This window comes from Polypterus senegalus, chromosome 7, assembly GCF_016835505.1.
Source record: "Polypterus senegalus isolate Bchr_013 chromosome 7, ASM1683550v1, whole genome shotgun sequence".
NCBI classification, from domain to species: domain Eukaryota; kingdom Metazoa; phylum Chordata; class Cladistia; order Polypteriformes; family Polypteridae; genus Polypterus; species Polypterus senegalus.
The window spans coordinates 53571498-53643586 of NC_053160.1; positions in this window are offsets into that span (position 1 = coordinate 53571498).

Consider the following 72089-nt stretch of genomic DNA (forward strand, 5'->3'; position numbering starts at 1 on the left):
TTCTATGGGGTTAAGGTCAGGCGAGTTTGCTGGCCAATCAAGAACAGGGATGCCATGGTCCTTAAACCAGGTACTGATAGTTTTGGCACTGTGTGCAGGTGCCAGGTCCTGTTGGAAAATGAAATCTGCATCTTCATAAAGTTCTTCAGCAGCAGGAAGCATGAAATGTTCTAGAACTTCCTGGTAGACGGCTGCGTTGACCTTGGACCTCAGAAAACACAATGGACCAACACCAGCAGATGACATGGCACCCCAAACCATCACTGACTGTGGAAACTTTACACTGGACCTCAAGCAACGTGGATTCTGTGCCTCTCCTCTCTTCCTCCAGACTCTGGGACCTCGATTTCCAAAGGAAATGCAAAATTTACTTTCATCAGAGAATATAACTTTGGACCACTCAGCAGCAGTCCAGTCCTTTTTGTCTTTAGCACAGGCGAGACGCTTCTGACGCTGTCTCTTGTTCAAGAGTGGCTTGACACAAGGAATGCGACAGCTGAAACACATGTCTTGCATACGTCTATGCGTGGTGGTTCTTGAAGCACTGACTCCAGCTGCAGTCCACTCTTTGTGAATCTCCCCCACAGTTTAGAATGGGTTTTGTTTCACAATCCTCTCCAGGGTGCGGTTATCCCTATTGCTTGTACACTTTTTTCTACCACATCTTGTCCTTCCCTTCGCCTCTCTTTTAATGTGCTTGGACACAGAGCTCTGTGAACAGCCAGCCTCTTTAGCAATGACCTTTTGCCTCTTGCCCTCCTTGTGCAAGGTGTCAATGGTCGTCTTTTGGACAACTGTCAAGTCAGTAGTCTTCCCCCTGATTGTGTAGCCTACAGAACTAGACTGAGAGACCATTTAAAGGCTTTTCCAGGTGTTTTGAGTTAATTAGCTGATTAAAGTGTGGCACCAGGTGTCCTCAATATTGAACCTTTTCACAATATTCTAATTTTCCGTGATACTGAATTTGGGTCTTTCATTAGTTGTCAGTTATAATCATCAAAATTAAAAGAAATAAACATTTGAAATACATCAGTCTGTGTGTAATGAATGAATTTAATATACAAGTTTCACTTTTTGAATGGAATTACTGAAATAAATCAAGTTTGTCATGATATTCTAATTTTATGACCAGCACCTGTACAGTATCAGGTGTCATAAAAATAAACTCATTTGAATCCTGAGGAACAATGGGCTCCTCAGCAGTGTCTTATGTTCTGACATCCTGAGCCTGTGCATCTAGCAGCTGGTCGGTATGTCTGCGCCAGACTGTATCGCACCCATACTGTACTGTGTATGTCAGTGGACCAGTCCGTGACACAATCTTACAGCTGCCATTTCTGATTTGAGTGTCGGTAGACTTGGTAGTAGGCAAGTACTTTTTGTCCATCTTCAGATATTCTAAGCCTGCCTTGTTTTTGGTTTTGGAAGCACTGCTTCTATTGCACATGCCTACACAAATCAGGCTTCATCCGATCCAAGCACAATCTCAAACATCTTCCCAAGAAAAGCATTGCTGGAGTCTGCCCTGTGGTTGAATGAGCTGTGAAGTCTGCAATTTTCTGACCAAAGACCTTTTTTTTCTTTTTCCATGGCTTTCACAAATAGTTTGAAAAATTGAATAAAACGTTTAGGTAGACCAGGGGTGTCCAACTTCGGTCCTGGTGGGCCGCAGTTGCTGTGGGTTTTTATTCTAACCCTTTTCCTAATCAGCAAGCAGTTTTCACTGCTAATTAACTTCCTCTTTTTAAGGATTCAGTCTTCTGAATTGATTTGTTTCTTCATTAAATGGCTGCCAAATAAAAGTGAGATGTGAAAACAGCCAACGAACGACCAGCTAAATTGGAATGTCAAACTCCAGCCAGTTTCACGCCAACCAGTTTCTTAATGAGAAGCCAATTCTTGCTGTTAATTAAAGCTGTTATTAAATATCAGGACTTGTTGCTGCTCTCATTCTGCCACAGCAGACTGTTGATTTTCTGTTTTTCTAAGACCACCGTCAAGATGTTTTGGTAACCTGAGCAGACCTTCACCTTTCTTTATTTTCAGGTTAGCTGGTGCTGCGGCTGCTTGTTTTGTGTCTCATTATTGTTTTATTGCTCATTAAAGAAAAAGAAACAACTAAAGGGTCTGAGTCACATCAATTAAAACTAAGGCAAAGCAGGTTAATCAGCAGCAAAACGGCTCAATAATTAAGAAGATTGTTTGCATGAAAACCTGCAGCCACTGTGGTCCACCACAACCAGAGATGGACACTCCTGAGTTAAACCATTTGTTTCAGGATAGTAAGGAACAGAGGTGATGTGCTTGATACCATTCTTTTGGACAACTGCCTGAAACTCAGTAAACTGAGCTCCATTGTCGTTGACTTGTAGTTCTGGAAGACCTGTACGTGCAAAGAAGGTGTGGTGTATATCTATTGTTTTAGATGATATTGCCTTTTTCACTGCAAAAATTTAAGGCTATTTTGAATGTGCTTCAACTACAACAAGAAGCATTTGATCATGAAAAGGTCCTGTATGGTCAATGTGATGTCATTGCCAGACAGAGCTAGGCCATTGCTAAGTATGAAGGGGGACATTGTGAAGCTGTCACTGAGTCTGTTGGCATCTTGTGCATGACTTGGCTAGATTCTCTATTTGAAGGTCAATTCCAAGCCACCATATATAGCTTTGAGCTAAGCTTCTCACCTTTACAACACCTAAATGACCTTCATGTAGTGCCTCAAGTATTTTCGGAAAAAGTTTTGGTGGTGAAATCACTCCCGCTCCCTACATAATACATCCTTTGAAAAAGTGATATCTGTTCACGTCAATTCGAATACTCCAGGAAATCAGAATCAATTCTAGAAAGCCTATCTTTTATTATCAAGTCAAATAATTTGGCCATAGTGGGATCTCAATTTGTCTCTTTCTGAATTTGAGCACTTGTAATGGATAAGAGCTCCAGGTGTGTTAGGTGGAAAATTGGAAAGGTTTTTAATTCCATTAAACTCACATGATAGCTGTGAGAGTCCATCTACATTTCCATGTTGTATTGTGCCTCTGAATTCAATTTGGTAGTGGCCACTAAAAAAACAATGTCCATCGTTGTAATCGTGTTGCAGCCATTGTTGGAACAGACTTATAAGGGAAAGAAAATAGCAACTAAGGGTTGATGATCAGTGAATAATGTGATATGTTTACCATATAAATATTGATTCAATTTCTTCACTGCCCACACTAGGCTTAGACCTTCCCTGTCTATTTGTGCATAATTCTTTTCAGCAGGACTCAGGAACCTTGATGCAAAAGCAATTGGTCGTTCTGTGCCATCAGGTGTCTTGTGAGAGAGAACGGCATCAATGCCAACTTTGGATTAAAATGTGTCAGCACTTTATCAGATGTAATCAGTTGCTTGTCAGTTTTAAATGCTTGTGCATGATGTTGTGACCATTCCCATTTACTTCCCTGGTGCAGCAAACAGTTTAATGGATGTAACACTGTTGAAAGATTTGGCAAAAATCCGTGGTAGTAATTTACAAGGCTCAGGAAAGAGCATAACTGCGTCACATTTTCAGGTTGAGGTGCCTTCAGGACAGTATCAGTCTTGTCCAGGAATTTATGGAGGCCATTCTTATCAATAATATATCCATGTTACTCTAAGGAGTCTTTAAAGAATTGGCATTTACTTTTATTGGCTCTCAGTCCATATTCTGCCAGTCTATGAAGGACTGCTTCAAGGTTTGCCAGATGTGCACTATTATTACTAGCAGTTACATTTATTTCACCTAAGTAACACTGAGTACCAAGAATGTCCTGCAGCACCTGATCCATTGCTCTCTGTCTCATGGGAGGAGCAGGTCGAAACTCCAAATAAGGGAAGAGACCCTTGTGAGTATTAATTGTGAGGTACTTTTTAGATGACTCCTCTGATTCCATCTGTAAATATGCTTGGGCCAAAGCTATCTTTGAAAAATACTCACCAACAGCAAGTGAGGCAAAGATATCCTCTATGCATGGTAAAGGATATTGGTCGACACACAGTACACAGTTTATTGTGACTTTCATGACACCACAGATGCATACAGCATCATTTCTGTTTATCACTGGCCCGATGGGAGTTGCCCACTCAGACCAATGGGCTTTGGAGAAGACACACTGCCCTTCTAAATGCTGAAGTTCTGCCTCAACCTTAGGGTGAATAGCATATGGTATAGGGAGAGCCTTATGGAACTTTGGCTGTGCATCTTCTTCCACTGCAGTGCATGCTTTGATATGTTTAAGAGTCACAGTTCCTTCTTGGAACACATGTGCACAGTGAGCCAAAAGGGAATTCAGCTCTCTTCTGTAGGACATGTGCTCTGTCTTGAGGTGAACAGCTGCACATGGACTGCCAGATAAGCTGGATATTTTTTAGCCATTCACATCCAAATAATGGAACACCCCCTCTTGGTAGGACATATAAATCCAACAGATATCTCTGGCTTTCATACACAACTGTCACCTTAAGTTTGCCAATAGGAACAATATTCTCCCCTGTGTATGTTTTTAGTATGACTGACTGAAGTGCTTTCAAATTTCACATTTGAGAATTTTTCTTTATAGTCTTTTCCTGAAATAATTGACAGGGCTGATCCAGTGTTTAACTCCATTTTTAATGTCACTTCTTCAATTTTGGGTTTCATCCATATTATTTTGCAGTCACTGTGTTTAATAGAATGGCGCTCCAGACAAGACACATGTTTAGATTCTGAGTCATCAATATCATACACCTTTTTGCCTCCATTACCCATTTTATGTGACTTTTCTTTATTTTCTTTAATTCTGCACATTTTCTCGATATGCCCTTTTTATTACACTGCCTGCACTCTTTATCATTAAACCTACATTCACTTAGAGTGTGAAATTTTTTTCCACATTTAAAACAAGACTGCATTTTCTTGATGTGCTTAGCTACAATCTTATTGATGCTGCACTGTGGAATCACTTTTCTCTAAAGTTCCACGGCATCTTTTGGTGCCGTTTCCATAGAAATCACTATTTCCAGTGAGTGATGTAATGTTAATTCTCTTTCTGTGAGAAGCCCTTTCTGTATACTCTTGTTGTGCAGCCCGCACACAAGTCGATCTCTAAGTGCGTAGGACACGCCCTCACCAAACTGACAGTGCTCTGCAAGCCTCCTTAGCTCAGCAATATAGTCAGCAATTGACTAATTTTTCTGTTGATCCCGTTTATGAAAACTAAACTGCTCAGCAATAACCATCAGCTTCGGGTTCAAATGTGCTTGCTATACATCCACAATGTCTTTAAATAATTTTTCTGCTGGTTTCACTGGTGGCACTAGACTGCGCAACAAATTGTAAGTTTTTGGACCCATTACACTTAAAAGCATGGACACCTTTCTCTCATTCCCACTACTGTTTGCAAGGCAGTACTGCTCAAGTCTCTCAATATAAGTAGCCGATTCCTCCTCTGTGCTGTCAAAAGCAGCTTTTTGTCCTACACATCTGTACTTTTTGTTTCAAATTCTTAAACTTTCTCTAATCACTTCTCTGTTTTATCCGAATCTCCTCTCGCAAGCCCGGGGTACTCTCTTCAAGACACCATGTGGAGCATTGTAGACACTGGTAATTCACTCAATTCAAAGCTGAGAAGTTCAGGTTGTTTTAAATGTTTGGCATGCAACAGTTTTTTTTCTTTCCCTCGTCACCAGTTCTGTTATGTTTTTACATGTTGTGGTGGATGGCCGGAGTCCTTGCCTGGCTTGGAAGCTCTGACCATGGAAGGACAGGGGAAGGGAGAGAGTATTTCCAGAACAGTTTTTCCCCCAGCCTGACAGAGGGCAACCCTCTTGGTTTCCAGCGGGGCCACAGGTCATGAGCATAGGAGCTCAACCCTGTTGGGGCCTGTGGCCACCGCCAGGGGGCACATTGACATTTCCAGGGCCTTATTTGGCCACACTTCCACCACACTCAGAAGTGTGGTCAGAAGAAGTTTGTTGGGCAGCTGGAGTCCCAATAAAGGAAGCCAGTCATCACCACTCAACCACCAGAGTCAGGAAGAAGAGGACAAAGCCTGAACAGGAGTGGAGGTAGATGGAGTGGCGGCAAGGAAGAGATTGTATATTGCCCTATTGGTGATTTGTGCACTGTCTGTAGGACTGTGGGGAAACTGTAAATAAGACGGGTGTAGTGTGGCAAAACACGTCTCTGTCTCTGTCTGTGTCAGAGTTAAGGCAGCTGTACGAGCCACGGGCTTCACAACGTACACAAACAGCAAAACCAAAGCATTAATAAAGGTGCAGCAATTATCAAACTTCTGTTATTTTACTTAATGAAGATACATATAACAAGTTCCAGCAAAAACATGCGCATTAATGCTCAGGTGCAGGCACATCACGTATTTTATGCAATTGTTTGGTAACATAAAATAGTCCTTATATTTAGTATTCAATTCTCACTTATACATAACAACCGGGAAACACGGAAGAATGAATGAGGCTTTTAAGAACAGTGTTCATTGTTTTCCACCCAATTGTGAAATCTCAACTGAAACAGCTTTTAATATCAATTTCACGAACTGCATGCGCATCGACACTAGCCTGTTTCATTTATCACTGTTTGTAAATGATAATGTTTGATGCTGCGTTGAACTATCGATGCTCCTCGCCCCACCTTTTGATTCTGATTGCCCATTTATTTTTGGCATCTTTTAAAGTGTGATGTTGAATTGAAATTAAATGCAAACAGAGCAGCCTCTAAGTAAAATGCAATATATCTGCTTTGCTTTTAGTTATGACATGCGATGTATGGATGAATTAAAAGGCAATGTGCCTTTGTATTGCATTTTAAACTGACATGAAAATTGTGTGCCGTAATAAAAAGCAATCGATCGTTTGTTTGACATGTTTTTAATTATGACATGATAAAAATATGCCAAAATTAAATGCCACACTTGCATATATATTGCATTTCAACACAAGTTATTGCAAGTTAACATGTTGGATTCCATTTCATTTTAACATAAATATTATTCCATAGCATTGGTTGGACACTAAAAAATTGAATGCAAATACAAAGATGTGTTTACCTCATGGATCTCTGGGCAGCATTTTTTTTTTCTTATTAGAAACGTATACCAGTTACAGCATATTTTTGCACAGGAAACTCCAGAATAACATCTGCAGGGAGGAAGGCAATTTCAAAAAAAGTACAGATTTAAAAATGATATGTCTAGTAATTTCTTAATTAAAAAAAAAAATCTATATATACTTTATAGATATATTTTTTTCAATTGCACATAAATTCAATTTGTAAAATGAACCAAATATAAGAACCCTTTATACTTTTCACCATTCTACAATGGATAATACTATTTATATATGCATATACCAATGAAAAATTAATAAGTTATGTCCAAAAGATTAAATTAAAGAAATTAAAATGGTTTTATGGCTCATCACTTCACAAGTACCATATTAATAACACAAGTAAGAGAATATAATATTTAGGAACCATTTCAAATATAGCAATTGAGGGACTTTATAAAATAATTAATAATCTGTGCAAACTAAGGACAATTATAGGTCATGCGGAAAATAATGAAGTACATGTTTTACATTTGTCTAAAATTGTGTTATTCAAGCATTGCTTTTTTTCGAAATGTCAAAAAATTCACCATGTATTAAAGTCTGGAATTAAAAATGGTTGCATAACTATTATTATGATTACTAGCATACTGATAATGAAGTCATTAAATACAGGTACAAAGGTGTATTTGAAGTTTATATAATAATTATTGATGTATGTTACAATTATTATTTTAATGTGCATCAGTTATTCTGACATAAGAATTATTCTCTTAATGTTTTAAGTTCTGCAGAACCTTTTAAAGAATCTCAATGAAACTTGGAGGCAGAGTGTTCGTGTAGTTATATCATGAATCAGTCATCTTGAGTTCAAATCCCATTTCTGGTTGTTGCCTGCTGGAGTTTTCTTTTTCTTGGTTATCTGTTAGGTTAGCTAAAAGTCTGTTGTTCTTTTGTGGATGCATGCATGAGTAGGTGCTGCTATGGACTGGCACCTTATGAGAGTTTAGTTCTTAAAATGGCCCTGACTTTTTTGCCATAAGCTTCAGGACCCCTGTTTTAGGGAAAGTAAACAGCTGACAAATGACATGTCTGGCATTAGTATGGCAAATGGTAATAATGTTTATATTAATGTGTTTGGTTAACTTTTGAACTCAACCCTGTATCCAGTAGAGAGCGTGTTGTAATTGCGGCATGCTACATAACCTAAATCTATATAGATTACAATATAAAAATTTATCCATCCATCCGTCCATTATCCAACCCGCTATATCCTAACTACAGGGTCACGGGGGTCTGCTGGAGCCAATCCCAGCCAACACAGGTCGCAAGGCAGGAAACAAACCCCGGGCAGGGCGACAGCCCACCGCAGAATATAAAAATCACATAGGAGAAATAACGTAGCTTTGTTTAATGACAGCTTACGCTGCATAATAGACAAAGAAGCCAATGGCAAGAACCCAGTTCGGAAGTGGGGGCCCGCTAGAGTATAGAGTCTGCCATTTTCATCACTGCAGTGGAAGAATTTTCAGGATCAGATGACATTATTTCCTATCTGTCCCTCGGCTTCAAAGGTGTGCCGGGCAGTGTTCCAAGGTTTTATACTCTTTCTTTATGTGCCGGCCCCCACTTAGGTGAAACATGCCATTCCAAAGAAGGCAAAAGAGGATACAGTTTCATGCTGACTTTGACACACAAAAATAGTATATAATGGTCATCAGTCTGACAGCCCGTTTCCAGTGACATATTAAACTTATACACATATTACACATCTTTACCACATTAATGAAAGTCACAAAAGCCTCATACAATACATGCGTTCTTCCAAATGATCATAGACACATTGCCAATATTTATGCCTGATTTATAATGTTTCTTTCATTCTAACCTGTTTTCATTAAAATAGATTTTGGAAAATACTCCTGCAATATACAACATGGTCAGTAGGCTGCATCAGTTTTACTGCATGTCTTCCTTTAATGGTTATGTGTCTCTTTTGTTTCAAGCTTATAACACACACACTTCATGAAAGTGTTTTTTGAATCAGTAAATCAAGATGACTATACAGCCCCTTCAATGAAAAAAAAGCATACACATGTTTCAAACTAATTACACAAAATAAACCTGTTCCTTTCACTTTCACTAGATAAAGTCATTATTTACTCTGAACTTTGCTGGGTTTCACAGTATAACTGCTTGGTGTTATTTTAATGGCATGTAAAATTTTCCCTAGTTCATATAATTAAGCATCGTCTAACTTTAGGGTCATACATCGCTAATCCAGGTGTTGAAAAACTTTTTGAAATAATGTCAGTAAGATTTTTTTCTGCTGTTTTGTTTTTAAGAATTGAGATTGTTCTGGCTTTTTATAGTTAGCATAGATTTCTGTTAAAACAACAACTTTCCTCAATGTATTTCTTTCATCTGTTAAGAGTAATGTCTGTGAACAATGTGAATCGAGAGCAGTCGTGATGTGATCGGCATGAATGTACAATGTAAGTAATCTCCCTGAAAAGAAATGATGAAAGGTGCATATGGAAAAAGGAGCGATTGTCTAAAGCTGAGTACATGTAATTTGTTCCCTTCTGCTTTGATGTAGTGGGCATTGTCTCTCAGGTTTTCATACAAAAAGAAAGTGTATTTGGACAGCATTACTTTGACGTGTTAGTGATATATTTTACTAAAGATGTGAGAAAGAGTCTGGTACTAGGGTTGACCTGCTGTCCCCAATCCTATCTATTTTATACAACTTGAATATCTCTAGCACATCTTGTCATTTTTTCTCTTACGTTTATTGAAACCTCAACACATTCAAAAGATCTGTCATTGAATAAACCATTGAGTATCCTGACGTAATAATTTTCGATAAGCACATTGCTGGGACTGGACTTTGACTTTGAACTGGAATAAGAACATCTGAAAATAGATGTGTATAAACATATAAGGTATTGCTAAGAGCCCAGAGACAAACATATTTAACAAAAATATTCATAAACCTTTGCTCAGGTTAGAGGAATACTCCACCCAACATGATATAATTCATATGCTACTTTCCTCATGTAGTTTGTACTAATGGCTGAGAAAAAAAAAATTAATGTCATGTTTTCATGGCACATGGTGATAACAGCATTTCTCAACCTATGGTGACCAGCTCAAAAGCAAAAATATCAAGACGTTCGTGTGTCACATAATCCACATATCAAGTATTTCAGTTGTATGGTTACAACTTGCAAAACTTACAGTATATATTTTTTCTAAAATGCTGGTTAAGAAATATCTCCATAAAATGAAAGTAGTCTACAAACAGGAAGCCCCTTCACACGGGGTTGCACTTTTGAACTGAAGGCCCGACTCTTGACCAATGAATTAGGGGGCGATGGATGCTTGATTCAAAAATGTTCAATTTGTGCAATTTAAGTTTGTCAAATGATCAAACATTTTCTTTATTATATTGCTTTGCTCGCCAACCCCCAGGGGCGGGTGCTGGGCACCCACTATTTCGCAGCTGAGTGACTCTAAAGGCGTCGGGCTACCCCTCCATTAGAGAAAGCGATTGTGTTTAAAGAGCTGGTACATAGGAGAGTATGCTGGGTGCAGGAGGAAAATGGTTTGGCCCTTAGTTATTATAGATAGAAAATCAGTTACTTAAATATTTCACTATAAATGTCTATTTTAAATACCAATGAATAATAAAACATTGCAAAAAGTAAAAGTAGAAAAGTAAAACGTAATAAAATGTAATAAAAAGTAAATAAAAAATTAAATTACATTAACACCTCTTCAAAAACAATATTCTGAATTACTTTATTCTCTAACTGACGTTCTATAAACGTTGCTTTAGTTACATACTGTTCAGGATGTTTTTCTCTTTTTCGTTTACTGGATGATTCTCTTTGTTGTTACTTTTTATTATATGCAGCTCTGTTTTGTTCATTTTCTTTTTTTCGACGTTCATTATCAGCTCTTGCCGCACTTTTTCTATCGTGTTGTAAAATTCAACGTTCTTGAATAGATAATTTGCTTTTCTGCCTTGTCATTATAACCGACTGCGTTGAAGGGTGAGTTACCACTGAGAGTGTAATGTGGTTGTATGGAGAGAGGATGTGTGCACTAGAAATAATGACTTGGCGAGCTTTGTGGAGGGGAGTGATCAAGGCTGAATAACGCAGACACGACAGAAAACGTCTTTAATATAATAGAGAGACTGAATGATTCTGTTCTTTTTTTCTCACCACCTACCTTTCAGTTAGAAAACTCAGGTGGTACTGTAGCCATCTCCACTTTAAGATTACACCTAATCATATGTTTCCAGTAGACAGCAGCTTATTGTTTGTTTGTGATAAAGCAGTTGTTTCTTGATTAATATTTTAAGAAAGAAAAAGTAACCAAGTTCATTAAATATAATGTTGATTTTCCAAAAAAATATTGGTGCTCAAAATTGTAGGAAATTGTGAAGTGCCAAAATAATTCAATGAAGTGTTCTTTAGCAGCAAGGACAAATTTCTGATTAAGAAAACATTTTGGACAAGATCTTCCAGCCATCCAGGAACTGAATATGTTGCAGCTGTTCTAGTTTCTACAACAGGGGTGTTCAGTCAGGGTCCTTGAGGGCCAAAGTGGCCAGTGTTTTTAACCTCCTTAATGTTACATCTTTTCTCAAGAAAAACATGTAAAAAGCATTGCATTTTTTGGCTTGAAAAATTACATTTTTATTAAATCTTATCTTTCTACTGTAAAACATAAAAAACAATAAAAGTGCAAAATCAGAAGTGTAGAAATTATAATAATAATAATAATACCATGAACAGCACACTGCACATGTGCGAGTGACACGAGTGACACTTTCAGATTTCCAGAATCACTTTCGCTTTCACAGTCCGTTTCAATTTCACTGCCTGAAGACAGATTCACTTCACCATTACTGCTGATGCGAGGAGTTTCTTATGAGACGCCATTATGAGGCTTGGAGAAGACACGCCTACATCGTTACCTGGATAACGCTTGAGGCGAATGATTATGCAAGATATGCCTTTACTGTTGCCAGAGTAATGCTTAGTACTAATGCTGTTGGGCAGCACGGTGGTGGAGTGGGTAGCGGTGCTGCCTCGCAGTTAATCGACCTGGGTTCGCTTCCCGGGTCCTCCCTGCATGGAGTTTGCATGTTCTCCCCGTGTCTGCGTGGGTTTCCTCTGGGTACTCCGGTTTCCTCCCACAGTCCAAAGACATGCAGGTTAGGTAGACTGGCGATTCTAAATTGTGCTTGGTGTGTGGGTGTGTGTGTCCTGTGGTAGGTTGGCGCCCTGCCTGGGATTGGTTCCTGCCTTGCGCCCTGTGTTGGTTGGGATCGGCTCCAGCAGACCCCCGTGACCCTGTGTTCGGATTCAATGGGTTGGAATATGGATGGATGGAGTAATGCTGTCGCCACTTTATAGCCTGAGTAAACCTCGAGTCTTATGCAAGACACGTCAATACCATTGCCCAAGTGAAACTCACTTTTACTGTTTTTACAGCCCAAGTGACGCTCGCATTTTAATGCTAACGAGGTTAATTGTCAATTTGTGGGAAAAAAAACAAGCTTTCATGGTTTGCATTTTTGGGCTACTTTTTTAAAAACAACATGAAATTTTTGGGTATTTTTCAAACCACCTCCGCTGCATTTTTACCATGTTTTTCATTCATCTGCCAGTCTTTCACCTGCTATTCACACCTGTATATGTTCTTTACTTTTCTCTGAAATATCTCTGAGGGACCCTCTTTCCACAGGTTTTCATGGCATGTACCTACCCCTCTCACTCTGACACAGCTCCCCTGCTTTCCAGTGTGTCATTTTGGCCACTGGACTATTTGTTTGGGCAAATTCGCTATTTTTAAGTTGCCCTTGGGCTATAGATTTTTTAGGGATTTGGAAACCCTGATAGTGGCTGAGCGTTTACCACAATGAATCAATTATTTGATTTGACAATTATTGATTTATGGCTTAATACCAAGGGATGGATTCCCTTTTTAGAAACACCTCAGCTTCTGGAAAGTCAGTAAATGTGACAAAATAATGTATTATGAATGCAATATCATGAATATGGCTCTTTTCCTTTATGTTCCTTTTTTTTAAAGTAGACACTCCTGGGATCATTTCATTTCTTCTTACCAGGGTAAAAAAAGAGCATAATAAGAATATGCAGACATTGAAAGACTTCCAGAGCTGGACATGGATAAATTGGACACCACAGGGCTGCAGTCCATCTGCTAGAACAGCCGCATGTCCAGTCCATGGTGATAATTTTTTAACATCTTTGCAAAACCATTTTGTATCACTTCACTTATCATCTGTCAACAGTCAATGAAAACTGACTGGCCCGATATCAGTTTAGATTTATGATAGTTTTGATTAGAAGGCAGATTTTAGTCTGTGCTGAGATTCATTAATTTTTTACCCTGTCATTTCTCGTGCTTGGCAGCATGCTCCAGTATAGCCTAAGGCACAGTACAACTTTTCAGTACTTTTTGTCAGGATTGCAGGGCGCATATTGAACAATTTTTACACTTCATGCATTGAAGACTTCTCTAATTTAGAGCTCTAGTATCTGAAAAACACGGATGTCATTTTGACACCTCTGCTAATTTTTCTCTGAATGCTTTACTTCATGTATATCTGCTGAGCTAAGCAAAAGAAACTGTAAGCTGTTTTGTGTGTAACTTAACCATCACTTCACTTCCTAGGAAATACTATCTTTTAAAACCCTGTAATGTGCACTAGATAGGGTGAATTTCAAACTCTTTTGCCAAACGTGGTCATAGGAACTAATCTTTAAGAAGATGCCAGACCATTTTAAGGCATGCTAATTTAATAGTTTTAGATAGCCACATGGTGTTTTTTTTTTATGGGGGGTGGGGGTTTGGCTGAGGGCAACCAGCATTTAGAAGTCATATTGCAAGGTATGGTACTGTGGCGAAGTTCTGCAAAAAAGCAAAACTCTTCTCAACATAAGACGTTGAAGTGTTAAAAATAACTGAACTGCAAAGAAGGTTATTTGATTTACACAAACTGAGGTTTCCTGTTTCTCACAGTGGTTGGTGCTGCTGCCTCCTGGCTCTGCAGTATCAGGTCGACAAGGATCCACCTTGTATCCAGTGCTGTTTAGATACACTTTAGACATTTCAGTTGCAATAAATAGGTGTGGTGCCCAGTGCAATGCCATTGTTGCACAGTTTCAGTCTCCGGGCACCAAGAGCTGTAACCGAACAACCAGGGGAATTTTACAACACAGTGGAAGGAACACACGTTGGTTTCTTTAGTGGCTTTTCAGATTTAGTGCTTTCTTCTTCAACAGAGAGTGCAAATCATTGTTTATTGCAATGTCTTGTGAAGGATTTAGTCCTGGTTTTGATTTTGGTTCAGCTTTCTTTTTTTCAGGTTGCTGTGGCTACCTTTAAGGGGGCAAATGCTACTGGACTTTTTGTGCTTCTTCACTTGAATGTACTGCTTGGGCAAGACTGGGAAAAGCTTGCACCAGAAGTAAAAATGTGTAATTAATAAATTAATACATAAATGGGAGGTGGCCCCGTGTTTAATACAGTTGATGACCTTCAAGCTCTATCAGTAAACTGGAGAGTTCAGTCTGCACATGCATGCACATAAAACCAAGGGTATGGTATATAAAACACTGCAGGGAAAATTGGTTTAGCCCCTCAGCCATAAACAGGCCTGCACCACCCAGCACAAGGACACTTTCATATATTACAAGAAGTTATGCTTTTCTAGATAAGTACAAATATTTTACTAATAAGCTCAATTACTGAGGGAAGCTTATTAGTTATGTTGCACATCATTTGGTAGAACTGTACCCTACACTAGAAATTTAAAAGCTGTAAGTGACAGAATGCAAATATAACCATCTTTTGAAATACTATATAATTCACTGTGTCAAATATATGAGTACGAAGAATAATTATTAATACATTTCAAAAGAATATTCAATAAAAAGCTCCACTTTCACAATGTGAAAGCTTGTAAGCCATTTTCTAATATAACTATGTAATGATGTAATTCCACACAATCCCTTGCCAAGAAGATTTAAGGCTTTTTTCATTTTTTTCTTCTGTAATGCACTCATTGAATGAGTTAGTAGGGACTGTTTTAAATATGAGATTATATTAATTTGTAGTTTCTTTATGCTTGTTTCATCACACTGATTCACTGAGGGAAAGTTTAAGTCAGATTATCAGACAAATGTTCAATGCAAAAATAAAAACGCATGAATTTGCCCTCCATTCCAGCAGCCTAATCCACCCCAGTTTACATTTTATGGCAAAGGGAAATACCTGAGATCTGATTATGAATTAAAAAAAAGCATCTTAGGTTGATGTCGTAGTGCTGTGTCATAAACGTGTGTAGAAATGTTTGCAAATATAGGTCTAATATATTGACTATGCCTAGAATTAAATGTTTGTGGTGGTATTTAATAATATCCTATTTTGGGGTAGGGTGCAATAGGTTGAAAGTGAGGTGTTTTTTAATGCCACTGGGGAGAGAGGGGAGAAATCTAAATACCTCATGATCTGCTTCTGTCTCTCGTCATGAAGGAATCAGAATCTGTAAGTATGGGACTCATTCCACAGAAACTGCTAGAAATAAAGAGAATTTGTACACCTAGGAATGACCAGACTCTCCTCCTCTAGTGTCACCCCATCTGGATCAATAAAAGAGGATACGAAAGAAGAATTGGTAAAGTCACAGAAGGCACAGTAAGTCTACTTGAGTGGTTTCTCTGGGCCCTACTGCATGTGTGGAGAATTGTGACTATAGCCATGTTTGTGGATTGTGTATCAAAAAATATAAACATACACAAAACTCAGATATTCACTAAAAATACAGGCAGTATGACTTGTATTACCCATGTTGTCTGGTATATTGGCCAACGCCAATCTTATTTTTGCTACCTTTTCTGGTGAGCCTTGATAGGCAATTAAATCTGGAATATGAACTAGCTTGTTACAGTAATCCCTCGCTATAGCGCGCTTCGACTTTCGCGGCTTCACTCTATCGCGGATTTTATATGTAAGCATATTTAAATATATAACGCGAATTTTTCGCTGCTTTGCGGGTTCTGCAAACAATGGGTCTTTTTACTTCCTGTACATGCTTCCTCTGTTGGTTTGCCCAGTTGATTTCATACAAGGGACGCTATTGGCGGATGGCTGAGAAGCTAACCAATCAGAGCATGCAGTTAAGTTCCTGTGTGCTGACTGGCTCAGCGATGGAGCACCGAATTCGATTCCGCGGCCTCGGAAGTCTCGTCTCGCTCATTCAGCATTAACGTGTTTTGCTGTGTAAAGAGTTAACTTTTGTGCTCTTTTATGTTTATCTTTGTGCGTAGTCAAGCCCTTCGTTATGGCTCAAAAATGATCTGCTCCTGCTACTGCTTCAGAGGCCGTGCCCAAGCGCCAACAGAAGATGCTAACGATTGCCGAAAAGGTAAAAGTTTTGGATATGTTGAAGGAAGGGAAAAGCTACACCACTGTAGGACGCCATTACAGCATCAATGAGTCTACGATTCTTTTTATTTAAAAAGTAGGAAAAGAATATAAGATCTATGGCCGCAGTGTCCTTTTAACCAGGGTGCAAAACGAGTTGTAAATGGACGTAATAAGGCAGTAGTCTGGATGGAATCTGCTTTAGGGATTTGGATTGAAGACTGCTGGAACAAGAACAACGGCGGTGCTACACAGTCACCTGAAGAGGCTCCTTTAGAAGGGCTGTAACACTCTCCTTTGTTGTGCAGTAAAATTAAACTCATCGTTATCGGACAAGTCGTCGTGTCATTGTTGGTGAGTAACCAGAATTAATTTTCTATTTACAGTACTTAGTACATGTACATACGTTTAGTGTCACTGTACACACACTTACTGTATACAATTTTTCTTGCATTGTACGTATTTATTGCTTGTGGTCTATCGTAATGTCTGTAACATGTGATATCGGAGACGCTCGATATCTTTAAAATAATATTTAGGTTTTACTGTATATAAACAGTGTGTTTACATACATAATTTCAATGAATCTTACCTAATATCTAAGAGAATACAAAGGGTTTATGCTGTATAACTGTGCAGGGAATATTTATAAACAGGAGAGTTTATAAGGGCTTAAATTATATAAAAATAACCATACAAACATATGGTTTCTACTTCGTGGATTTTCACCTATCGTGGGGGGTTCTGGAATGCAACCCCCATGATCAAGGAGGGATTACTGTATATTTTTTAAAATTTGTGCTGGTAAGAATACATAATACAGGGTAACCCTTCATCTTAAAAAATGCTGTGATGATTGTCTTCAAACCGTAATCACTGTGTTAAGAATTCTGACAAGTTGCAAATCCCACTAAGCCAATTATTTTCAGATAGATAGATAGATAGATAGATAGATAGATAGATAGATAGATAGATAGATACTTTATTAATCCCAAGGGGAAATTCACATAATCAAGCAGCAGTATACTGATACAAAGAAACAATATTAAATTAAATAGTAATAAAAATGAAAAAATGAAAAAAATTAAAATAAAATTAATGTTAGCAATTACTCCCCTGGGTGGAATTGAAGAGTCGCATATCGTTGGGGAGGAACGATCTCCTCAGTCTGTCAGTGGAGCAGGACAGTGACAAAAATCTGTCACTAAAGCTACTCCTCTGTCTGGAGATGACACTGTTAAGTGGATGCAGTGGATTATTCATGATTGACAGGAGTTTGCTTTGTGCCCGTCGCTCTGCCACAGATGTTAAACTGTCCAACTTTAATCCTACAATAGAGCCTCCCTTCTTAACAAGTTTGTCCAGGCGTGAGGCGTCTTTCATCTTTATGCTGCCACCCCAGCACACCATCGCGTAGAAGAGGGCCCTCGCCACAACCGTCTGGTAGAACATCTGCAGCATCTTACTGCAGATGTTGAAGGATGCCAACCTTCTCAGAAAGTATAGTCTGCTCTGACCTTTCTTACATAGAGCATCAGTATTGGCAGTCCAGTCCAATTTGTCATCCAGCTGCACTCCCAGATATTTAAAGGTCTGCACCCTCTGCACACAGTCACCTCTGATGATCACAGGGTCCATGAGGGGCCTAGGCCTCCTAAAATCCACCACCAGCTCCTTGGTCTTGTTGGTGTTAAGGTGTAAGTGGTTTGAGTCGCGCCATTTAACAAAGTCTTTGATTAACTTTCTGTACTCCTCCTCCTGCCCACACCTGATGCAGCCCACAACAGCAGTGTCATCAGTGAACTTTTGCACGTGGCAGGACTCCGAATCATATTGGAAGTCTGATGTATATAGATTGAACAGGACCGGAGAAAGTACAGTCCCTGCGGCGCCCCTGTATTGCTGAACACAATGTCAGACCTGCAGTTCCCAAGACGCACATATTGAGGTCTGTCTGTAAGATAGTCCACGATCCATGCCACCAGGTGTGAGTCTACTCCCATCTCAGTCAGCTTGTCTCTAAGGAGCAGAGGTTGGATGGTGTTGAAGGTGCTAGAGAAGTCCAAAAACATAATTCTTACAGCACCACTGCCTCTGTCCAGGTGGGAGAGGGATTGGTTTAGCATATAGATGATGGCATCCTCCGCTCCCACCTTCTCCTGGTATGCGAACTGCAGAGGGTCGAGGGCGTGACGGACCTGTGGCCTCAGGTGGTGAAGCAGCAGCCGCTCCATGGTCTTCATCAGATGTGACGTCAGAGCAACAGGCCGGAAGTCATTCAGCTCACTAGGACGTGATACCTTTGGGACAGGGGTGATACAAGATGTTTTCCAAAGCCTTGGGACTCTCCCCTGTTCCAGGCTCAGGTTGAAGATGCACTGTAGAGGACTCCCCAGTTCCAACGCACATGCCTTCAGCAGTCGTGGCGATACACCTTCTGGACCCGCTGCTTTGCTGGCATGAAGTCTTTTCAGCTCTCTGCTCACATGGGCTGCTGTAATTGTGGGTGGGGATGTCTCACCTATGCTGGTATCAGCAGAAGGATGGTTGGAGGATGCAGTACTCGAGGTGAGAGTGGGTTACTGTGATCAAACCTATTAAAGAAGTTGTTCATTTGGTTTGCTCTCTCCACGTCTGTCTCGATGGCGGCACCCGCTTGAGCTGCAGCCAGTGATAATCTTCATCCCATCCCACACTTCCTTCATGCTGTTGTTCTGCAACTTCTGCTCCAGCTTTCTCCTGTACTGCTCTTTCGCCCTGAGCTGGACTCGGAGTTCCTTCTGCACGCACTTGAGCTCATGCTGATCACCACCTTTAAAAGCCCTTTTCTTCTGGTTCAAAAGGCCCTTGATGTCACTTGTAACCCATGGCTTGTTGTTAGCATAGCAGCATACTGTTCTTACTGGAACTACAATGTCCATACAGAAGTTGATGTAATCAGTTGTGCAGTCAACAGCCTCTTCAATGTTCTCACTATGTGACCCAAGCAATATATCCCAGTCTGTAGTTCCAAATCAGTCTCTCAGAGCCTGCTCTGCCTCAAGGGACCACTTCCTGAATGAGCGTGTAGTTGTAGGTAGCGCCCTCACTCTTGGTTTGTATTGAGGCTGAAGCAGAACCAGGTTATGACCTGCTTTCCCAAGGGCAGGCAGCGGGGTGGCGCTGTATGCGTCTTTAACGTTTGCATACAGTAGGTCGATAGTCCTGTTTCCCCGAGTGTTACAATCCACATACTGGGAGAAGGCAGGTAATGTTTTGTCCAGCATTACATGGTTAAAGTCTCCAGCGATTAGCACAAGTGCCTCAGGGTGCTGCGTTTGTAACTTAGCAACTGCGGAATGGATGATGTCACTCGCCATCTCCGTGTTCGCTTGAGGGGGGATGTAAACAATAACAGCAATCACCTGTCCAAACTCTCTGGGCAAGTAATAGGGGCGCAGACTTACGGCCAACAGTTCGATGTCCGTGCAGCAAGTGGAGATTTTAACGTTTACATGTCCTGAGTTGCACCACTTTGTATTGACATAGAGAGCGAGTCCTCTTCCTTTCTTCTTTCCGCAGGTACTTGTGTCTCTGTCCGCTCTAACTGTGCTAAACCCGGGTAGCTCCATGTTAGCATCTGGGATGGTAAACGTTAGCCACTATTCACTAAAACACAGCAAGCTGCATTCTCTGTAGGTTCTGACATTTTTCACCAGCACAGCCTGTTCGTTGATCTTATTTGGTAGTGAGTTTACATTTCCGAGGATCACAGAAGGCACCAACGGTTTATAACGCCATTTTCTCTCAAGTTGTCTCGATTTAATCTTATCTTTTATCTTTGCACCGGCTCGGCTGCCCTGATATTGTCTTCTTACCTCGTCAGGTAAATAAGGAACCACACCGGCATAAGCATTTCTTCTCAGTGCTTTAAGCTGACTACTTGAATAGGCGATTCTCGGAGTGTAAAAATCCATGTCAAATAGTAAAATAGTAAAAAGTGTCCAGGGAGCAATTCCACACAAAAGAAAGTGGTAGAAGTGATCAGTGAAATAGAGAAATAGAGAAAAATAGAGATAAAAAGGTAAAAAGATAAAGTCATATATGGAGCTGCTGGAAAGGCTGCCACTCGGATGCGGCGCTGGAAGTTAAAGTTTCACACACTATTCTTAATAAGAAATCTATAAAATTGTACTTTTAATAAATAAAAATGTTTAAGTTGATAGACTTTAAATTTTCTTTATTGGGTTTTACACTGTTAAAGGAAGATCAAATACAGTATGCATTGGGTAAAACATTATTTATAGTATTTAATCACATGAAGTACTACATATGAGCTGTAAGAGTTTTCTGGCTACTCTTTTAACAGGTTTTTTCCAGAATACCTGTTTAGGCAGCTTATGCCATGTAAACTTGCTAGACATTCCTGTTTTTATTTTCCCAAACCTTCCTTCACAACTCTCAGCAGACTCTCTGGTGCACTCTTTCTAGGCTTCATCTGTACATATGTTAAGTCCAGACTGACAGTTCTGTTTGGTTGTTCTTTCACTTATGAGGTTCAACTTTGGTTGCTTGATTTTAAAAGCACAACCCTGAATCTATCCAGATATCTTGTACCCTTTCATCTCTACCATCACTACTGCAATACTCTCTTTTTCTGTGTAGTTTTATACCCCATGCCATTTACTGTATCAACATGCAGAGTAATACCAAGGAATACCAGTTCTCATGTAAATGATGTGTTTGTTAAATAAAGCACAAAAGGATGAAATAATTACAAGGCGAGCACAAGGTAATAAAGATCAATCTCAGGTGTGTTGGGATCACATCACCAGCTTACTTTCTCTAAAAACTTTAAAAACGCTCTTCCATTTCAACACATCTCTCTCTCTCTTTCATTCATCTTATTTTTAATTCATGTGTTTATTCCCAATTAATAGTGTTAGTTTTTATTGTTTATTTTTGAGTATTATAAATGTGTAAATAGTGATGAGAGAAACACCAAAGCTTTGTTTTACATAGTTTTGAAATTGCTCTGACCCCAAGGGGTATGTGAAAATTAACAAATTCCTAATACGAGAAATTGTATAATAAAATTCACTTTAAATTAATTCTAAATTGCAAAATTCAAATCTCACTAAAATGAGTTTTTTGAGGTTGGGATGAAAAGCAAGTACAATTGCTCCTTAAGAGATACTCTGCTCCCAGAACCATTGTATCCTTCCTCAAATGACCTCTTGTTCTTTTGCCTCACACTTTCATGGCTTCTTCCATCCACTCTCATTTGCCCCATGCAACCTCCTTGCCTACAGAAATATGCCGTCGGTTCCACCTCACATTGCTCATTGAAGGTCACAGGCTACAAAATCTGCTCTCACTTCCTTCAATTCTGTAAGCTCATTCAAGTCAGGATCCTTCCAGAGAATCACCTCTGACCACATACCTAGCCAAAAGATTGTAGCAAAAAAGAAGTGGCCTTGAAGTGCTTGCAGGTACTTGCTCTCTAGACTTAACTCACCTTCAGTGCTCTGCACCAGAATGCATTTTTCCATTCTTTTGTACATGGAGGGAAAAGGTTGTGGATGACATTAAAAATATATGTGCTAATCGAACAAACTTCACTATCTGTGATACATTGTTTATTTCTCAACTTTTTTTCAATTTCACACAAATCATTTAGCTCTTCCTCATTTACAGTCATGTTTTTGACATCATGGCAGCTCCATTTAGTTTTTGTTAATTCCATCGGGGCAACACGGTGGTGCAAAATAGTAGCACTACTTCCTCGCATTAAGGAGACCAGGGTTTATAGCCTTCCATGTTCTCCTCCCCGTGTGTGTGTAGGTTTCCTCTGGGTGCTTTGATTTCCATCCACTGTCCAACGTCATGCAGGTTAGGTGAATTGGCGATGCGAAATTGGTCCTAGTGTGAGATTGTGTGGTTGCCCTGTGAAGGACTGGCAAACTGTCCAGAGTTTGTTCTTGCCTTGTGCCCTGTGCTAGCTGAGATAGGTTCCTGCACCCAACGTGACCCTAATCTGCTTTAAGCAGGTTATAAAATGACATGAAATAATTCCATCTGTCAACACCATTTTAGGGGTACTGTTTCATGGCATTGGCTATTGTGTTTACAGCTTTCATGAACTTCCTGTGTGGTACTCGGTTTGCCGAATATCATGAAAAAAACATCTCTTGTTGTGTATGATTAGCTATGGAAAGCATGTTAGTCAGGTTTTTGATCTTTTGCATTGCTACTTTAAATTCATTTTTTGATTTTGGCAATTATTTTTACCTTTTGTCTGTTAACTGACTATACAACAGTTTGCTCCTTAAAATAAGTTCATCTCCTGGTCACAAGATTGTCATTGGCAGAAATTTTCAAGAGCTGTGTAAGCGTACTAAACAATCTCTCCCTCCTGCCATTTAGCCTGCACCCCACCTCTCCTCTTGACTACAGACCCACATTTTAAACTCCTTCCTGTTGTCACTTTTGAGCATCTCTGAGGTTCAAGTGACCGCCTATGGCCATAGAGCTCCCTGTAGTCACACATTTTATCCTTGCACCTGCAACACATAAGAAGTCCACCTTTCTAAGGTGGCTGCTTGTTATCTTAAATAGGAAACATGCTCCTCTCTAACGTCAGTATATATAAATCAATCCCACCCTGTAATCCACATATTCCATGTCTGCCCCCTAAACCCACTTAATGCAACACCTTCCAGACTCACACTGGAGGCTTTAATGATTACAAAGTGATAATAATAACACAAGTGAATACAATATCAGCTCAAGGGATCTATTTGAGACATTGTTAATTCTTACTATGGACAGCTCCAGGTGGATTCAATTATAAAAGAGAAAAGCAGCAGTGAATACTAATATGTTTTGGAGATTTCCACCTGGAGGCTAACAGGATCTTGGCAGGAGATGAGTCTACAAAAAAAAAAAGTACTGTGCTCTGATAATAAGAAAAAAAGGTACAGGAGCCACCCGACAGAAGTAGTAATTACCAAGAAAATGAATATTAATGTAAAGTGCAGAGGATAAAAGTGTGTAAGATGGAGGAGATAAGTGAAGTCCCTGAGCTAAATACCATAGAATACAGCAGAATAAGCAACACCTTTGATGGAGGAAGGAAAATAGTCAGACAGATTAGTGGTGAAAAGGAAGTTTGTTGTCTAAAACTTTGGCAATTTGGACCTATTTTCATTCTTGGTCACAGGGTCACCTAAATTGCACTCATGGTCCAGTAGTTTTGGTGCAGGGCCAATGACCCCTATGTTTTCCAGCCAGGTTCCCACTAGGACAGAAATGCAACTATAAGCTCTATTTTGAAACACAAAGTTTCTGAAATGCCAAGTGTAAATGCATATATTTTGATTCAGTGGGTATTTTGCTAATACAGTGGTACCTTGGTATACGTCCTTGGACTTATACCAAACAGGACTTATACCAAACAAATTTTTCCCATAAGCAATAATGGGAAAATGATTAATTCGTTCCCATGAAAAAAGAAATCCTATTGTTATTGGCATATTATACATTTATGGGGTTGTATAAAATAATTTAAACACTGCTTAATACTAAAATACATAAATACAAAAGCAATTAGATGAAATAAATGAAAATGACTTGACTCATAACAATGAGTTTAATTTTACTGCACAACAAAGGAGAGTGTTACAGCCCTTAAAGAAGCCACTTCAGGCGATTGTGTAGCACTGCCGTTGTTCTTCTTCTGGCAGTCTTCAATCCAAACCCCTAAAGCAGATTCCATCCAGACTACTGCCTTATTACATCCACTTACAACTCGTTTTGCACCCTGGTTAAAAGGACACTGTGGCCATAGATCTTATATTCCTTTCCTACTTTTTAAATAAAAAGAATCGTAGCCTTCAACAAATCCAAAATGTTTACCTTTTCAGCAATCATTAACATCTTCCGTTTGCACTTGGGCACGGCCCCTGAAGCAGTAGCAGATCGTTTTGGAGCCATAATGAAGGGCTTGACTATGCACAAAGATAAACACAAAAGAGCACAACTCTTTACACAGCGAAACACGTTGATGCTGAATGAGCGAGAAGAGACTTCCTGGTTAACACTGCATTCAGCATGCAGGAACTTAACTGCGTGCTCTGATTGGTTAGCTTCTCAGTCAGGAGAACTTAACTGCGTGCTCTGATTGGTTAGCTTCTCAGTCATCCGCCAATAGCGTCCCTTGTATGAAATCAACTGGGCAAACCAACTGAAGAAGCATGTACAGGAAGTAAAAAGACACATTGTCCACAGAATCCGCGAAGCAGTGAAAAATCTGCGTTATATATTTAGTTATGCTTTCATATAAAATCCACGATAGAGTGAAGCTGCGAAAGTCGAATCGCGATATAGCGAGGGATTACTGTACAGGTTAAAACTTGGCCCTTTTTTTGAAGGCGCGCGCCCGGTATACCACACGTGTTGTTCTAGCAAACGAGTCATTATTCCAAACAAAGGTCGTATACCAAGCAAAATATTTCGCCTCTAAACAGGACGTATACCAAGTTGGACTTATTCCAAAGCAGACGTATACCGAGGTACCACTGTATTACGAGATCATGGGATACATTGTTGTCATGATTGGGTATTATACTGTTATTTAGTACAGGGAGTCCTCGGATTATGACACAGTTCCATTCCTACAACAGTAAGTCGAAACACACCCTAGCCTAAGTCACTTACCTGACTTACTTTACAACACATTTGTAAAATCATAATCTAGAACATAAAAACACAACTAAGCCACAGAAAAAGGAAAAGGACATAAATATACTGTACTGTACACTGTACTGTAGTAACAGAAAAAATGCCAAAAAATGAGAGTAAAAAAATGTCCTTACCTTTATTCCTTCTGATCTCTTTACAATATCTAATTTCACTTCCATCATGACAGCTTTCCTGTTCTTCAAAGCATTACCATCTGAAGACTCTGAATTTCATTTAAGAGCCATGATAAGGGCCAAAAAGTCGCCAAACAAAGCAACACAAACAGAACACTTGTGCTGCAAGGCAGCCAAACTAGTTTGCCAACTCCCTCACTCATACGCTGCGTTACTGCGTATTCTTCCGCTGTGCGTAACCAAACTAGTTCGCCCACGTAGTTTGTAAGCATGACGCTAACGGCGTAAGCCAAAACACACACGTCTCAATTTTTTTAAGTTTTTATGGGAGTGAGCGTTATAAACTCGAAACATCGTATGTCTAGATGTTGTAACCCGAGGACCCCCTGTATACTTGTATCGGGGGTTATTAAGGTTGAGGATTCTGTTTTTTTCATTATTTAAATTTTGCAATGATTCAGATGTTGTGTCTTGTTGTGTAATGCCTTGGACGCCATTTTTGGTCCTCAATCGCTGGCATTTTTTAATCCTGTTGTTAGGGCTGCTTATTTTTGGCCTCTGAAGTTGTGACCTGTGCTCATTTGACACAACAGGATAAAAGGACACCTGGAAAGCTATGTCCTTATCCAATCTACGTATACCTACATTCTCAAAAAAGCCTTGTGCAAAACTTTGTGTGTGTTATTTTCAGTCAAAATTTGGTGTTCTCTCAACCTTGAATCTTGTCTCTCATTTTGGCTTTGGTTTCCTTTTGTTCTTGTACCCTTATTGTTTTCATACAAGCATCTTCCAGGCGTGCTCTAAAAATGTATCGACCAGTGTGCTAAACTATTGTAGTTTCTGCTCCAGACATTTTATTCCGTCAATTCAGCTCCAAGGTTGCAGGTGTACTGCCCTGAATAGTCTGGTAGTGAGAAAATGGAAAAAAAATAGATCAGGAAAGCAGTAGGCAAAGTAAAAGTCAAAACGAATGTACCGTATATACTCGCATTTAAGTTCTTCCGCAGATAAGTCGGGGCTTGATTTTACTTTATAATGTCGGTTGTATAAGTCGAATGTGGAAAACTCATGTTATTGGTCCAAGAGATTATGATATGCTACCGCACACCTGAGAGAGTAACCATGGAACACACTACCTTTTTTTGTATTGTGCCTACGTTACCACACAGTAATACCCAAACTATTCTGAAACAATGTTCACACTATTTTGTGTGTTTCTCACATCCTCATACACCTTTATCGTAAGAGCATCCCCTATCTATGATGGAGCATTCGATCAGAAGAAAATATTAAGCTGGTTTTAAATAAAAAGTTGTTGACTGCTGCAACAAAATTCGATGTTTCTGAGAAACTGGTGTGAGATTGGAGGAAGCAAGAAGATGTAAAAAAAAAAAATCAATTGTCGCATATTTGAACGGGTGTATAAGTCTGGGTCTGATTTTATGATTGATTTTTCAGGTTTCAAGACCGAACTTATACGTGAGCATATACGGTAAATCAAAGTTAAAAACAAAAAGTGCCAAGCATTCAAAGCCCAAAATAGTAACAAAAAACCTCAAAGCACAAAATGGTCAAAAAGGGTGATAGACCTCAAAAATGATCTGAAACCCCAACAAGGAATTCACTGGCATGTCTCGGACAACTTGGCCACAAACGCAAAAGGCCAGCGTCAAGGCCTGCACAGGCTCAAAATGGCACTCAGGCTTAAAAATTTTAAAACAGTTTGAAATATTCCAAATACAGTACACAAAAATATCCTTCAGTGGATATGATAACCTGCACCTTCTGGCTTGAAATGACAGCACAAAGCAGGGTTCCTTATATTTAAATTATTTCATTAACAAAAAAATAAACAAAGGCAAACACATTAGATATATCGGTTTGGTCTCGTCCGATGCGAGAGATGGACGTCTGAAGTGGAGCTCCGCTAGCAGTGGTGCTATTTTTCATATTATTTGCTTATTATTCTGAGATATCCTGTATTTATTCAACCCGAGAGGGACCGCTACAGTATATGTAAACACATATAAACATGGCCAACAAGAAGGGGGGTCCGAAAGAATCGAAGACTAAAGCTACATCCAAGCTGCGATCAGCAAGCCCTAGTTCGAGATACGGCCTCTCAGAGACAGACCTGGATCAGATGGGCGAAAGTACAGACTCCTCGGGACCACGGTCCGCTACATCGTCGCCTGCTGAGAGCGAAAAGGGGAGCGAAGGTGCGATCGTGAGTGCAGATGTGGATAGCTCGCCGATTGGAGAGGATTACCTGAAACTGGAAAAGGCCGGGAGGTCCGCGGCTTCAGTTACGCAATCACGCGGGACTGGAGCAGCGGGGACACCGGCTTCAGCAGAGTCTGCTGCTTCATCTACGGTACAAGAAGGCACATTTGAGCTATCTGAACTGAAAGTGTTGCTCGCTGACCTCAGGCAAGATATAAAGAAAAGCGAGAAGGCTAATGAGAAAGCAACGGCAAAGGCACATGAGAGACTGAAACAGGAATGGAAACAGGAGATGAAACAGGCCAATGAATGTCTGCGACAGGAAATCCAACAGGCAAATGAAAGGCTGCGTCAAGAGGTACAGCTTGAACTTCGACAGGTGCTGGGTAAAATTGAAGAGCGCATTGAGAAAAACTCGCTAAACTGAGCACGCTTGCTGATCGATTGGAGCATCTTAGTGAGACATTCACGAATCGGATCGAAATAGCCGAACATCTAGCTGCCAGTGCCGAGGAAAGAGCAGTAAATGTCAGTTCGGAATGTAAAAAACTCGGAGAAAAACTTGGAGACAGACTGGCTGCTTTAGAAGATGGGAATAGAAGGTATAATGTCAGAATTGAAGGCTTGCCGGAGAATCGAGAAAGTTTAAACCCGGTGAAATTCGCAACTGAACTTTTTTCTAAAATAATCGGGGGCGACTTTAAAGCAGAATCTGAGATAGCAGCGGCTTACGCGTCGCTGATCAAACACCGTCAGACCCCGACCAAGATCTTTTATAGTCCGTTTTGAACGATTATCATTTAAGTTAGAGGTGATGGAACTCCTCAGGAAAAAAAGGAAGATATTATATATGAAGATTGCCACATTCGCGTCTTCCCTGACTTCTCTCCAGCAACAGCTATCAAACGCGCCTTCTATAATATTAAACAGCGCTACGGCAAGCCAATGTCAAATACGGCCTCCTGTATCCGCAAAACTGAAAGTGGAATGGCAGGGTCATTTCTATGTTTTCGCTAGCAAGGAGGAGGCAGAAAATGAGTTAAGAAAGCTGATCCGGGACTATTCTGATACATAATTGTGAGTCATGGCGGTAAATGATAAAGCTAGGATTAATAATCTACTGTCTGATCTATTTGTTTTAAAATACGGGTTTTTATCAGCATATATTCTCATATTCTTATATTATTATTACTTACTTATTACTTATCATTACTTAGTATTACTAGGGCTAAATGTTTATGTTTTATTGTGCTTAATTACGTTTTCCTCCTCTTTTTCTTTTCTAATTATTTCATGTGTACCCTAAATGAGACTGTTCAATATCATACCCTTGGTTTGCTGTTATTGCTATTACTGCATTAAGACTTGTTATGCTTGTTTTGGACACATCTTTTAACACCATCACCTGGGTTTATTATCTGGGGATATCATCTTAATGCACTAAAATTGATGAAGATTATATGTATGTATGTATGTATATATATATATATATATATATGTATATATGTATATATATATATATATATATTAAGTGCAAAATTCTTTTCTTTCTTTTTCCTCTTTTAAAGACTATATTGGTAACAGATATCTCTATCTTTTAACCTTAAAGCGCCACTGCATGGGGGCTTGATGTGCTTTGGACGTGCTCTGTCTCTGGGTATGTCAGAGGACTGGGACTGCATGAAGTGGGTTTTAGCCTCACCTGGGGAGGCAAAAAGGGAGGGTGGGGGGTTAAGGGGGGAAGAGAAAGAGAGCAGGCTTGATCTATATCTAATCTATCATCTCAATCTTTATAATTATAACTATCAACGTAATAATAAGCTGCATGGCAACAACTCTTGGGGGAATAGGAAATTAAGACCTAAACTATTTCACTTCCAGTTAAGACTATAATATGACACCAAAAACTCAGAATCAGTGTCTCCATGATGGGACAGTTAACTCGTAAGCTGGAATGTTAAAGGCCTGAATCACGAATTAAAGAGAAAGAAAGTACTTTCTCACCTAACAGGTCTAAATGCTAAAATAGTATTTTTACAGGAAACCCACTTACTAAGTAAGGATCAGTTCCGCTGCAAAAGACTGGACTGGCCAAATGTTCCATTCTAGTTTTACAAAGAAAACTAGAGGGGTGGGAATTCTCATACATAGAACAGTACCATTTGTAGCATCAGATGTAGTATTGGATCCTGAAGGGAGATATGTGATGGTCATGGGAGACTTATCTAACTGTAAAATGATTTTGATAAATGTTTATGCACCTAATGTTGATGATAAGGAATTTATACAAAATTTATTTGCATCCATTCCCAATCTGAACACTCATAAACTTATAATGGCTGGGGACTTTAATTGTGTTCTAAATCCACTTTTAGATAAGACTTCCTCCACAGGGGAACGCAACTAACACCGCAAAGATAATTACAAAGTTTATAACTGATCACAACTTATCAGATCCCTGGAGGTTTTTAAACCCAAATTCAAGAACATATTCTTTCTACTCACCAGTACATCATTGCTACTCAAGGATTGATTACTTCTTTATAGATAATAACTTCTTGCCTAAGATTAAATCTTGTAAATACGATGCTATTGTTATTTCAGACCATGCTCCGATGATCTTGGAGCTGAAATTACTAAGCCCCATACACTCACCCCGCAGATGGCGTCTCAATCCGCTTCTATTAGCTGACGAGAATTGTACTGAATTTATATCCAAACAAATTGAATTCTTTCTAGAGACAAATACATCCCCTGAGATCTCTGCAGGAACACTCTGGGAAACTCTTAAGGCCTTCTTAAGAGGACAGATTATCTCATATCTTTCCCACAGAAATAAATCCGCGAAGAAAGTAGCAGAGATAAAAAGCGAAATTACTAAAATAGATGAAGAACATGCCAGACTACCAAGCGAGACTCTACATAAGAGGAGGCAGGCTCTACATTCAGAATTAAACCTCTTGACAACTAAAGAAACCGAACAACTAATTTACAAATCCAGACATCATTATTATGAACATGGAGAGAAAGCTAATAAGCTTTTAGCGCAACAAATTCACAAGCAAGAAGTGCGCAACGCAATCTCGGTAATTACTAACACGAATGGAGATAAAATCATCGAACACAAAAATATAATGTGCACTTTTAGAGACTACTATAAATCCCTATATACTACTGAGTTTAAAGAAGACAATATACAATCTAATGCATTTCTGGATAAATTACAGATACCACAAATTGACGCTATTAGTGTGGAGGAGCTCGATAAACCTCTGTCATTATCAGAATTACTGGATGCTATAAAGTCACTCCAAGGTGGAAAAGCAGCAGGCCCTGATGGCTACCCTGCAGAGTTTTACAAGAAATTCTCCGCTCAGCTAGCTCCCTCCTATTAGCAACATTTACAGAAGCCAGAGATAACCAATCTCTTCCACAAACCTTTCGCCAAGCACTAATCACTGTCTTTCCAAAACAAAATAAGGACTTATTACAATGTGCATCATACAGACCAATTTCACTTCTGAATAACGACGTTAAAATACTCTCTAAAATCATAGCTAGAAGGATGGAGAAAGTGCTCCCTCAATAATATCACAAGACCAAACTGGATTTATTAGGGGCCGACACTTATCTTCAAATCTTCGACGCCTGTTTAATGTAATATACTCACCAACTAAATCAAACACCCCAGAAATATTATTATCATTGGATGCAGAAAAGCATTCGACATGATTGAATGGAAATACCTTTTACTATTTTGGAGAAGTTTGGGTTTGGCCCAACATTTGTGCATGGATTAAATTACTGTATACTAACCCAGAAGCTTCAGTTTGCATCAATAACATTTGCTCAGACTACTTTAAACTAGAACGTGGCACAAGACAAGGATGCCCTTTGTCACCACTGCTGTTTGCAATTGCCATTGAACCACTGGCAATACATTGTCGAAATACTGATCAGATAAAGGGGATTAGCAGAGAAGGACTGGAACAGAAAATCTCATTATATGCAGATGACATGGTACTGTATATATCGGATCCAGAAAATTCTGTGCCTGCAGTCTTAGCAGCACTCACAGAATTTCAAAAGCTCTCTGGTCTCAGAATTAATCTGAATAAAAGTGTACTCTTTCCGTGAATTCGCAAGCATATAATATTAGATTAGACACCCTTCCTTTTATCATTGCAGAACAGTTTAAATACCTCGGGTAAACATCACAAGTAAACATAAAGCTCTTTATCAACAAAATTTCGTCGTCTGTATGGAAAAAATTAAACAAGACTTGCATAGATGGTCAACCCTTCATCTCACACTAGCTGGAAGAATTAACACTGTTAAGATGAATATTCTTCCTAAGCTCCTTTTTATTTCAAAACATACCAATATACATTAATAAATCGTTCTTTAAGCAATTAGATTCAACAATAACCTCATTTATTTGGAATTCTAAACATCCACGCATCAAAAGAGCGACCCTACAAAGACAAAAGGCAGAAGGCGGCATGGCTCTACCTAACTTCCAGTTTTATTACTGGGCGCAAATATACAGTCGATAAGAACCTGGACACAAATAGAAGAACATACACAGGCATGGACCGCAATAGAAGTAAAATCCTGCAGTACTTCTTTGTATTCCTTGCTTTGTGCTCCAATAAACACACGTTATCGGCAATACACTAATAACCCAATTGTGCTCCACTCACTTAGAATCTGGAACCAATGTAGAAAGCATTTTAAGACGGAGAAGCTTCTTTCTGTGGCACCCTGCAAAAGAACCACCTCTTTCAACCCTCACAAACATATGCAGTTTTTAATATCTGGAAAAATTTGGAATTAACTTGCTTAGAGATCTTTATATAGACAACGTCTTTGCATCCTATGAACAATTACGTTCCAAATTTAACATTCCAGCTACAAATTTCTTTCACTATCTTCAAATCAGGAACTTTGTTAAACAGAACCTTCCAGATTTTCCTCATCTTGCACCCTCATCCACGCTGGAAAAATTATTGCTCAATTTCAAGGAGTTAGACTCCATCTCTACAATATATAAAATCCTTTTACAATCCCTTCCTTTCAAAGATCCAAGAGGACACTGGGAAAATGACCTCTCAATTAATATATCAGAAAAGGAGTGGAAAGTAGCAATGCAGAGAATTCACTCAAGCTCCATATGCGCAAAGCATACAATTATACAACTCAAAATTATATATCGAGCACATCTGTCTCGACTAAAACTCTCAAAATGTTTCCAGGGCATGATCCAACCTGCGAACGTTGCAACCAAGCCCCAGCCTCACTAGGTCACATGTTCTGGGCCTGCTCCAAATTAACATTATTCTGGACAAAAATTTTTAATTACCTCTCAGACAGTCTTGGACTCACAATCCCTCCTAACCCATTAACAGCTGTGTTTGGGGTTCTTCCAGAGGGTCTTAAAGTGGAGAAAGACAAACAAACTGTGATTGCATTCACTACACTGTTGGCACGCAGACTTATTCTGATAAACTGGAAGAACCCAAACTCTCCTCTTTAAGTCAGTGGGAAACTGATGTGTTATATTATTTAAAATTGGAAAAATCAAATACTCAGTTAGAGGATCTGTGCAGACTTTTTTCAAAACATGGCAGGATCTAATCAGTAATATTTTGAAATGATTTTATAAAGCACAGAGAATTTGTTGATTTAGGTATTTTTAAAAGCCTTAAATTTTACACCGTTTGGCTTGCTCTCTCTCTCAAGGGTGGGGATCGATCTGTTCTTAGCATAATTCTTTTTTTTGTAAAAACTTGATTGCTATGTATTGATTGTAATAAAATTAATAAATAAATAAAAAAAAAAATATATATCTAAACAGGAAACCCAGCGCAATCAAGTCCAATCCATAATCTAGAGACTAAATTCAAACACAAAAGCAATAATTCGCTAAACCAGAAAAGTGGAACAGTACATAGAAAATGCTATTGAATCCAAAAACCACAATTAGCAAAGACACTCTGAAGGACCAGTCTCTTCATCCTCAATTTAAAGGTTTTGGGTGGTCCCTTAGTAGTGATGTCAGGGTTCCACCCACAGAACATAAAGAACAAAGTCAAAGAATATTAAACACAATACTTAGAAAATAAATACTTAAACAATGCAATAACAAAGCAAAACATAATATAACATAACAACAAACCTGAATTAATAATAAAGAAAATCTTATTTTTAAACAAAAAAGAAAAAAAATAGAAATAAACTTAAGCCAGGGCAGTAACTCTAGTTGATCCACAACACAAACGTCACACATGGTCCCAGCTCCCTGAATTGAGACTTACTCCAAGGCTCCATCCTTGATATGATGTTAATCTGCATCCAGCCCTGCAAGTAGGCCCTCCAACCTGCAGGGAAAACATGGGGGTTGGTGGCAGAATTGGCACTCCAGCCAACCATAAAAAAAACCTCACACTGGTTCAATTCCATCTAAACTAGTGTGGTGCTGAGGTGTCACCCGTTGTATGGCTGCACTCGGGTCCTAATCTGGGTCATGTGGTGGGTGCAGCAATGCACTGTATCAGCACCTGCTCCTAAGCTCTCTCTCCCTTTAAGTAGAACCGTAAAAGTTTTGTTCACTAATCCAAAATTTTGGCTGCTGAGAGTAGTGCACTGTCATCTTAAATACGCTCTGGGCAAAGATGCCACATGACTACATTTCAGTTTGTCACATGGTAGCAACAAAACAACAGAACAATGTTGCTAGCAACAACATGCAACTGATCTGAAAAAAAAATACAAAAAGGAGCTGCAATTTATACATAAAATAAAATTCTCAGACCTGCTTAATCCAATTTATGTGTGCTGTAAATTGGGATATGCTATCAGCTTTGGGTGTAATACAAGAACCAGCCAGAACTGGAATATTTTTTGTGCTTAAGATAATTTCTTTCTCCAGCTTCAAGGTTTCCCACAGTTTTGAGCCATGTAGAATCAGAATCTGTTTTTATTTTGTGCATAATATTGTATTTAAATAATGTTAATATTTATATTATTGTTTGTTTATTTTGTGGCACCATTTCATTTTTCAGGGTTGCCAGCATTTTGTGGCTTTTTCATCAAGGATATACTGGCCAGTTGCTGAGGTTGTGTTCCTGAAGGTTTCAGTCTGTTAAATCACAAAGTCAAATGTTAATAAATCAGAAATTCATTCAGAACTTTATTCAAGATTGTGTCGAAAACCTCCAAACGTCTGTTGTGTCTTATATTGTGGTAGTTTACTGAGGCTTAAACTTATTGCCTGATATTTTTCGCCTTTGACTCTAATATGCTGATTTGGTTTTGACCACTCAATTTATCAATCTGTCCTAGCTTTGACTTCTGGTCTGTTCTCATTTATGAGATCATTGGTGTTTTAGCTGCCATTCTGACAGTACACAGCCGAGGACAGGATGCCAGTCCACTGCAGGGCATTGCCATGCACACACCCATATGGGAATAATTTAAAGTTGCCAGTTAGCCCAACTTATATTTTAAGGGATATGTGAAGGAGAACAGCTAGAGGAAATGTACATAGATATGAGGATAACGTTCAATGACCTGGTGCCAGATTAGAAGCCAAGACATTGGATCTGTAAAACAGCAACATTAACCGCTACACTACCATGCTATCCCAGTTGGCACTTAGTACTTAAAATGGTGGGTCTTTGATTTATAATTTGATACACAGACCTTTCAGCTTTTCATGAATAAGCAAGCGCAAATGCTATTAAGAAGGATAAAAAAAGGCAAACAGCTTTTTGCAGCATGTTTTTTCCAGTATGTTTTTTGAAGATTTCCATTCAGTTCACTTGCAGGAGTAATGGAAATTTTTGTCACAGAAAGACACGTGTTCAGAAAAATAGCTCTCATGCCATCTGATAACTCTAAATACTTTTTCTGTTTGTGTTCAAACACACACACCTCCATGAACGTATACAGATATACATGGAAAAAAAGTCTCTAAAGCAAACATTTTAACAAAAATATGAAATACATTCCCATAAACAGTCAAAGGAATGGAGATCACCTCTGCATGACAAAAACATCTTGGTGCTGGAAGCTGACAGCTTTAGCTAATTTCCCATGACCACTGTCACAGTCAGGTTATCTGAGAATTTGTTTAACGCTGACACAGTTGAGATAAAAAAAAGAGAGAGAGAAAGGAAGAAAGAAAGAAACAGTGGACGTGAAGGAGAACCAATTGTCATGTTAAAGACAACCCACTAAACCAGTTTGCCTTTATCACAGCTTTAATCAGAAAGCCTCAGGTACTCAATTGTTTTTACTCTCCTGGTAATAATGGAAGATTTCTGCGGGGCAGCTGTAGGGGAGCACCGATCAATGCTGAGGAAATGAGATTATTCATAATTAAATGGCTTAGTTTTATGGAGGAGGTGTACTTCCGTATTTTAAACACAGTTCTGGTGACATTTGAAAGCGTTATAAAAATGAAATTAATAAATTAATTAACTCTTCACCTTTTTTATGGGCTTGCTAGCAAGCTGTGTCTTCAGTGCTCTTTACAGTCTCTTTGGGAACACCCATTCTACTCAGTAAATTACAGTCCGCCCCCATGGCAATGATGTTGATTCATTTTATCTTTCTTACAAAAAGAAGAAAAGGAAAATATAGATCATAGCTCAATTTAAAACAATAACCTTGGGGTCATTACAAAGTGGTGCACTAATCAATAGATTTTTAGTGAAGAATTCTGCTTTTGCTTTAATGTGTGACTTCCTAGCATATATAAACCATTACAAAAATTGTCACGATAGGCTTCACTTATTTTTTGTGCCTTTGCAAAATTCATTCTGGCACAGACTTACAATTACAAAGAATTCAACATTTAGATTGTTGGTAATAATCCGTTATAACAGAGTATGATCCCTATCAGCATGCTTGACCTTCATACATAAAGCAAATCAGGCATGCCAGTGAAATTAAGGTGCCAGCGTTTTTCATATCCTCATGCAACATCTGCAGACCTTATGCAAATGCGTCCTGTGCATTAAGCATAACAAGAAGAAGCTAATAAATAGACCCTCCTTCACGTGAATCATTAAAGAAGCTTGTATAATGAAAGCCACTGAAACACAAAAGCTATGAGCACCAACTCAATTTTTTTTTTCCATGCCAGCTTTTTTTTATTTCTCCTTTCTGCCTGGACAGCCTGGAAGTCGGCTAGATGTTCCATGATTTCAATGACATCTAATAAGATTCTTGGATGTCTTAGCACAATTTGTGTTCAAATGTAGTCCTGGAAAGTGTTTACTTGTTTCTACTTTTATAGGATTATGGGAGCAGGTCTGGGCAAAATCAGGCACTGTCACGATACGGGTCAGCTCGACGCTTGAGGTTGCATCCCAGGGGCCTCTGGAACCCACCAGCACTGATTGCGTACCCAAGGGATGACCCAGCAGATGAGGACACTCACACACAAAGCAAGAGGTCGGTGCTCCAGTGCTCCAGTGCTCTTATTAAAAAAAAAAAAATCAAAAATCAAAACAGTGTTCAAAACAAAGTGGACTGCTCAATGAAAAATAAATAATCCAATTAAACAAGTGGAAATCTGTGAGGTTAAAAATCAGAATTAAAACGAGAGTAAACCAACAGTCATCGGGTCCTTCATGCTCAGTCTGATGAGCACAGCGCAACTCTCTCTGTCTCCCCAGCTCTCTGCCTAGATGGCAGAGACACTAATATTAATAATAATAATAATTTATTACATTTATATAGCGCTGTTTTCACTACACAGATTGCTACCAAAAAGTCAGAACCTGGGACATGAATCCATGATCTCTTTACTGCAGTAGCGCCTCACCTTCCAACCCCATCTTAGCTACCATAAGCGGGTTCAGCCAGACCGTTCAGGGTCAGTTGTCCTCCCATCTTCCCTCTTGCTCCCCTGGCGTACCTCAGATCCCAGATCTCAGGGGTAGGACTCCCTTTTGATCACCCCCACTCCTCAACAATATTCAGCAGAGATGATCTGCCTCTAAAGTGGCGATCTTTCGCTCCTTTGTGGGCCTCACACCCACATTGCCCTTCGCCGCACTGGCTGGCTCATCCTGTCTCTTCCCTATCATGCTGTTCTCATGGCTCTCTGCTCTCTTTTCTTTCTCATTCTTTTTCCCCACTTTCTTGTGCCGGCTCCCCGTTATATGCCTCCGTGGGGGCAGCACCTCAGTCGCACACTGCAGAAGGCTGATGAAGCAACTGAGACAGATCACACCCTCAAATGCAAGTGTGTCTCACCCCAATTACCTCACCAAGCGAGCATGCATAAACACACAGAGATTGAGCCAGTTATTATTTATTTATTTAAAAGTGGGTCCGTAAAATGTTAGGCCACAGACCCGCTATACCACAAACACAGGGCAAGAGCAAATCACTGTACATCATTTCATCAGAAGACACGGTCATGACTACACTGACATTGAGCCAATTTGAGATAGAAAATAACCCGACCAGCATGGACAGGAAACAGGATTAACCAGATGTAATATATATGAACATATAAGGAAGATACAGATTCTACGCAGATTGTGAACAAGCCAAGAAAAAAACAAAAGACAATAATGCTAACCAAAACAACACAAAGTAATATCTACAGTGCCTATTAAAAGTATTCACCCCTTTGAATTTTTCATGTTTATACAACATTGCATGGCAGTGGATTTTACTTGACTTTTATGGCACCGATTAAATTAAAAAAGATTTCATCAAAATGATCTAAACTAATTATAAATATAAAACACAAAATAGTTTGATTGTGCAAATACTAATACAACAAATTGGTTTTAAAAATCACATAAGTAGTTCAATAGAGATCTCCTGTCTGTAGTCATGGGTTAAACTGACTGCAGTATAATTGCATATTATCAGGAAAGTCCAAGTTGTGGAGAATTAGTATGGTGGCCTAAATTGACACAAAAAAGACAAAAGAACATTCCAAGCAACTCCATGGAAAGGCGATTAAAAAGCACAAATCAATTAATAAAATGAAATACCCAACTGACTAAATATCCCTTAGAATCCAGTTAAATCAATCATGAAGAAAAGGAAAGAGTTTAGCACACCAATCTTTCAAGAGTACAAAAATAATTGTGTAAGAAGAATTGTGAGGGAGGCCACCGAGAGACCTATGATAACTCTGAAGGGTTACAAGCTACAGTAGCTCACATCGCAAAGACTGTGCGTTCAACAAATGTTGCCTGGGAGCTTTGCCAGTCTCAGCTTTATGGGAGAGTGGGGCAAAGAGAAAGCTGTGAAAAGAAACGCACATGACATCTCAGCTGGATTTTACCAGAAGCTACATGGGAGACTCTGACATCAGCTGGAAGAAGGTCCTATGGTTTAATGAGACACAAATTGAGCTTTTTGGCTGTCAGACTAAATGTTACAGTCATGCCCATAAGTATCTGAACAGTAACACGGGTCTTTGGATCTCATATTCAGAGTTTACAGTGACAGCTTCCAAAAGCAAATTCCACACTTGGAATCAATTCCAGGCTTTTTACCTGCTCAATAGTTAATGAAATAATGAGGGAACTGCTCCAAAATGGCTATGGAACAGCTTGGCAGTCAACTGTCCAAATAATATTGGCCCCCTGAAAATAGAGAGACCATGTATAAAACATGTCTGTCATTCCTAAATGGAGGTCTAAACTTCAATCACATAATGATTTTTTAATTTCAAAATCATTGTGATGGTGTACAGAGCCAAAACTATGAAAATTGTGTCACTGTTCAAATACTTATGGATCTGACTATATACATGAACACTGCACATTATCAAAAACATATCATGCCGACTGTGTTGGCAGCACCATGCTGGGGGGATGTTCCTTTACAGCAGACCTTGGAAGGCTTTTAAAGGATGAGGGTAAAATGTCAGGGTCATGTATTTTTCTATCCTGCTTAAACCAGACCAGGGTCACAGGAGCTACTGGAACCTATCAAACCTAGACAGGGTGCCAGTCCATCTCAGGACCAACACACACACACCCAACACCAAACACACACTAGGGCCTTGAATGCAACAAAATAGGAAAAGCTGATGGATTCTGCAAGACACCTTAGGAGAAAATTTATTCTCCGGCACAACAACAAACACAAGCATAAAGCCAAAGCTACACAGGAATATGTTCTGGAGTGGCTGAGCCAGAGTCCAGAGATCAATATAATTTAGAATTTGTGGTAGGATTTTAAAAAGGCTGTTCACTCACAATCCCCATGCAACCTTTATGAAGCCCTGGGCACATACAGCCCCACTAACCCCGAAACAGACAGGCTGGGCACAAGCGTGCCACACAGCACACAGTTTATTTACACGTGGAGGCGCTTCCTTTGCTCCCCACAACACAGTACCAAATGGAACACAATGCTCAGTCCCTTCTTTCTTTCTTTCCTTCTCTTCATGTTCACCTTTACTCCTCCTGGCAAGCTTTGTCCTTCATTTCCCAACTTTGGCTACCTGAGCTGTGGCTGCTGGATCCTTTTATAAGCCACCCAGAAGTGCTCCAGGTGCTCATTAACATAGTTCTGGCGGCACATCCAGGTGTGATAGAAGAGCTGCACTCCAGGGCTCAGTCGCAGCTGCAGCACCCCCTGGCAGCGCCAACAGAACCCAAAAGGGCTGCATCAAACTCTGTAGGAGTCAGAGGCACTGCTGCAAACCCAGAGGTGGAGAGGTAGTTCTCTGGATAGGCTCCCTCCCCTAGGCAAGGGCCCTGGCCATGTGCCATACCTTACAGAACTGGTGGAGTTTTGCAAAGCCGAATGGGAGAAACTGTAACTGATCGAGGCCTGTGCACACAGACTCAAGACTGTCATGGCGGATGGAGATGCATCTACTAAATACTGACTTAAAAGGGATAAAAGCTTATGCTATTAATTATTTTGTGTTTTATATCTGTAATTAATTTACATCACTTTGCAGAGATCTGGTTTCACTTTGACACTGAAGACTTTTTCTGTTGATCAGTGTCAAAAAGGCCAAATTAAATCCACTATGTTTCAATGTTGTATAACAATAAAATGTGAAAACCGCCAAGGGGTGAATACTTTTTTGAGGTATTCTATATAGTTATGTGATAAGAATGGTGTTGGAGGTGTGAAGCTTATCCTGGTGTCAAAATCTGATGCTGTGCAGTGTATACTCACCCATACCCCTACATTCCATTATTTAGAGTAAACCAATCCTACACCTGCCCTTGAGATGTGATCAAGGAACCTGAATACCTGGAAAAAACTCCACAAAGGCGTGGAGAAATTGTACAAAGCCTACATAGTTACCTAACTATGATTTAGTGGTGCTAACCTTCGTGCAACTTTAAAGCCATATGATGATTTTAACTTTATTTTAAGCAATGCTAACGGATGTCTTGTGTGCTGTTTATTTAACTGGGTTAGTACTCCTGTATACAGATGTTTTAAAGCTATGTGCATTTCTGTTGCTGCATTATACAGTATTTATAAATCTGTGCAAGCATGCCATGCCCATCCTCAGTGATGAGAATTATAAAACAATAATGTGCCTCAAATCAGACTATTTGTATTATATTCTGAAAGTAAATGAATCGCTGAGCTGCACAAAATTGCGCAGAAATACTCTTTATCAAGAAACAGAGTAAAACATTTAATGCTCAGAATATATTTGGGGTTGAATATTCTAAAGGATTTACAGTACATTTGTCAGTTCTTTCTTTAGAGTGTCATACTATACTTCAAATCTCCAGTATGGTTAAGATGCTTGAAAGCACTGAACCACATAATCTTGGAAAGGGCATGATGATGTACCAGTGGAGCAGGAAGAAGTTCACTCGTCAAACTCTGCATGACTTCCTATCAGCTGAGTTGGAAATTTCAGAGCAAGATGATTGTAAATTAATGCCTCTAAGGGACAGATTGTAATGTATTTCTTAAGAATCCAATAACAGTAACCATTCAGATCATACTTTGTTTGTCTGCTTCTGGAGTTATGCTTGCGAAACTGTCAGGATATCAGAGGGACATCAAATCAAATACCTTGTTCAATATCGGTTTTACATCCACATGTCTAAGTCAGAAAAAAAATATGTATGCTTGTCAAGTTCAACTAACGGTTTGAGGGAAAGACAGCTTTGTTGTGAGAACAAAAGCTTCTGACTATTAGCCGAAAAAAAAAAAACCTGGGGAGAGGGTGAAGTTTGGTTAAAAAATACTGATCCCTATTCATCCACTTTCAGTAACCCCTTATTGGCAATTAAGATCACTCTAGCACATATTTGCCATATTATATTTGCAAGACAGATGAGGGAAAGAAATCAGTGAATGCCAGTGTCTGTTTGTAGGGACAGAAATTTATATACAACATATCTCAATATTCAATATCACTGTCAGTTTCAGAAATGTAACTCATGCTCTTGTCTGTAATAATATTAATCTTTAATTTCATTTCATGAGCAGTGCCATATTTAGCCATCAACCGATATTTATTCAAAGCAGCATCTTTCATATTGGGCACTACTACAACTTAACATGAACAGTGCTATACATAAACACTTTCCATTCCAAAATGACTTATTCCAGCTAAGGCAAAGAGAGCTTAACTCAGCAGTGTAAGACAGGAGCACACTAGCACATGTATACACACCCTGGACCACTATACAATATATATATGTATATATTAATATATCTTTTATATAAACGTCTACACATGGAAGTGTGTGTGTCTCTCCGGCCCGGAAATGAGAGGTGGAGTCGGGGTAAGGGCTCCACCACTGAGGAAACAGAAAACTAAACGTCTACACGTGGAAGTGTGTGTTTCTGTCTGTCCAGCCATGAAGTGTGAGACTAATACAGCATAATGCTCAGAGAGCCGGAAAGGCGGCCCCAAGTTAACGAGTCGGAAGAAGAAAGCGACTCTGTTGCCAAAGTAAAACCGGCAAGAAAAGAGAGAAACTCTTACACAAGCAAGACGAGCACATCGGCAAAACAGTATCCCTGTTACTTTTCCTCCTGCCGCTAATACAAAACCAAGGCGAGCACGTACGCAAAATAAAACCTAGAAGAGAGATGTCCAGTGTAGTTCCTTTCAATTATCTGACGTCTCTACATTTCAATTTTTTCTCTGATGATTTCAATAGTTTCTAGGACCCCAGGCTTTTTACAGCACGGACTTACACAGCTAATATATATAGTGACACATCATTCACTCTCCTGCACCCAAGAGAAAACTCTAAGTCCAAAGGCTTCAAGAAAAAACAACTCAATTGAAATGGTAGCTGTCATTTTAACAGGATGGTTGAATCCACTAGAACTCATATGTATTATTCTATACTGTCAGCTATACTTTCCAACTCCAAACACTTCATTTTGTATTTTTACCAAATGTTTTTTTTCTTTACTTCATACAACACATTACATTTGCTCAGATTAAACTTAATTTGCTGTGTATCTCATTAGTTCTGAATTTTTCTCAAGTCATTTATATTGATTAGCTGTTTCCAAGGTAGCAATTTAGTTTGCTGAAAATTGAATGAAGTAGCTTGTTATATGTGTTTCAAGAACCTACTGCAGATGACATTATATTCTCAAACCCAGTCAATTCACATCCATCAGTCTATCCATCGGCACTGAGTCTAAAGCAGGAAATAGCCATCAACAAGGCGCCAGCCCATCATAGCATTAACACTTGAATCCCTGAAGCTTACGATTTTTTTTGTTGTCCCTGACCTTCTTAAATTTTATAGAATTAATACCAAGTGAAGAGACTGCATTTGTACTGACTATGCCATTACTTCATTTCTAACAAGAATTTTTACAACATAACTTGTTACTTTAGATTCTTCAAAAATGCTCCTCTTACTCATATTTTGTAACAAGACTTTAACAAAGGCTTCTTTTCTTCTTAATAACACTTAAAAGGCATCGGTAAAATTGTTATCATCGCTGCAATGTATTCTACTAAAATAGTTTCCACTGGTCAAAGATAGCTTAAGTGAGACACATCTCTCTTGATATTCCATATTTCAGTATAAGATATCTGAATAATTTGATATTCACAAGTAATTTTCCAGGCATATCACAAGCTCTTAATATGCCGTACTGCACAGAGATGAATTACCACATTACTGGTACTTCGTAAGTATTATTAAGAGCAAAAGAAGCCTTTTTACATAGCAGTATGTGAGTAATAAATGTGTTTTTTCACCAAAACTAATGTGTTACCTGCTAGGTTTATACTTAACCCACCTGTACAATGCTCCCCACAACCCTGCCACTTGTATTTTAATCATTAGAAACTGTCTGGAATGCAAACAAGGCCTTTATATTGTTGTTACCCCTGAGCTGGTCAAGAAACTTTCCTAAAAAGCAAACCACCGTAGTAAAAATTCATAGATAAATCTCATCCAAGGTTTCCTTCGAGTACGTTTCCTCTAGCCTAGATTATACTTACAGTAGATATCATCCATGACTATACAGCCAAGTATAACAACCATAACATCAAGTTTACTAACAACACCGGAGTCATTATATGTTTAGCAGCATACAGAACAGTGGTAAGGTGGCAGGTGTGACAATAGCCTGGCTCTGAACGTCACCCAGACAACATAACTATATGGGGAGTTGGGGTTGCACAGGAAGTACCTCACGTCATTCAGCATTAAGGAAATAACAGAAGAAATTGTCATTATATTAATATTATGTGGTTCAGAGATATTAGATAAGGTTACACAAGTTGAAGTCACAACACCAATGGGATATTAAAAAAAGCATAAGAATGCCTTCACGTCCAGAGGAAATGTTGGATTAATACAAAAATGCAAGACAAAATACATCCAAGATGGGAAATTAAAAACTGACAGGGATGCCTTGTCAGTCCGCTCTTAGGTGAAGATTCACGTTTAAAGAGTTGGAGTCCCCCAAGACACAACTGGGCAGCTGCAGTATCTGTCTGAACTTTTTCATCTTTCCATCAAGTCTCTTGGAAAGTGTGGTCTTTGCATGGGCCTTTGTAGGAAGAAGACTGACCCTGTAAGCTAGAGTGGTACCAGTACCCCAGGAAGTAACCCTATCAGTGTCATCCAACAATGATGGATGGATTAAAAGGCAGAACTCAACGTGACAATCTTCATCAAGCCCTTCCGTGAGAATCCTAAATCCAAAGAGGACTGTTTCATTTATGTTAGGTAGAATGCCCAGAGGGGACTGGGTGGTCTCATGGTCTGGAATCCCTACAGATTTTATTTTTTCTCCAGCCGTCTGGAGTTTTTTTGTTTTTCTGTCCCCTGGCCATTGAACCTTACTCTTATTTGATGTTAATTAATGTTGATTTATTTTGTTTTCTTATTGTGTCTTTTATTTTTCTATTCTTTATTATGTAAAGCACTTTGAGCTACTGTGTGTATGAAAATGTGCTATATAAATAAATGTTGTTGTTGTTGTTGTTCCTCATCTGTTGGATGAGCTTGGAGTTGGGTGAGCAGCAGAGGCCATGCCTGGAAATGATGAGGAGAAGGAAACCAGTATATTGATGAACAAAATGGCCGGGAGGTTTGGAAGGAATCCACTAAGCTCAAATTATACGTTTAAAATTGTCTTGTTATGCTACAGGAACTGTCCTGTCAGGTGATATCATACTCAGCTAAAAGTCCATTCAGAAGGTTGTGAGAATTGTGTAAAAAAAAAAATCAAAGGATCGGTTTGCCATAAGCTGAAGAATGAAACAGAAATAAATTATGTGCAACTACAGAGGTTTCCAACCATGTTATAAAGGAGGTTTTTACCTTTATAACCTGGAAGATTCTATTATAGCATAAAAATCCAGACAAGCAAGTTCACAGTTTCACCCCATAAGTAATATTGTGAATTAAGAGTGAAATATGCTTATCCATTATAGAGATATAGTGAGGTTTTCTCATACTACACATTTTATTCATTGCTACTATATGTGTTTCTTTATTTGTATTCCCTGTTTTCTCCCTTTTTTACATATTTCAATTTTTCTTTTATTGTTGTGAAATTGTGTAGCACCAGGAAAGAGGAAGTGGAAAGGACATTGGAAGAATAGAAAAGGTCTTTGGAAGATAGAGGATTGAAGATAAATATGAAGAAGACAAAATATATGAAGTCTATTGATGAGCAGGACCGAAAAGATAGCCTGCAGGGATAGCTATTCAAAAGAGTGGATAAGTATAAATATCTAGGATCAGTGGTAGCCCAAGATGGAAAATTAGATGCAGAGATAACCCACAGAGTGCAGTGTGGATGGGACAACTGGAAGATGATATCAGGAGTATTGTGTAATCCAATAATTAAGGTGAGGGTTAAAGGTAAAGACCAGCAATGGCATATGGAGTCCAGACATAGACAGTAAAGGAAGCACAGATGAATTAGATGTGGAAGAAATGAGAATGTGGAGATGGATGTGTGTGGCGTTACTAAAAAAAGACAGAGCAAGAAATGAGACAATTAGAGGTACAACAAAAGCAAGAGAGATATTTAAGAAAGTACAGGAAAGTAAGAAAGTAACAGTTTTGCTCTGGTTGTTGGCCTTCCTCTCTTTCTCATGGGTGGGGCTTGATTTGATTTTAGTTTTTTTTTAAATTTTGACTTGATTGTATGGAATGTTATATGCTTTTAATAAATATAATAAAAACAAAAAGAAAAAAAAGAAAGCAGGTTGAAGTGATATGGACATGTGATGAGGAGAGACAATGAATATGTGGGCAAAAGAGTGATGGGAATGGAAGTACAGCAGAAGAGAAAGTGAGGGAGGCCAAAGTGGATAAAGATCCATCCTCTTCTGCTTATCCAAGGTCGGGTCGTGGGGGTAGCAGCTTAACCAGAGAAGCCCAGACTTCCCTCTCCCCGGCCACTTCTTCCAGCTCTTCCGGGAGAATCCCAAGGCGTTCCCAGGCCAGCCGGGAGACATAGTCCCTCCAGCGTGTCCTGGGTCTTTCCCGGGGCCTCCTCCCGGTTGGACGTGCCCGGAACACCTCACCAGGGAGGCGTCCAGGAGGCATCCTGTTCAGAGGCCCGAGCCACTTCATCTGACTCCTCTCGATGCGGAGGAGCAGCGGCTCTACTCTGAGCCCCTCCCGGATGACTGAGCTCCTCACCCTATCCTTAAGGGAAAGCCCAGACACCCTGCGAAGGAAACTCATTTCAGCCGCTTGTATTCGCAATTTTGTTCTTTCGATCACTACCCATAGCATGGATAAAGATAGATAAAGTAAAAGAAGATTTGAAGGAAAAGGGTCTGACTGAGGAGGGGGTGCAGGACTGAGCTGTTTGGAGAAGGTTGATCAATCACAGCAACCCCATATACTGCTGAATTAGGAAAAGATGAAGTGGAAGAAGAAGAAGTTGTGAAAGTCAAATAAAAAGCTCAGTGTGCTGTTTACATATAGCAATTCAAACTCTGCGTGGCCCAGTGGCGTAAATGATCTTACTGTAGCATAGGTTTTTTGTGTAAAATATACAGCTAGAATATAGTAATTCCTTTTTATATGAAATGTTTCTACTGTAATTTGTTTCAGAGATGTAAATAATACTTAAAATCGCTTTGCAGGTGGGGAGAGGTGGTTTGTTGCGTTTTAAAAATGTTGAGTGTGCATGGGAATATTATTTTCTTACAGTAGTTACAACAATCATTGATTAACAATCTACTTATCTAAGTGAAAGGATTAACAAAGAACCTTTATAGGATTGGCATATGCAGGGTGTAAATTCACAGAGTCCACACACTACCTAGAGTTATGACAATCATTTTTGGCCATATTTATTGCATATGATCTATTTACATCTATACACTAAGGACATTTCAAAATCCCGTAACGAATGCCTTATGCGCCTTGACAGTGAAATGTGTTTTTAAATAGAACTACAAACCAAGAGGATAACCTTTCAACAAATTAACTACTGAACAACCGGTTTTAAATGAGCACAGGAAAGAAATGGGTTATCTGGGGATTGGACTTATTACACATTCAAATTAATTGGCCACGTGTATGTAGAAGGAAAACTTGACAGTAAAAAAATTCTTTTCAGGCTTTTTTTGCAAGTTAATGAAGCTAAAGATAACTCTAAATAAATTCAAACTGTCTCTTAAACAAAAAAAAAACTTACATTTAAAATAAGACAGAAAAATGTCTATCATAATTAGCAATATCTAATTTCAAGGCCACACCATCCCTCACTATTGGAACTTTTTAAAAAAGGCTGCAGAGTGGCAGTCCTCAATCAAATATTCAATTATGTGAGTATTTAAAATTACAGAAACAGTCATCACATTACTTTGCTTTGCCCATAACTCCTCTCTTAGCTTCCTCACCATTGCAGATCATGGGTTGTTTTTGATTTTCAATTACTTGACTTGGGTATCAAAAAAGGGCCAGAGAGATTTATGTTAAAGTTTGAAAAGCTTTCTTCATGCAATCCATGTACCCAAAAATATTAACCTTTTTGAAAATCTGAAATAAAATAATATATATGTTGCAAATGTAAGTACCAAGCCAAATTATTATTTTATTATTTATTTATTATTAAGGCACAAGGTGAAGAGAGAGGTGGCGAAGGCTAAAGAAAAGACGCATGATGAGTTGTATGAGAGGTTGGACACTAAGGAGGGAGAAAAAGACCTGTACTGATTGGCTAGACAGGGGGACCGAGCTGAGAAAGATGTGCAGCAGAGGGTGATAAAGGATAAAGATGGAAACGTACTCACAAACAAAGGGAGTGTGTTGAGCAGATGGAAAGAGTACCTTGAGAAGGTGATGAATACAATACAATACAATACAATACAATACAGTTTACAGTTTATTTTTGTATAGCCCAAAAACACACAGGAAGTGCCGCAATGGGCTTTAACAGGCCCTGCCTTTTGACAGCCCCCCAGCCTTGACTCTCTGAGAAGACAAGGAAAAACTCCCAATAAAAACCTTGTAGGGAAAAATGGAAGAAACCTCGGGAAAGGCAGTTCAAAGAGAGACCCCTTTCCAGGTAGGTTGGGCGTGCAGTGGGTGTCAAAAGTAGGGGTCAATACAATACAATATACACAACAGAACAATTCCTTAAGACAGCATAATAATAACAATTTTAGAATTACGGTTTAACAGTAGATGATATGACATAATTAGGTTTGGATATTTTTAGAGTCCTGGAGACCTCATCCATCTAGCTGCCTCCCCATTTGGCCATGCCACGGCTGAAACGTTGCTCCGATGAAAGGACCCCTCTTTCCCATGATTCCTGTGATCCTCCATCAGGGATGACTTTACCATAGGCAGGCAAACAACTTGGCAGGTGGGCCGTGGCACCAATGGCCACATTTGGGTACCGAGAAAAGAAACAGAATAGGTGAGGGTTAGTATTCAAATATAATTATCATGTTACTTATGTTATAGTGCTAATGACTAACAACAGAGATGCAGTATGTACAGTTAATCAGCAGCTCTAGTCAGGATATGCTAAACTGAAGTAGTGAGTCTTCAGCCGGGATTTAAAGGCTGAGACCGAGGGGGCATCTCTTATGGAAGCAGGAAGACCATTCCACAGTTTAGGGGCCCTGTAACTAAAAGCTCGACCTCCCACTGTTATTTTATTAATCCTTGGAATCCTAAGCAGACCGGCATCTTGAGATCTTAATGTGCTCAGGTTTGTAAGTCATGATAAGTTCAGACAAGTAAGCGGACCTTGGCCATTTAATGCTTTATATGTTAAAAGGAGGATTTTGAAATCTGCCCTAAACTTAACTGGGAGCCAGTGTAAAGATTTAAGAACTGGGGTTATGTGTTCATATTTTCTTGTTCTTGTAATAATTCTTGCAGCGCATTTTGGATTAACTGGAGGCTGTATAGAGAACAGTTTGAACAGCCAGTGAACACCGTATTGCAGTAGTCAATCCTACTAGAGATAAATGCATGAATTAATTTCTCACAATCCTGTTTATTTAGAAAGCGCTTAATTTCCTAATATTTTTAAGATGGAAAAAACATGTTTTGGACGACTTTGTAATATGCGCTTTAAATGACATGCTAGAGTCAAAGATAACTCCTAGATTGCGGGCTGATTCAGTAAAATTAATTGGGATTCCAACTGAGTTAAATGACGACAAAATATTGCTGTGATCAGCGTCATTCCCTCCAACAATTAACATCTCTGTTTTATCTGTATTTAAAGACAAGTAGTTCTCATTCATCCATTCCTTTAATTCACTAACACAACTAATTAAAGACAACATCGGAGAAACTTCATTTGATTTAAATGAAAGGTATAACTGGGTGTCATCTGCATACAGTGAAAATTAACATTATGTTTCCTAATGAGAGATCCCAGTGGAAGCATGTAAAGTGAAAACAGTAAAGGTCCCAGTACTGAGCCCTGGACACCATATTGAACTTCTGTGTATAATGATGGAGTACTGTCTGCACATTTCTGTACATACTGGAATCGATTTGATAAATAAGAACTGAACCAAGCGAGCACGGGCCTGTAAGCCCAACATCGTTTTCTAGCCTGTGCAGTAAAATAGAATGGTCAATGGTGTCAAATGCTGCACTTAAGTCCAACAACATAATTACAGTGGAATTTCCTTCATCAGAGGATATCAGAATGTCATTTACAACCCGTGTTAGTGCCGTTTCTGTACTATGACCAGTGCGAAAGCCAGACTGGAATTTCTCAAATAAATTGTAATGCGTAAGGTGTGACTGAAGCTGACTGGCGACTACTTTCTCTAGTATTTTAGAGAGAAATGGTAAATTTGAAATAGGCCTATAGTTATTTAGTATGTGTGGGTCTAGGTCTGACTTTTTAAGTAAAGGTTTAATGACTGACACTTTTAGTGCATCAGGTACGTGCCATGCAGTAATGAACTATTGATAATGGTTAGAATAGGCTGCAAGAACATTCATTGCACTTTTACTAGTTTTGTTGGCACTGGATCTAGGGAACAAGTAGTGGGCTTCATTTTAGTAATTAAAGTTAAGACTTCCTGGTGAGTTACAGGATTAAAATTATTAAAGTGCTGAATGCAATGTGACAGGGTCTGCTAAGCTAGTATTTGGTTTGTACTGTGATGCTGAGATCTGGGATCTTATATTTTTAATTTTCTCATTGAAGAAGTTCATAAAGTCTGTACTGCTAATATCTGTTGGTATTTTGCACTGTTGATCTGAATTCCCATTTGTTAATTTAGCCACTGCTCTAAAAAGTACCCTAGGATTTTTATTATTGCTATCTATTAATGTAGAATAGTATTCTGAGCGAGCTTTAAAGAGGGCCTTTTTATATTTATATACACTCTCTGTCCATGCAATTTGAAAGACATGTAGCTTTGTTGTTCTCCATCTGCGCTCCAGTTTTCGACACTCTAATTTAAGAGCTCGAGTATTTTCATTAAACCAGGGAGAGTTTCTATGTGCTTTGATCACTTTTGTTTTAGGGGAGCCACTGTGTCCAGAGCATCTCTCAAGGTCACATTATAATGTGATATTAGCTGATCTAAATTGTTTTCCACGTTTACATTTGATGTTAACTGATCTAAATGGTTTTCCACAATTACACTCGACTTACTCAAGGTATCTATAAATTTTGAAGCAGAATTACAATCTAGATGTCGCACTGTCTTTGTTTTAATCTGCGAGTGCTGGCATGGGCAGAACTAAATCAAACGTAATTAAGAAGTGATCGGAAATAACTACATTTAATGGAGTAATATTTAAATTTTGAATTTCAACTTTGTAAGTTATAATTAAATCTAATGTATGGTTATGATTATGAGTTGGACCTTTGACAATCTGACAAAATCCTACTGAATTTAACAAATAAGTAAAACATTTGCTAAAAGTGTCAGTTTCCACATCAATGTGTACATTAAAATCCCCATCAGAACTACGTGATCATAATTTATAGCCAAATCAGACAGAAGGTTGCTAAATTCAGTCATGAACAATGAATATGGCCCTGGTGGTCTGTAGACTAGCACTATAATTGTGTTGGAATCTGTTTTAATATTTAAAATGAATGCCTCAAAGGATGTAAAGTTGCCTAAATTTTTAGGAGTGATTTGCATTTTGTTACAATGAATTATTCCAAGGCCTCCTCCTCGACCAGAATCTCTAGACTTATGAAGGAACGAGTATCCATCTGGTGACGCCTCAGCTAGGGAACAGTGTCACATTTACTAAGCCAGGTTTCAGTAAGAAGACACAGATCAGATTTTGTACTTAATATTATATCATTTACCAAAACAGCTTTAGTGCCAAGAGAGCGAATGTTCAATAAACAGCATTTAAAACTGCATGGTTCTTTCTGAACTGCTGATATATTTTTTGTTTTAATTTGAATTAAATTTCTATTACAGATGCCCCTGGTGGAGGGTCTGGTTTTATCCCTTGGTCTAATTATACACCTTATTTTTTGGTTATCAATTAATTTATGGTTTGTTTCAAGACTAAATTTACTGGATGCCCCACAACAGGGATTATGGGTAACAGCTTCAGGAAAATAACAGGTGGGATAAACAACAGCCTGTGATTTAAGATCACATGACTGCGGCCTGGATGGTGCTCTAATCAGTCAACCAGGCAGTTTTGCTGCCATATTTTGGGATAATACATAAGATCCCTCCAGTTAGGATGAAGACCATCTCTTCTGAAAAATCCAGGCCTTTCCCAAAAATCATCCCAATTGTTCACAAATGCTATGCTTTTATTTGCACACCAGGTTTCTAGCCAGCAGTGAAAGGAATGCAATCTGCTATAAATCACATCCCCTCTATACAATCTTGGTAAGGGACCAGATACAATTAAATTCCGACATTTTGTTTTAGCTTTGGTGCATAGAGAGATGAAGTTCCGCTTTAATACCTCAGATTGCTGTAAATAAATATCATTAGTGCCGACATGCAGCAATAAGGTAGATACTTCATCGTCGGCAACACGGTCCAATGCGGCCTTTATGCCAGAAATCTTGGCCCCTGCAAGGCACTTAACATTAACTGCTGGTTTAACATAGTTTGGAATTCTAACATTCCGCACTATGGAATCGCCAATTATGAGCACTTTATTATTCTCAGTTTCCACAGGCGCTGCGAGAGCTGAGAACCTGTTCTGGGTCCGAATTGGTGACCTGGGTGCTGGGGGACTAAATTTTGGATTCTTAGACCCCGTCTTACTGTTACCCACTCGCCCTGTGGCTGAATTGGTGCTGCTGATTTCGGCCTCGCACTGACTACAGTGGGACCTGGAGAGACTGAAGCCGAATCAGATGTAGCCGAATTGTCTAAACAAACCGAGTCGATCCAATTTTCGGTTTGCCTAATCGCTATCAGATTCCTAACGCGGTCCTCCAATTCGCGTATTTTCCCGACCAACTCTAAATTAACTAAACATTTTTGGCAGGTGAAGCTATCTGCACTGTCGGCCGGAAAACCTGAGCTGTACATACTGCAGGACACACAACATATAAACGTGCCCTCGATGGGCAGAGAGCAGATAGAACTTACATTAAATGTTGAAGTCATCTTTGCCGTTTTTATAGGTGCTTCTGCGCTTTCCGTGTTGAGCTGAATCACCGTCGCTTTAAGTTTCCACCACCCGCTAAGCGATCGACTTTAATTTCTCACTGCCGGTTATTTCTACTGGTCAGCTGCCGGCTTTACCTCAGGTGAACTTCCTCGGGTGCTCGGGTGCTTTCGAAGGGCTACGTGCCTGTGGGAGACGCCGCCGCTCTCTGCTTCCGCTCGCTGAAGAGGACGAGAGAGAGAAGAGGTTGAATGATGTGGAGATAATGAATCAGGAAGTGCAACGGATTAGCAAGGAGGATGTAAGGACAGCTATGAAGAGGATGAAGAATGGAAAAGCCGTTTGTCCAGATGACGTACTTGTGGAAGCATGGAGGTGTTTAGGAGAGATGGCAGTGGAGTTTTTAACTTGATTGTTTAATGGAATCTTAGAAAGTGAGAGGATGCCTGAGGAGTGGAGAAGAAGTGTACTGGTGCTGATATTTAAGAATAGGGGGGATGTGCAGGACTATAGTAACTACAGAGGGATAAAATTGATAAGCCACAGCATGAAGTTATGGGAAAGAGTAGTGGAAACTAGATTAAGAAGTGAGGTGATGATTAGTGAGCAGCAGTATGGTTTTATGCCAAGAAAGAACATCACAGATTTGATGTTTGCTCTGAGGGTGTTGATGGAAAAGTATAGAAAAGGCCAGAAGAAGTTGCATTGCGTCATTGTGGACCTGGAGAAAGCATATGATAGGGTGATATGATAAGATTTTTAAAGGATATGTACGAGGGAAGTGTGACTGTAGCGAGGTCTGCGGTAGGAATGATGGATGCATTCAAGGTGGAGGTGGGATTACATCAGGGATCGGCTCTGAGCCCTTTCTTATTTTCAATGGTGATGGACAGGTTGACAGATGAGATTAGACAGGAGTCCCCGTGGACTATGATGTTTGCTGATGACATTGTGATCTGTAGCGACAGTAGGAAGCAGGTTTTTTGAAACCCTGGAGAGTTGGAGATATGCTCTAGAGAGGAGAGGAATGAAGGTCAGTAGGAACAAGAGAGAATACATGTATGTGAATGAGAGGGAGGTCTGTGGAATGGTGAGGATGCAAGGAGTAGAGTTGGAGAAGGTTAGAGTTTAAATACTTGGTATCAACAGTACAGAGTAATAGGGATTGTGGAAGAGAGATGAAAAAGAGAGTGCAGGCAGGGTGGAATTGGTGGAGAAGAGTGTCAGAAGTGATTTGTGACAAAAGGATATCAGCAAGATTGAAAGGGAAGGTCTACAAGATGCTAGTGAGACCAGCTCTGTTATATGGGTTGGAGACGGTGGCACTGACCAGGAAGCAGTAGACAGAGCTGGAGGTAGCAGAGATAAAGATGCTAAGATTTGCATTGGGTGTGACGAGGATGGACAGGATTAGAAATGAGTACATTAGAGGGTCAGCTTAAGTTGGACAGTTGGAAGACAAAGTCAGAGAGGCGAGATTGCGTTGGTTTGGACATGTGCAGAGGAGAGATTCTGAGTATATTGGGAGAAGGATGCTAACGATAGAGCTGCCAGGGAAGAGAAAAAGAGGAAGGCCTAAGAGAAGGTTTGTGGATGTGGTGAGAGAGGACATGCAAATGATGGATATAACAGAGCAAGATGCAGAGAACAGAAAGATATGGAATAAGATGATCCACTGTGGTGACCCCTAAAGGGAGCATTCGAAAGAAGAAGAAAATTTGTAATTTTTTGCTTGTAATCAAAGATATTTTTTCCTTTGTTTTGTTTTACTGGAAATTTCTTTCCATGATCATTAATCTCATTGTTGGTTCATATAATATTTTTGCTTTTTATATACACATTATTATCTCTTACTCTTTTGTTGCATTTAAGTGTTTACATTTTATGTGGAGTCTATGCAATTGTGACTTATATTTATCTGCTTTTTTGCCTTTAATCTTTAATCTATTCATTTGCTTTCATGTTTATGTTTTTTTCTTATCTCCTTAATAGAGTTGATTGTCAAAATTCGCCAAAGTGTACAGCAAATACCTTGTGAAAATTCAGTGTGTGGCAGACTTAGATAAATTTGTTTTCCCAGCACCCCATAATGCTTTGCGAGTCCAGAGTTGCCAATATGGATGGGACAGCCTAAATAAATAAACGCTGATCCAAGTAGTAGGCGGTATAACAGATAAGATGAAATTCATTTTCCAGTATAGATTTAAAAGGAACTTTTTTACTGTTATGCTAAAAAAATGATGAAAAATTGCAAATATATATTTAAAAACAAAAACAAACCCAAAAAGGGAACATGGAAATGTGTAGTTGTATTCGCGTCTTAAAGGCAATGATTATTTGCTTAGACAATGTGACCTCGATGTAGTACATTAGACCACCCCTTTTTATACTTTCACCTAGATTGCCATGCAGTTGAAGCAAATAGAATTTTGTGAAGAATCCACGTGTTTTAATGTTGTACTTATTTGGTAACTGCAGCAGCGAGTAAATAAACTTGTCACGGATGAAAAAAAAAAGCAACAAAACTGCACTTTTCAGTTCGAGAGAGTGGAGAACCTACTATGGAGTCTCTGGGAGCCAAGCTTCAATTAATTCATGCTTCCTACTCCTGTTGCCACTGTCTGTAAGAAATTTTATTGTTCTGTTATTTAAATGTATTAATTTTATTCCAGGAAGGCACTGTGGTGTTTATAGCAGCCTCACAGTTGAGGTTACTCTTTGGCCACAATAATTGGCCCAGTGATGTTGGCAGACTTTCTCCTAGGCTTAGAGACACTTTAAAGAACATTGCACCATTATAATTCACTCAACACTCTTTCTCTATCCCCATTGACTTCAATGCATTTTGGTACCCAAAGATTTCTGCAATTTCGCTAAACTCAAGGTGAAGCAATCTCAGCAGGATTCACTCATCACTACTCATTAATAAGCAGGCATTTATTCGAATTTGATGGATTTTGAGTTCTTTAGTAAACATTGTTGTTTCAAATTCATACTGCCTTTAATTTACATATTGTGGGGTACAGCCCGGACACAGACAGGTAGACATGTTGGTTCACCACACACGTTTTATTTTTACTGATATTTACAGTGCACAACCCAGTGCCGCAGCACCAATCACCCCTTAACGTCCTGGCCGCACAACAATGCCTTGCTCAGTCCTTCTGACCGCCTCCACTCCTCTCCTTTGAGCTCTGTCCTCTTCCACCCGACTCTTGCCCTCGACTGGAGGGAGGCGGTCCCTTTTATCTGCACCCGGATGAGCTCCAGGTGGTCCCCGGTAATCTTCCGCTGACACGCCCCAGTGTGGCGGAAGTGCCGGCTGTTCACCCGGAAGCTCTCCGGGTGTCCCTGGTTCTCTTCGCCACAGCACTTCCTGGTGTGGTGGAAGTACTGGGGTGCAGGGTTCCCAAGGCACTGGGGCACCCCCTGGCGGTGACCACGGGCCCCTACAGGGTTGGGCTTCCATGCCCTTAACCCGTGGCCCCCAAAGCAACCAGGGTGGTGGCCCCCACGTGATTCACAGTGGGCGTAGACCCTCCTCCCGGCTTGGTCGTTGCCCCTGGCATCCTTGACAGTATAATATAATAATTTGTGCATAAATATAACAATGTCAACAGTTTTAAAGAAAAGCATATCATGGAAACAACTACTCAGAAGACAGATTCCACCAATTTTTTGGACAAGAGCGTTGCTGCTTTAACTGAAGGATTGAGAGTGCTCAAATTTTTTAGACTCGTAAAATGATTAGTCATGTTGCTTTATTTATCTATGATTTAGCACATTTGTATTTAATTCTGAAATAGCAGCAATTTTTATTGATGAGCAGATACAGCCATTTAAAAGCAATACTATTTTCAACCCACATTAAGTGAAAATCTAAAATGTTCACAAGCAACTTCAACTTTTAGTAAAATCTTACAGGATACACATACTGTGCACCCAATTAGATTAAATCAGATAGAACATTATTTGTCCCTATAGAGAAATTTGGCTTTTTACAGAAGCTCTTTCAATAAACAAATATATAGATAAAAATATATATATACACATACTGTATACTACACTTTGTAGATTAAAATATTTAAAACTAGCTGTTTCCCGCAGCTCCACCCGCGTAGTAGTGAAACAGGACAGAAAGGAGGGCCCTGCCCTAATCCCTACTCCTGACATCACGCTCCCCCTCACCTTGGCCTGCAGCCTCTGTCTTGGATTAGCGCAAATATATCTTTCATGCAAGCAAACTATGATTCTTAGCGCAATGATAGAAGGCGCAAAATCAACCGGAATGTTCCAGCAAATTATAGAAAAAAAACCCAGATCTAAATCTGTTAAGTAGTTCTCTCGTTCGCTAGCTAAGCGGAGTTAAGATACACCCCAAGGCTGGTGCATGAGTGAGGAGAGCCCCGTCCCCCTCCACTCAGCCTGCTGCGTCTCTCTTGGATTCGTGCACATAAATTGTTAGCATAACTATGACCTTTAGCGCGATGAGTCACAAAATTAACAGGAATATTTAAGCAAATTATAGAAAAAAAAAACAGATTTAAATCTGTTAGGTAGTTCTCTCGTTCACTAGCTAAGCGTAGGTAAGATGCGCCCCGAGTCTGGCATGTGAGTGATGAGGGCCCCACCCCCCTCCCCTCAGCCCGCTCTCGGATTTGCACAAATAAGTCGGTATTGTAAGTGAACTATAATACTTAGCGAAATGAGAAAAGTCACAAATCAACTGGAATGTTCAAGCAAATTATAGAAAAAACCCGATTTAAATCCATTACATAGTTTTCTTGTGAAAAGAGGACAGACAGACAGATGTTGGATTTTATATACTGTATATACAGATGTTATGATGCTGTCAGGCTTTAAGATTATTCCAAAACACCTTGACATTAATACAACTGAAAGAATATGAGCTTCAGGCTTAACATACAAATGAAATAAGACAAGTTCTCATTAGACATTGAGCTTTGCCTCTGACATCGAGAGAACACAGATTTAGTGTTGTGTTAAACCTCCCTGTGCAAAGCATGATCAGAATATTTACCAATAAGTAGTTTTTTTAATTATTGCATTTTACACAATCTTTGTCATCTTTTTTGATCAAACAGGGGATAGCAATGATAATGTAAATGAATATGCAGCACTAATGTAGGCAGTGAACAGACAGAATTTAGTTAAATAGCACAATTCGATTAAAGCTATTCTGCGATGGTCATGGCTGTCTCCTGCCTTATATCTGCTGTTGCCAGGACAAACCCTGGATGTCCATGACTCCAATGTAAATTAGCAGGTTATATGACAGTGTTCTTGTTGAACACCTTGAAAATGCATTTCATGAGACTTTTAGTGCTTAAAAGCATGCTAACTAACAGTGATGCCCACGCCATCTACCTTTGACCTTAAAATGTATGCACTTAAGCAGGGAATGTGGATCTGCTTTCCATTATTATCAATGACGGTTGCTTAATGAGGCAGGAGGAAAAAAGCAAGATTGTGAATTTTTGTGTGTTTTTTTATTGCATGGTAATCCCATTTGTGTTTTGTATTAAAGCACACAAATAGCCTGTAAACACAACTTAAATAAGTGAAAGCATTATAGTATAGCAAATAGAAAATTTAATATATGTGGAGGAATCTAGTGTTTTCTCTGACTCTTAAAGCCTAGAGTTCACACAAATCTGGAACATTTTTGTTCAAGATATAAAGGTCCTATACCACCCTCAAGCCCGGCCATAATGTCAATTAACCTAAAGATGTCAGGCAATCAAATTAAAAAATGAAAGTAATATTTTACTCATAATTTCATGACTTTTCTACAGTACAAGTAGTTAAGAGAAAAGGTTAACAGTAGATTGCCCCATCTCTGAATGGTATATCATTAGTCTTGAAGAAAAGGTCTAATTGCTTTTTGATTGCTCTTCAGGAGTCAGTCGGTATGAAGATGTTGAATGTCCTTCAATATATTCAATTAATATTTCTTCTCTGTATGTTAGCGATCATTCCAGCAGCTGAGACTTATACATCACCTTGACAATGCCTTCCTGTTCGTCGAGAAAAGATTTGCCAGGCAATTTATATCAGGGCCTGTTTTAAATTAAAATACAATTGTTTCTTTTATTTTTAACAAACTAATTGAATTTTAACTTCATACGTATAAGGCTCAGACTCCTTACAGACCTCTTTTGGAAAGTTCAGGTTTGAAAAATGCATAGGTGGATTTATAGAATACAGTTAGTAAAATACATACATTATTAAATTAATGAAAGCAAACCTAATCATGCTTCTCATTTTATTTCATTTGGATGGTCAAGTGTCACAGTGATCAGTAGTTACAGTTAGCTTGCACTGTGTTGCATTTATTCAAAACCATAACTCTTTTATCATGAAAATATATCTAGGCCTCCATCTACTCATCAGTTTCCTAACTGCTTATCCAGATTAGGATCATCGAGAGCCACTCTCTATCCCAGCATCCCTATGTGCAAGATATGGTATTTAATTTTCAATATATTTATATGAAAATTATTATGATAGGGTCATCAATGTACATCAAAATAATCTGAGGGAAATAGTCAAAATGTGCATGGAAAATAATGCAGTTAATCATACAAAACACAAGAGAGATGTTTAGAGGTAACAGAAATTATCAAAGCAAATGAACAGAGAACACACCATAACTGTGACTGCATAGGGTCTGGTGCCTAGCTGTGAGGTGGGGTGGCTTACCCACTTGCCCACACCTCAGAATAACTCACCTGTGGTAGCATGGGACATACCTAAAACCTTTTTCTAGGGTCAGGCATTACCTCTGACAGTCCAGAGGTTAAACAGTACCCCTTGAGTGTCCACTGGAAGCTCCAGGTATCCCTTTGCTCATTAACTCCAATTTGTCCTTAAGAAGCAGACACTCTTGGTGTCTATCATGATGCCAGTATGCAGCTGGTCTCCATCTGTTCAATGTGGGATACATTTATTGCCACCTAAAAATATGGGATAATTCTCATGATTTTTGACCATTCCCTCATGACCTTTTACTTATCCCTTTAGTACAAAAACAACTATAACAATTGTATAGCCCACAATCACACAAAGAATGTCTCAATGTGCTTTAACAGGCATTTTTGACAGCTCCCCAGCCTTGACTCTCTAAAAAGAAAAGGAAAAACTTAAAAAAAAAACCCTTTAGGAAAAAAATGGAAAAAATATTGGGAAAGGCAATTCAGGCAAGTTGGGAGTGCAATTGGTGTCAAGAAATGGAGTAAATGCAATACACAAAGCAGAACACTCTTCTTCACAGAGATACCCTAGATGGCCAATCTATCATTGCCACCTCAGAAATACAATGGGTGTCTTTGCAATATCTTCTTACAGGGCCTCATTTAAACAAGTAGTTGAGACTTGACTTATCCAAGCAGGCATTTTAAGAAGCTCTCTAATTATCTCTGAGAATTTCCACAGTCCTTTATGGCCTGTCCACTGTGGTATTCCACTCTTCTGCCATGTCAGCAATGGCTACACCTTGTCATTTGGACAGCTTGTTACAATATGCTTTATGTTGAAGAGTTTTATTACTTATTATAAAGGAAGCATTATTTAAGATTTCATTTATTTTCAATCTGCATCCAGACCTGCATGTAGGCCCTTCAACTTTCAGGGAAAAACCTGGAGGTTGATGGCAGAATTGGCACAACAGCCTCCATAAAAAACCTCACGTTGTTCCATTCCATCTGAACTGGTGTGGCGCATGGCTGCACTCGGGTCCTAATCTGGGATCCTGAGTTGGTTTGTCATGTGGTGGGTGCGGCAATGCACTGTATCAGCATGTGCTCCTATCCTCCTCCTCCTCCTAAATCTGATGTAAAACATTTTTATTACTATATGAAAATCTATTTTATTTAATTATTCATCTATTTTATTTAATTATTCAAAAGGTGCATTCCTTATATTTAGTCATTATTATTGTTGCCTAAGGTTAAAAATAGACTGGTCAATGACAAGACAAAAGAAAAGTTAGATAAAGAGATACAAAGGTCAAGGTCTGAAGTAAAAAATAATCTAAATAGTGCCTGTGATTAAAGCCCAAAATAAGATCCACAAATCAAAGTCACACATAAAAGTCAGTTGTAATGCTGAGGACTCAACACTGCACCATGCACATAAGCAGCACTGAATGTCTTTACAATAAACAACATGACTGTGCTCATGAAAAACAACCATAAAATAATGTAATGTGGCTTAAAATAATGTTTGTAAGACAAAATGTAACAGTGAATATAAATAATTGGGGATCCCAGAGGGAAACACCATTTAATTTAAAGAAAAAAGAAGATAATTATTTGTAACCAAAATACAGCTTCTCAAGGTCTTTAAACCAAACAAGTGCCTTTCTTAAGTAAAATTCTAGAAAAGACAGTTTTTTAGCAGCTACAAGGTTATTTGATTAAACATTCTATTCTTGACAAGATTCAGTCAGGTTTTAGAAGAAATCATAGCACAAAAACTGCGCTGGTTAAAGTAGTGAATGATTTGCAAATTAATGTGGACAGATGCCATGTATATCTGTTCTTGTTCACTTAGACTTTACTGCAGCATTTGACACCATTGATCACAGTATTCTTTTAAATCGCCTTAGACAATGAGTGGGCTTCTCCGGCAGCATCTTAAATTGGTTTCAGTCTAATTTAACAGGTAGAAAATGTTTTGTTAGTTGTGGTGATTGTACTGTACTTCACAGATCCAATTGTATATGATGTACCACAAGGATCTATTCTGGGTCCACTGCTCTTTTTCATTTCCATGCTTCCATTAGGTCAGATTTTCTCAAAGCACAAGATGAGCTACCATGGCTATGCAGATGACACACACAGTTTTATATATCTATAGTGTCTGATGATCCTGATGCTCTTGGTTCTCTGATCCAATGTCTTAGACGTATTTCCAATTGGATGAGTAGTAACTTTCTCACACTAAATAAGGAAAAACAAGAAATCTTAGTGATTGGCAAATATGGAAATAGAGAGTGTATTAGAAATAAACTCAATCCCTTTGGTTTTAAAGTCAAGGTGGAGCTAAAGAATTTAGGTGTAATCATTGACTCTGACCTAAACTTTAAATTGCATATTAACCAGATTACTAGCACTGCACTTAAGGAAAAGCAAAAAAGTTACACCTCTTATAACATTACATGAAACTGAACAATTAGTGCACATTTTTAATTTTAGTCGACTAGATTACTGTTATGCACTCCTAACAGGACTACCTAAGAAAGACATCAATCGACTGCAATTAGTGCAGAATGCAGCAGCCAGAATCTCAACTAGAAAAAGAAAATCTGAGTGCATCTCTGCAGTTTTAGTGTCTTTACATTGGTTACCTTTGACATTCAGAATGGACTTTCAAATACTAGTGGTTTACAAAGCCTTAAATAATCTTACTCCGTCTTGTATTTTGGATTGCCTACTGTATCTCCTTACACTCCAAGCCGTAACCTTATATCTTCTAATGGTAGTTTGCTAATTATTCCAAGCACCAAGCTTAAAGAAGTAGTGAGGCAGCCTTTTCCTGTTATGCACCCAAAAACTAGAATACTTTACCAACCCAAATATTGGCATGCTAATGCTGTGGATCATTTTAAAAAACTGATAAAAACCAATTTTTTTAATTTGGCTTTTTCATAGCTGCATTTCAGTTGTACTCCTAATAGAATATATGGGCATAGAATTATCATATCCTTCAGGGATTTGTAATCTTTATCAATCTCTTCTTTTCTTTGCTGTCTTTTCTGGTTCTTCTGTGGTGGCGATTTGTGCCACCGTCACCTGATCAAAGCACAATGCAGACACCTGTGATGCTGGAATGAATGCAGTATGTCCGCAAGACCAATTTTTTTTTGAATCCTGTCAAATGCAGCCTGGAAACAAAGAGGAAGAATTCCCAATGGGGGCTGGGTGGTCTTTGGGCTTTGGAACCCGTGCAGATTTTTTTCCTCACCATCTTAACTGGAGGTTTTTTTGTTTTTTTCAGTCTTCCCGGCCCTCTGATCTTTTCACTGGACTCATCTTTAGAGACTTGTACATCATAATATTGTATATAAGGATGCTGCTTTTCTACTTGATGTTTATTTGTCTTTTAAGATTGTATAGATCTTGTTGTGTTTTATTCTTTAATATTATCCCATAATCTTATTTAGTTTTCTTTTCTTGTAACTTTCTCTTTGACATTTTATTAAGCACTTTAAGCTATAATGTTTGTATGAAATATGCTATATAAATAAACTAGCTGTGTAAGTCTGTGCTGTAAAAAGCCGGGGCTCCTAGAAACCACGGATTCTGGCACTTCAATTAATTGCATTGGTTGTGCATTAGTGGCTAAGTGAGGTTTTCTTTCCGTCCGTGGTTTCGTTTTGCTGACGTGATCGCCTCCGTTGTCTATCAATGGCTAAGCGAGTTTCTCTCTCCACAGAGGTTTCATTTTGCCAATGTGCTAGCCTTGCCTGTGTATTAGTGGCTAGGCGAGTGTCTCTTTTGTCAGTGGTTTCATTTCCTGCGTCATACTGCAGCCTCGCACTTCTGGGCCGGACAGACAGATACACACACTTCCACTCAGACGTTTATACAAGTATATAAGATGTTGTTGTTGCTTCTGGTTTATCGCTGTAAATTCCAAACCACAATTTCAAAAGTGAAATAGTTATAGTGGATATTGAAACATTAAAAACAGCAAAAGAACTAGGGGTTTACCTCACCTAAGCAGGCCAATGCTGTTAGCAGCACTAAGGTTCTTCTTTCTACTATATTGTGCACTATGATTGGCCCCTATTTATCTAACATTCACCTACTGCTACATCCAACACCATCTGTGCACTAAGTGAAACACCTAAATACTGCACAAAAACAGGCACTAAGGAAACAGCAACCTGCTGGGACCATTAAACTGTAGAATAATGTTTTCATCCAAGTGCTAGAGGAGAACAAAAGAAACGGTAAGACTAACAAGTCAAAAACAACCTCAGACTGCTCTTCAGGCTGAACAACATTGATAATACTGTTAAAATTACCACTATGTTGAAGATGTCTTGTTCTCCATCCAGTCTGTCCTTGTTTAGTATCACCAGAGGAGTAAAGCCAAGCTACAATCTCCAAAGGTCTACCTTTACAAGCATACAGCAGTAAATTAAGAAATAAGCAACATTTTGGTTGGGTGCCTAGGGTGCCATCATTTAAGGGGCATATCTATGAAAGTTAAGAGGCGCTCACTCCGTATACTGAGGGGCACTGTTTATGAAACTCAGTTGGCGTGCACTCTGGAATCCCCACTTCTCCCACCATGCTATGGACATGGTAACACAAAGGACTCATGATCATGACACTGAGTGGGACACCCTCACCATAATTGAAGTCTAATGATATTGAAGGCACTCTATAGACACCTAAGGGCTACGTCTAAGCAGCATGTGCTCAAGACTATTCCAACCATCTGTGATACCGACCCTGGGGGGCACTAATTTAGTAACTCAAGGGGCATGCCTTTCAGAAGTCTAACAAGACATCTAGCAACTATACTGAATGTGAGTTATGGACACTGAGGAGTGCCATGTATGTAACTCAAGTGGTGTGCACCATGAAATCTGCCTAGGGCTCCACATGGGCTTGAACAAGCACTGGTTGACTGGCTTATCTGCTAAGAGGTTGTGAAAGAAAATGTAACTGCTTTCAAGCTACTAAGGGCTAAAAGCTATTTTTGCTATAATGGCAGGTTAGTTATACAGGCATCTGTCATAAGACAGGTTGCAGTAAGCTGACCAAAGAACGACAATTTTATTTAGAAAGAGTCCGTTGCACACAGGAAAGATGACTTTTCCTTCTTTAGGGCCCCTTTTGCAATGTACACAAAATAGAAACGGTTACATTGCGATGCACGCAATGTAAGATGAAATACTTAAGTAAACATATTGTGCTTATTGATAACTAAGGGGAAGGGGGAGGGAGGAAAATTATTAAAAATCAAATGACACAGAGGAACTTTGCTCTTCTGCCTTGTAACGTGGAATCATCTGTGACTGAATAAAGACTGATTGATTGAACTATTCCTGTCTTCCTCCTGGGTTACTTCTACAGGGTACCCACATCCTCCTCTTGAAATGTGAACATCCATCCATCCATCCATCCATTCTCTTCCGCTTATCCGAGGTCGGGTCGCGGGGGCAGCAGCTTAAGCAGAGAGGCCCAGACTTCCCTCTCCCCGGCCACTTCTTCCAGCTCTTCCGGAGAATCCCAAAGGCGTTCCCAGGCCAGCCGGGAGACATAGTCCCTCCAGCGTGTCCTGGGTCTTCCCCGGGGCCTCCTCCCGGTTGGACGTGCCCGGAACACCTCACCAGGGAGGCGTCCAGGAGGCATCCTGATCAGATGCCCGAGCCACCTCATCTGACTCCTCTCGATGCGGAGGAGCAGCGGCTCTACTCTGAGCCCCTCCCGGATGACTGAGCTTCTCACCCTATCTTTAAGGGAAAGCCCAGACACCCTGCGGAGGAAACTCATTTCAGCCGCTTGTATTCACGATCTCATTCTTTCGGTCACTACCCATAGCTCATGACCATAGGTGAGGGTAGGAGCGTAGATCGACTGGTAAATTGAGAGCTTTGCCTTACGGCTCAGCTCCTTTTTCACCACGACAGACCGATGCAGAGCCCGCATCACTGCGGATGCCGCACCGATCCGCCTGTCGATCTCACGCTCCATTCTTCCCTCACTCGTGAACAAGACCCCGAGATACTTGAACTCCTCCACTTGGGGCAGGATCTCTCCCCCAACCCTGAGAGGGCACTCCACCCTTTTCGGCTGAGGACCATGCTCGGATTTGGAGGTGCTGATTCTCATCCCAGCCGCTTCACACTCAGCTGCGAACCGATCCAGAGAGCTGAAGATCACGGCCTGATGAAGCAAACAGGACAACATCATCTGCAAAAAGCAGTGACCCAATCCTGAGTCCACCAAACCGGACCCCTTCAACACCCTGGCTGCGCCTAGAAATTCTGTCCATAAAAGTTATGAACAGAATCGGTGACAAAGGGCAGCCCTGGCGGAGTCCAACTCTCACTGGAAGCGGGCTCGACTTACTGCGGCAATGCGGACCAAGCTCTGACACCGTTGTACAGAGACCGAACAGCTCTTATCAGGGGTCCGGTACCCCATACTCCCGAGCACCCCCAGGATTCCCGAGGGACACGGTCGAATGCCTTTTCCAAGTCCACAAAACACATGTAGACCGGTCGGGCAAACTCCCATGCACCCTCCAGGACTCTGCTAAGGGTGAAGAGCTGGTCCACTGTTCCGCGACCAGGACGGAAACCACACTGTTCCTCCTGAATCCGAGGTTCACTATCCACGGACCCTCCTCTCCAGAACCCCGAATAGACTTTTCCAGGGAGGCTGAGGAGTGTGATCCCTCTATAGTTGGAACACACCCTCCGGTCCCCTTTTAAAGAGGGGACCACCACCCCGTCTGCCAATCCAGAGGCACTGTCCCGATGTCCATGCGATGTTGCAGAGACGTGTCAACCAAGACAGTCCTACAACATCCAGAGCCTTAAGGAACTCGGGCGATCTCATCCACCCCGGGGCCCTGCCACCAAGGAGTTTTTTGACCACCTCGGTGACTTCAGTCCCAGAGATGGGAGAGCCCACCTCAGAGTCCCCAGGCTCTGCTTCCTCATTGGAAGGCATGTTAGTGGGATTGAGGAGGTCTTGAAGTACTCCCCCACCGACCACAACGTCGAGTCGAGGTCAGCAGCGCACCATCCCCACCATATACGGTGTTGACACTGCACTGCTTCCCCCTCCTGAGACGCCGGACGGTGGACCAGAATCTCCTCGGCCGTCCGAAAGTCGCTCTCCATGGCCTCCAAACTCCTCCCATGCCCGAGTTTTGCCTCAGCAACAACCGCCGCGCTCCGCTTGGCCTGCGGTACCTATCAGCTGCCTCCAGAGACCCACAGGACAAAAAGTCCTATAGGACTCCTTCTTCAGCTTGACGGCATCCCTCACCGGTGTCCACCAACGGGTTCGGGGATTGCCGCCACGACAGGCACCGACCACCTTGCGGCCACCGCTCCGGTCAGCCGCCTCAACAATAGAGGCACGGAACATGGCCCATTCGACTCAATGTCCCCACCTCCCTCGGGGCGTGGTTGAAGTTCTGCCGGAGGTGGGAGTTGAAGCTACTTCTGACAGGGGACTCTGCCAGCCGTTCCCAGCAGACCCCACAACACGCTTGGGCCTACCAGGTCTGACCGCATCTTCCCCACCATCGGCCAACTCACCACCAGGTGGTGATCAGTTGACAGCTCCGCCCCTCTCTTCACCCGAGTGTCCAAGACATATGGCCGCAAGTCCGATGACACGACCACAAAGTCGATCATCGACCTGAGGCCTAGGGTGTCCTGGTGCCAAGTGCACATATGAACACCCTTATGCTTGAACATGGTGTTCGTTATGGACAATCCAGTCCAATAACAAAACACCGCTTGGGTTCAGATCGGGGGGGCCATTCCTCCCAATCACGCCCTTCCAGGTCTCACTGTCATTGCCCACGAGCATTGAAGTCTCCCAGCAAAACGAGGGAATCCCAGAAGGTATGCCCTCTAGCAACCCTCCAGAGACTCCAAAAGGGTGGATACTCCAAACTGCTGTTCGCGCATATGCACAAACAACAGTCAGGACCCTTCCCCACCCGGCGGAGGGAGGCCACCCTCTCGTCCACGGGGTAAACCCCAATGCACAGGCTCCAAGTCGGGGGGCAATAAGTATGCCCACACCTGCTCGGCGCCTCTCACCGGGGGCAACTCCAGAGTGGTAGAGAGTCCAGCCCCTCTCAAGGAGATTGGTTCCAGAGTCCAAGCTGTGCGTCGAGGTGAGTCCGACTATATCTAGCCGGAACCTCTCGACCTCGCGCACTAGCTCAGGCTCCTTCCCCTTCAGAGAGGTGACATTCCACGTCCCAAGAGCCAGTTTCTGTAGCCGAGGATCAGACCGCCAAGGTCCCCATCTTCGGCCACCACCCTACTCACACTGCACCAAACCTCCTTGTCCCGTCCCATAGGTGGTGAGCCTATGGGGAGGAGGACCCACGTTACCTCTTCGGGCTGTGCCCGGCGAGCCCCATGGGTGCAGGCCCGCCACCAGGCGCCGCCATCGAGCCCCACCTCCAGGCCTGGCTCCAGAGGGGGGCCCCGGTGACCCGCGTCCGGGCAAGGGAAAACGTTGTCCAAAGTTTTTGCTCTTCATCGGAGGTTTGTTGAACCGCTCTTTGTCTCATCCCTCACCTAGGACCAGTTTGCCTTGGGTGGCCCTACCAGGGGCATAAAGCCCCGGACAACATAGCTCCTAGGATCATTGGGACACGCAAACCCCTCCAGCACGATAAGGTGACGGTTCAAGGAGGAGTGAAATGTGAACATACAAAAAGATATTCCCTACATAACACGGTTATCAAATGAAGCCAGCTGAGGAAAGCGGACATGTTTCCTTTATTCCTAAGCAAAGTGCTTGAATGAGCTGATGGGTAAAAAAACAACCTAATTACAAAAGACAGGAAGTATAAATGCAGACAGGAAATGAGTAAGGTGCATCAAAGTGACAGAGTCTGAGAAGCAAGTTTTATGGGAATGCACTCGAGACAGGGAGCACCAGGCAAGAGAGGCTCAGACACACAAGGATACTGAGGAATGGGACTGAATGTACACACATGACAAGAGATAACAAACATTTTTATTAGGGCCGGGAATCGATTAAAAACAATTAACTAATTAATCACATAAATATATGTTATATATGTAATTTAAAATAGAATCATCCATCCATCCATTATACAACCCACTATATCCTAACTACATGGTCATGGGGGTCTGCTGGAGCCAATCCCAGCCAACACAGGGCACAAGGCAGGAAACAAACCCCAGGCAGGACGCCAGCCAAACAGAATCAACACAAAGGAATTAAAAAAAAAATAATGGCATAGTTTAACTTAAACAATGACCTTAAACCTGAACTTTTAATAAAATACTGCTTGAGCAAGTAGAACCTGAATTTGGATGCCTTCCTAAAAGGCAAGTCAAAAAGAAGGCAGTAAAAAAACGTGGCCAATATATTAATTATCACATTGACATAGCATATGAGACACAGACATGTCCAAGTAAAAAATTAAACGATTGAACTGACAGCTGATTTGAATGCACTGCTGAAGACTGATTCAATTGTAAGAATAAGCATCTCTTAAATAGGCATACTGTACATTAAAACTTGTCTTAAAACTCTGTAAATACTATCCTCAATTGTTCATCACTATCAACGACTTGATAATCATACTCTACACAAGTGTATTTCAACTGGTGCACCGTGGAAATAACAATGTAGTGTCCCTAGATCCTGACCTGAGAGAGACACACTCCTCAGGTGGTCGAGATCTGCCTGAGGAGGATGGCACTATCTGAAGAAGCCGACATAAAAGCAGCTCTGTGATCACCTTAACTTTAATGCTCTCAGACTTCTCTAAATCTTCTGTACTCCCTTCCACTTCAGTGTTAAAGCCACGAAGCACACTGCTCTTTCACTCTTGTTCCCTTCAACTCACTCATTTACACTCTGTGCTGTTCGCACACACAGCGCCCTGCTCCTTCTCGTCTGCACTCATGCTGTGGGTGTCACTCTTGTGCTCTGTCACCAACACCAAGCAAAAGTGCTTCTGATCCAGCACCTTCCACCCTCAGACCCATCTTTCGTGCTCCTTCCACCCTTTCTCCCAGCACTTCCTCATCTCGCTCTGATGTTTCATTTGCAAAACACAGTGTGCTTTCTGAAAGTACAGTGCTCAGTAACTGTCCACCCATATGGCTCTCTGCATTTTCAGCCTGATTATTACAATATTATTGTTTTGCAATGTTAAAAGAAAAAACCATGAAAACGCCGTACTGACCAAAACACTGCCTGAGGAGTTTGCCTCGTTGCTGGCCATGAATGCAAAAATATTTTTTAATGCATTAAACAGGTCACATTAATCACAAAAATGAATGTGTTAACTTTCACAAGCCTAATTTTTATATTTATTGTATTACCTGTCCTCAACTTACTGTAAATGAAAAAGGTATGGAATGACAAGAAGAGAAGAGATTATGTATAAAACTAGGGAAAATATGCCTGCAAACCTGTCACTTGGGTCTGGTGAATTATATAAAGAGAGACTGTAATATTTGTATGTTTATAATTCTGTTTTTTATTATATCACAAAAATACTATGGAAAAAGTGCACCTTGGCATTATTACATTTTAAACAGGGAAAATGTATTACTAATTGCCTTTGTTAGCACTGCAACATGTAGGATTAATGGCTAATAGTATAGTTAAAATATTTAGATAGACATTCCATGAACAGGCTTGGAATATTTTCCAAAGACCTCTTAGTCTCCTGATAAATATATGAAGGCATTTTCTGGATGAATCCTTTCCCGGAACTGAAGACTGATGCAGCTTATTATTTGCTACATCCATTAGAATGCAAGCGATTACTGTAACTGCCTGCAATGTGAAGCAGCAGCAGTTGGTGAGAGAAGGCCGGATTGACATAAGTGACATTGAAAATATTTTAATAATGCAGGAGAAGGGCTACTTTTGTAAGCAGTTATTCAATCTCAATTCATCAAATGAATCTCAGTGTGTGCACAAAATGCTGCATAAAAGTAGTGCAAAAAATGGTTAAATGTCTGTTAAATATTAAATTCATGACAAAGCATTATTCTACATAATTTGTTACCATTATTATTTTTAATCTGCATAATCTGGGATTAACCACAAAATGTACCCTCTATTACAAGATCTCCTCCAGGGTAAAAGAGTAGGAAGGGATTTAAGATCAATCTAGGGCTCTGTTCCTGTGAATTATTACACAACGCAGAAATGGAGACTTACCAAACATTAACCTTGATTGTGCAATATCTAATCTGTCTTTTTCCATCATTCTTTCACCTGTGTACCCTGAACTGCATGTTAGCATTTCTAAATTTAAACAGTAGCTTGTTTGATTTTTGAATGTCCTGAATGCAGTTCTAAGAACGCAAACGCCCAGACAGTCTTCACAAGACAGCTTACCTGCTGTGAGCACCAGATGGCTTTTATGATCATTCTTAAGTGCTACATATCACAGCTAATGATGTGACACCCAAATGCTTTGTTTTAAAGCATATCCATTTTCAAGGCCAGTATTGCCCTCAGGTTCTAATTTTATGTACATCTCCATTTAGGAAATGAATGCTTTTGCTTGCATACATTGAGTCAAATGTACAATATGAAATAACAAGTCAAACCAACAAATGCATGTATTGTTAATTGTAAACAAAATTTAACTTACTGTATTTATAAATGAAAAGGTATGTAACATATAAATAAATACATTACTCTACTGTATGTATAAATACATATATAGTCATACTCATGTGCTTGGGAGACAGTTTACAGACTCAAATAGATACATTTACCTGCCAAAGCAGGGGTTGGCGCTGTCTTGTAACTCTTCTTTCCTCTCTCCTGGCAGAACTGAAGAAACCATCCAATAACATCACTTCCGGGTCCAACCCTCAAGATCACGCCTCTTCCTAAACATCAGTTCCAGTTTCAAGCATTAAGATCACGCCTCTTCATCACTTCCTTTAGACCCACCTATATATACTACCTTAATTTTCTTTTGTGCCAGTTCCATTTTAAACATCATTTCCTTATTTTTTCTGTGCACCAGTATATGGAATATGGGAGATCCCCCAAACCATTGACATTTTTTGTGCTTATTTTACAATACATATGTATGTGGTGATGGACGGCACACATGAGCAGGTGGCACGACCGGGATGGAGCATGGTTCCTTAATTGGATGGGAGGCCAGCTTGAGGATGCCACAAGAAACAGGG